Below are 68,395 nucleotides of genomic sequence, written 5' to 3'. Positions count from 1 at the left end.
TTTCATCTGTAGAATGGGGACATCACACCCACCATGCAGGGCTGGCCTACACAGGGGTGTCTAGCAGGATTCCTAGGGCATCTCAGGGTGCACACTCAGTGCTCCTGTCTGACCACTGAGCCATTTGTAAATCTCTATTGGCTGTCTTGTAGTTAAGCCCTCACTCCTCGTTCCACTCAGACTTCAGAGTCTGCTTCCTGATGGCAGCATGTGGGGTGGAGAGCCAGCCACTGGGGCCTACACACCCCACCAGCACCATCAACACACACGTCTGTGTTTGGTGTGTTTAGCCGCTCAGTTGTGTCCGACTCTTTTGCGACCCCATGGATTGTAGCCCACCAGGCTCCTCTATCCATGTAATTGTCCAGGCAAGAATACCGGAGTGGGTTGCCATTTTCTCCTCCAAGGAGTCTTTCCGACCCAGAGACTGAACGTGTGTTTCCTGCATTGCAGGCAGATTCTTCACCACTGACCCACCACCATCAATGCACACGCACACGTGTATACACACCAGCACACACACATGCTCTGCTTTCATCGTGGTGAATCCCCCAACCCAGCCCCTCCACTCAGGAGTGCAACCTCAGAGGCACCCCTAGAGCACAGGTGGGACCACAGTGCCCGGCAGGCAGCACAGGAAGCGGAGTCCTGCTGCCCGGGTCTCGGTGATGCCTGAGAGGCAGCCGGGGTGGGTGGGGGAGACCGGGGAAAACCGGCTCTGGGCTGGCCCCATGGGGCTGAGGAATGGTGGCCCCCAGCGGGACAAGCCTGGCCGTGCAGCTGGGGCCGGGACTGGGCAGCCACTCCAGGCCTCTGTGGCAGAACATGGAGAGAGTTTCTGGTGGACCCAAGGGGTGGAGGTGGCGGCACTAGAGTGACTTCTGTCCCCCCAACTGCCCGGGCCATGCAAATTTCCCTGCCACCCCCCTGGGGGCAGATAGCAGTGCCACACAACAGTGGCTGAGCCCCATCAGGGGAACCACAGGCACAGCCTCCTCGCACTGGCCCGTCTGCCACCCCCACCCCCAGGGTACCCAGTTCCCAAGCACCAGGTAGGGAGCCAGTGAGGAGGGGCTTCTGCACCCTGGGGTGGTCCCAAAGAGCCCCAGCCGGCAACTGAACGAGGGCCAGCCCGAGCCAAGCCTACCTTGGCGGAGCCTGGGCCCTGGAGGGTCCGTGCAGAGGGGAAGCAGCTGGGAGGCCCACAGCTCGTGGCTGGGCAGGCCGGTGGTGGCGGCAGCGTCCCGGTCGCCTAGGCGATGACATTGGAGCCGAGGAAGCAGCGTGGCCGCCTGGAGCCTTGGGGCAGACGGGGCGGAGCATGGCCTGGAGCCCTGGGGCCCGTGGCCAGCATGTGCCCCCTGCTCTAGTGGATGCATCGCCCTCTGCAAGGGACCCGACAACAGCCCCACCTGGCGGGAAGCAGAACTGGGGGCGGGGGAGCAGGATCGGAGCCGCTGACCCCGCTCGTGTTTGTGCTCGTGGGTTTTTCTCCTGCTCCTCTTGGTCGAAATTTCCAAACACACTCGGAAGTAGAGAGAATGGCACAGGGAACCCATGGATCTGTCCTCCGGTCTCAACATCAGTCCGCCCTCAGCCAAAGCCTATTCTACAAATTATATTGTTTCACCTGTCAGTCACTCAGTCCTGTCCTACTCTTTGCGACCCCATGAGCTGCAGCCCACCAGGCTCCTCCTTCTGTTAGGGGAAGCACCCTGACTGCAACCGCCCACCCTGGCCAGGCGCTCTAGTAACCATTTGCATGACAGGAGATCCTGGTAAGGAATACGGAACTAATAAGCCACCACCAACCGGAGGAGTTCGGGAAAGGTCGAAAAGAGACACCGCGTGTCTGTCCACTTCCCAGAATCCCTCTCGCTAGCATCCATCTTGGCTGAGCCATGCGAGCACCACCAGGAAAGACTCTGAATTAGAGTGATTGGCCAAAGACCACCCGGAAACTAATCCCTCCACCATAAAACCGGAGACTGCGAGCCACACGGCAGAGCTGTTCTCCTGGGTTCCCTTACGCTACTGCTCTCCACCCGGGTGCCCTTTCCCAATAGAATCTCTTGCTTTGTCAGCACATGTGTCTCCTTGGAAAATTCTTTTCTGAGTGTTAGACAAGAGCCCACTCTTGGGGCCCTGAAGGGGGGCCTCCCCACTTCCTACAACACTTCCATGGGATTTTCCAGGCAAGAATACTGGAGTGGGTTGCCATTTCCTTCTCCAGGGGATCTTCCTGACCCAGGGATTGAACCTGGGTCTCCTGCATTGCAGGCGGACTGTTTATCATATGAGCTACCAGGGAAGCCCTTGATACAGCAGCAGGTGCTTCTAACTGATAAGGATCCACATATTTCAACACCAATTTCAAAACTGCTGATATTCAGCTCTTTCTGTCCTACCAACACACATGTGCACGTGCAGGCGCACGCACACACACACACACACACACACACACACGCACACAAACACACACACAGAATAAATTCAGATAATTCAGTGTAGTATGCGGCCACAGTACCACATTCTGAATTTCCAGGTCCAATTTTTAACTGCTGGTCAGAAGGACTTTCAGGAAGACACAGATTTGGGACATTCCTCTGTATCCACACACTGTCCCTTCCCTCCCCTACCGCAGGCAGCAGCACAGAAAGCCCAGCCCAGCTCCGGGTAGACATTGCCAGAGGGACATTGCAAGTGGGATTAAGGACCTGGAGGTGGCAGCCCTAGGTTATCTGGGTGGACCCAGTGTAACAACAAGGGTCCTCACAGGGAGGCGGGAGGTCGGGGTGGAGGGAAGGTGCCTGGATGTGGCTTTGCAGAGGGAGGCCGGGACCGCGCCCCAAGGAGCGTAGGCACCTCTAGAAGCCTGAAAAGGCAAGAAACAGGTTCTCCCCTGGAGCCACCAGAAGAAATCAGCCCTGCCAGCACCTGGACTTTAGGCCAGTAAGACGGACCTCAGCCATCTAACCTTCAGAACTTATAGGAAAACAGATGCATGTTGTCTTAAGTGGCTGAATTTGTAGCATTTGTTTACAGCAGCCTAGGAGACTGATACAGTTTCACACAACACAAGCTTGGGAAACGCCATTGCAGAGATCTCCCCATTTGTCAGGGCCCCAGGGACAGACATTAGCATGGCAGTAAGTCTGAGGAGGAATCCCTGGGGTGAGAGACGCTTTACAGAATAGCAGCCCCTGGCTGGACAGAAAGGTGACAGAAGACAACACCGTCCTGGGAGCCAAAGTCCTCGCCCTTCGGGGACGTCACACCCAGACACGTGAACACACATGCACACATACAGATACACATGCAAGCATGGACACACACACACTTGTGCACACTTGTACACAGAGACACATGCACCGACACACATGCACGCATAGACATGTGTACGCGCATGCATACGTGTGTGCACACACACATGTGCTCAGGCATATGCACAGAGACACATGCACACAGACACAGACACACATGTTCACACACAGACACAGACACATACACACATGCTACAAAACAAGTGGAGGGGGAGGCAGGTGTTTCCTAGTCCTTGTAAAAGAGGCAGAGAAGCCAGAGGGATGCTGAGGGCTCCCCATGCCCTGATTCTGGGCTCTGCCAGGCCACCTTCTGCCAGCTGATGGCTGCAGTGGGCATGTCCTCAGGGAAGCCATGCAATTCTGGGAAGGACCCCTGCTGCCCATTCTTAAGAGAAATGGGTGATCTCACCACCCTGGGCTCCTGTGGGGTGACCTGCTGACTGTCGCCTCTCCTCCCCTATGGAGACAGGAGAGTCCTGAGCTCCAGAAGGCTAGGGCCCCACCCTCAGAACTGGGACGGTGTATCCACAGCCCCAGGCTCTTGGGTGACAAACCCTGCTCTTCCTCAGCAGGAACAAGGAAGTCAGAGACAAAGGATGGGTGTCTGACCCTTGAGTGGTGGTCACAGCTGGGCCTCTGGCTAAAGAGCAGTTGGCACAAAGGGCCAACAGCCACCAGCTCTGGGTGGGGCACTCGATGAGCATCCTGGGCCCCTTCTCCCCTCAGGAGATGCGATCAGAAAAGCCGTCCTTGCTGAGGCCGGAGCCCAGGTCAGCCTGGGAGGCCCAGGTGTGAAGTTGGGGCAAGGCCTCTGGTTATCTCCATGGAAAGGGGAGCAGAGGGCGGGGCCCTTGAGGCGTGAGCTTGCCTCACTCCCCTATTGCAGCCAGAACTGATGACCACAGGCCCTCTGTTATTCCTCACAGTCCCGGGCATCAGGAAGAGTCTTGGGAGCCGGAAATCAAGGTGTTTCTTCTGGAGGCTCCAGGACAATGTCTGTTCCTTTCTTTCTTCAGCTTCTAGAAGCTGCCTACATCCCTTGGCTCCTGGCCCCTCCCCTCCTCCATCCTGAAATTCCTCCCTCCACCCTCTTCCTCCATCTTGCTTTGACCCACCCACCTTTCCCTTAGAGGAACCTTTGTGATGACACTGATACCCCAGATACCCCAGGGGTAGATACTGCCCGCCTCTAGTCCTTGATTTAATCATGTCCCTCTTCCTGTGAAATAAGTCGCAGGTTCTAGGGACCAGGACATGGATGCTTTGAGGGGACATTCTTCTGCCTTCTGTAAACGCCCTTTATTCCAAGACACATCCTGGGGGCCCTGTATGGGGGGTCAGCTAAAACAGCCCTGCGTCTTTAGACAGAAACCTCTGGACTTCCCTGGGGGTCCAGTGGCAAAGATTCTGAGCTCCCAGCACAGGGGTTGTTGTTGTTCCGTAGACGGCAGCATGCCAGGCTTCCCTGTCCTGCACCGCCTCCCTTCACCTTCAGCAACTCCTATGAGCCTGCTCAAACTCATATCCACTGAGTCGGTGAAGCTGTCATCTCATCCTCTGTCATCCCCATCTCCTCCTGCCTTCAATCTTTCCCAGCAGCAAAGTCTTTTCCAATGTAGGGGTTCTGGGTTCAATCTCTGGTCAGGGAACTAGATCCCACATGCTGAAACTAAGACCTAGTGCAGAGATAGAGAAAGAAACAGAGAAAGAAATGAAGAGAAACCCCTGCTTCCTGCTGGGGCAGCAACTGTGTGGTTGGAGAGGAGGCAGCAGAGGCATGTTCAAGGTCACTCCCCACCATCCCACCTCCCACTGTTAGAGGATCCTTCCTCCAGTTCTCAGCATTTCCCAGGAGCCCCTGCTCATTCAGAGTGCGTTCCCAAAAGTGTGTCAGAAAGTCAACAGACAGTAGCCAGATCCCCGTGAACCCTCAGTGCCATACCCGACATGTGACTCCCTCAGCACTGGGCACCGGAAAAAGCACTTTACAAACAGGGATCATTTAGTCATCATGTCAGCCCTGGAGAACAACTACTGTCTCCATTCTGCAGGTGAGAATACGGAGGCACAGTGAGACTAAGGAACGTCACACAGCAGAGCTGGGCCTAAAAACCAACAGGAGATGAGCCTCTGACTAAACCACCCATTTCAGACGCGTCCTGGGCAAAGCATGTGCCATGTTTCCTGGGACGTGCTTGTTCTTCAGGGATGAACCACCACCATCAGATTCAGGAGACTCCAAGAGTTGAACCAAACTCCTGACCCACCTGCTGTGTGTCCTGAAATCTTCTCCCAACTCTTCCGCACCCACCCCCACCCCAGCACCGTGTTAGTTTCCAAATGCCGGTGAGACAGCTTGGAGGAGCAGGTGCCCCAAAGATGCCCAGAGGGCCTGCTGTCTCAGGTCTGGGCACAGCCCATCCTGCCCCTCGTGGTCAAGACCTCTCCCCACCCATGTCTTTAAATAAAGGAAGCTCTGAGTCATGGCTTGCGCCCAGGACCCTCAAGAGGGGGAAGCTTGGGCTCCGGCAAGCCCCTGCGTATTTGCTTCCCCTCCTGGTGCCTGGTCTCCAAGGAGTGATCATTTTGGTTTTAGGTTGATATCACTGGGAGGCAAGGCTGTGGGCTCTTAGCCCTCGGAACGGAGCCTGGAAACTGTGGGTGCTCAGGAATGAATGACAAGTGATGGGTGGATGGATGGATAAAGAGTTAGACACCCTGTGGAATACTGATTTAAGCCACTCCACATTCCTTTTCTGAACTCTGAGATCCAAAAAACTCAGAAAACTGAAAGCCTTTCCTTACATCTGGGGCTGACGCCGCTGGGTGGACAGACACGAGACTCCCCATGGTCTTTGTTGATGTTTAGGGGTAAACATCCATGTGTGTCATTGCAGAAACATGGGTGCTCCCATCAGACCTCTTGGTGGTATCATAATACAGACGATTCAGACACTATGCTACTTTTCTATAATGAAAAAGTGAAAGTGAAAGTTGCTCAGTCATGTCCAACTCTTTTCGTCCCCATGGACTATACAGTCCATGGAATTCTCCAGGCCAGAATACTGGAGTGGGTAGCCTTTCCCTTCTCCAGGGGATCTTCCCAACCAGAGATTGAACCCAGGTCTCCTGCATTGTTGGTGGATTCTTTACCAACTGAGTTATCAGGGAAGGCAAAATGGAAAAAAGTAATCTGAATTCTGAAATATCAGGGCTCAGGATTAGTTTGGACCATAAAGTTAGGGCAGTCACAACGGCTTGATTATCCCCACGGCCCGGTTATACCCAGAGGTGCCCAGATAAGAGGTCAGGAAAGGGTCCCTCCCTGGGACCACAAGGGCTGAACTGGCCACATCCTCACGTTCTCTCCTTGTGTTAGTCACTCAATCATATCTGACTCTTTGTGACCCCATGGACTGTAGCCTGCCCGGCTCCTCTGTCCATGGGATTCTCCAGGCAAGAATAGAATACTGGAGTAGGTTGCCATTTCCTCCTCCAGGGGATCTTCATGACCCAGCAGAGATCGAACCTGCGTCTGTTACTGTTACATCTAACCTACACTGGCAGGCAGGTTCTTTACCACTGGTGCCACCTGGGAAGCCCCATTTTCTCTCCTTATATGGGGAAGGTATTTTTCCACTCATCAACAAAAGCCAACCTTCACACAGCAGATCTGGGCTAGCTGATACCCTCACCATGACTCTCGTCACTTTTTACCTCCGTGAATTTTTTTTTTTTTTGTCAATGAAGCACTACTGAGTAGCACAAATTTCAAAAGGTTCAAAAAGGTTCAGGCAGGGCCACGCTGGTCTCTCCCAACCTCGTTCGTCCCAGTCCCGGCTCCCGTCAACCTAGCAGATTTATCAGGAGGAGAGAAACAGAACGGACCAAGGCTTAGTGACAGCAGAGCAGAGCAAAGAGAAAGTCAGCAACCTGAGGTTCTGTTGACCACTTTACATGACCCTGTCTGGCCAGAGACTCCCCCAGACTCCGAAAAGACAGCTTCCCCACACTCTGCTCACACGGGGCTCTTTCTTCTACTTTCCTCCATCTGCACACTCCACTGCGAGAGCAGACGCTTCCTAGTATCCTAATTCTTTCAAACATCATATGGACCAGATGACAACCAGGCAGTGCTCTTGGCATCACAGTGACCTCAATCTTCCAACTGTCTATTTGGACTACTTTTTATCAGAATTCATTACTTTCACATTAATCCAATTAACATCTTGTTTACCAATACCTCATTTTTAATTTGCAGCTTCCTTCTAAAAGCTGGAGGGGGAGGGACTTTGACAACCTGCGTCCTCCTCGCTCATTACTGCCAAGTAATTAGGCAAGAAGCACCCCTGATCAGAAGCTAAGAAGCCTGGAGCAAGTCGCAGCTTGTCTGGCTCCACGAGAAAAAAAAAAAAAGACAGAGCGTCTCCTAATTACCGGGGTTTTGTTGGTTGAGTGAGGGGAGGGAGGGCAGAGGTGGGGGAAACGGAGGTGAGTAAAGGCAGAGGGGCCTCTAATCACTGGGTTTTGCAGACCACAGAAAATACTGAGGGGATCCTCTTTCGATCTGCATACTAATGATGACCTGCCCTCCCACAGTCTTTTGGGGAATTGTGCTAAATTTGCATTGCACATAATGCAAATGATTAGGACCCTAAACTCAAGACCGCCCAGTGTGGAGGGGGTGATTAGATGTTTATTTGTGTCCTGCCTGGCAGAGAGGAGGATTTGATCCCTGGGTCGGGAAGATCCCCTGGAGACAGAAATGGCAACCCACTCCAGTATTCGTGCGTGGAGAATTCCCTGGACAGAGGAGCCTGGTGAGCTACAGTCCACAGGGTCCAAAATTGCGGGATACAACTGAGAAACTCAGCGCGTGCGCTCACGCGCGCACACACACACACACACACACACACACACGAAGCACAGGGAAGCATAGCCTCCCCTCCTGTAGCCCCAATGGTTCTGCAGACTCCTCAAGCCGCACCCCTCCCAAAAGCCGCCCTCCATCTCTGTGCAGGATGGCAGGACCCACACTGGGCCCCAGGCTGCCCTCCTGGTCCCCACTCTGGCCCATCCGCCAGAGCCTGGTGTGTATGCTGAATGGACATAGAAGCGGCCTCTGTCTGGCAGGTGGGCACCACGCAAGCAAGCTCGGAGGCCCAAGGCTGCCAAGAGAGGCCCTTGGATCTTTCTCACTTCTCAGCCCCGACGGAGTAAAGAGCCCAGGAAGTCAGGGGGGAGGAGGAGAGGCATCTTCGCTGCCTGCTCTCAAGGACCCAGTCCATCCTTGCCCCAGAAGTCGCCGCCCAATTAGCCAGAGGCTTCCCCAGATGCCCGCCTCCTGGGCCTGGCACCTTGGAGCGGCAGGTGAGCAATTAGAGTGCCCGCCCCTCCTCACAGGCACCCAGGGCCTCAGGGAATGCTTTGCCGGCTGGCACTGGGCGGGGCTCACCAGGGACTGGTCCCTTCTACATGCAGCCACCCTGAGCAGGACAACAAAGGAGGGGCCCCTGGGCACCCAGCCTAGGCCTGATGCCCAGGCCCCCGAACCCTGGCTGGTGGGAGGCAGACTTGTTTGATGGGGCAGGGAGGGGGCTGGACCAGTCTTCCCTGGGCACCTTGAATCTGCCCTCTGGGGCTCTCAGGTGTGTTCCCGTGGGCCACTCAGGGGAGCCCTGGCTCCAGTTCCAACAACGAGGAGGCAGGTGGGTGTCCCCCGCCCATGGATGAAGAGCCTGGGGATTAGTCCAAGGTCATGGAGGAGCCAGGTCTGCTCTGGACTACTGTCTGGACTACCATCCCAAGGCTCTGCCCGTTGTACCCTCTGACCGCGGTATGCCAGGCATGGGTGGCCAGACAACACCTGCATCTGATTTAATCACTTGGTCTGAGGTTTCTGGCTTCGGTGCCCACCTACAAGTGTGGTAAATGCCCAGAGGCACGTACACTGGTTGGGGGGCACTATGAATGTCTACTGTCAGGGTTATAACTCACCCTTGCCCCAAAACACGGGTGGGAAGACAGAAGCACTGGGTGGGGCTAAAGCGCGGTCCTCACTCCGGTGCCCCCACCCCTCTGGCTTCCAGGTCCCTCTGGGGCTCACTCTTTGTGGGACCAGATTCTAAGCTCAAGGGCCAGAGTGTCGCTGCCACCGACCCTCTAGAGCTGCCAGAAATGTCCACTCCATGGCCCTAGACCTGCCCTCGGGGAGGCCCCGTCTCCTCTCTTCAAGCCCCGCAGTGCCCTCCCTGCTGCCTGGTCTCTCTCCTGGTCCAGTTCCCTTGGAGGTGCCGCTCCTCCTCCCCTGACTCCCCCAGGTTGATGCCTGCCCACCTCTAAGCCCCTCTTTGCCACCGGTGGCCCAAAGCCGCTCAGTGTGTCTGTTCTCTCTCCCACTTCTGGGGGCTGTGACGGCCCACGTAGTCTTGGGTGGGGTGGGAGGGATGGTGGTGGGAAGAACTCCCCACAAAGGCTGGAGGAGTGGCTCCCTGCACCTTTGGCTGCCCTGGAACAGACTGAGAGGAGGGGTGTCTGGTTCCTCTTTCAGCACAGAGGGGTGTAGGTTAGAAGTTTCTTCACCTTTTATGTCCCGGCTCCTGGGCAACCCAAAGGCTGAGGAACACTTCTTAGAAACATATTTTTCAGGGAGTTCACTGGTGGCCCAGTGGTTAGAACTCGGTGCTTCCACTGCCGTGGCCCAGGTTGGACCCCTGGGCCCTGAGGGTTCCAGAGGTCACGTGTGCAGTATGGGCAAGCAAAAAATTACAAACGAAACTAACCCAGGTCTCCCGCACTGTAGACAGACGCTTTACCATCTAAGCCACCAGGGAAGTCAGCTACATTGAATTACGATTATTCTAGTGGGTTCAATGGCACCCTCCTCCCCTTTGTAGACGCTTAAGATAAAGATCTCAGGATGGGCTCTCCCGGATTGCTGTGGTTCTAAATCCAATGACAAGGGTCCTTATAAGAGACAAAAAAGGGGAGACACAGAGGAGAGGCCATGTGAACCCAGAGGCAGGGATTGGGGTGATGCGTGTATAAGTCCAGGAAGATTCGGGGCGAGGGGTAAGACACAGAGGCGCTCTCCCTCAGAGCCTCCAGAGGAAACCAGCTCTGCCCACACTTGCGTTTTGGACTTTTGAACTCCAGCCCTTGAAAGAATAAGTCCTTTTCGTTTGTTTTCAGCCCCCTCGTTCTTGATTGTCTGCTAGTGCCCCAGGACGCTAACACAGTTAGGATGATATTTAAAAGCAAAATTAGGGACATTCCCTCCCCGGCTGTCCAGTGGTTAAGAACCCGCACTGTTACTGACAACACCAGTTCAATCCCTGGTCGGGGAAATCAAGATTCCACAAGCTGCATGGTTTGGCCAAAATAAGATAAAAGCCAATTTGTGATATGGTGATTATGGGGCTTCAGGTAGCAGGTCTGACGACTATTTCAACTCAGTGACAAGAACAAACGAAAATTTGAGATTTCCACAGCAGCTGCCACATACAATGAAAATATCAGTGATTCCTTTAGGAATTTTTGCTCTCTTTGGGTCTCTGATTTGAGGGAGGATCTCTAGGAAAAGAAAATACTTTTGAGGAGCGAATGTCTGGTCTGCAAAGGAATACCAGCCTGAGAGCAGACAGGAAGCAGGGGATGCAGATGAAAAGTCAATGCCCGCCCACTCGTGCAGACTCTCAGGGCCGGCTGCAGTGAAAGTGTCTTTAACTCGAGCCCCGATAAGTAGAGGGAGCTTTTCTTGTATAGAAAAAAATCAATTTTCCCCTGCATAATACACTCAGAAAGGGTTTTCCAGGAGTCCTATGTAACCTACTTAAGAAGGCAAACTTAAAGAAAAAAAAAGATATTGTATATTTTCAGTTCAATTCAGTCGCTTAGTCATGTCTGACTCTTTGCGACCCCATGGACTGTAGCACTCCAGGCCTCCCTGTCCATCACCAACTCCAAGTTTGCTCAAACTCATGTCCATTGAGTCGGTGATGCCATCCATCTATCTCATCCTCTGTCGTCCCCTTCTCCTCCTGTCTTCAATCTTTCCCAGCATCAGGGTCTTTTCAAATGAGTCAGTTCTTTGCATCAGGTGGCTTGTATATTTTGGCTACACACAAATGGATGCTACTAGTTCCAGACACGGAGAAGGCAATGGCAACCCACTCCAGTACTCTTGCCTGGGAAATCCCATGGACAGAGGAGCCTGGTAGGCTACAATCCATGGGGTGGTGAAGAGTCGGACACAACTGAGTGACTTCACTTTCACACATTGGAGAAGGAAATGGCAGCCCACTCCAGCGTTCTTGCCTGGAGAATCCCAGGGACGTAGGAGCCTGGTGGGCTGCCATTTATGGGGTCGCACAGAATCGGACAAGACTGAAGCGACTTAGCAGCAGCAGTAGCAGTTCCAGACAACTAGGTAGGGCACAGAAATACTTTATAGCAGCTTGCATGGGTAAACTGGCACACAGTGTTCTGGGGGCACAGTTCTCATAATAATAAAGCTTTCAGCATCCAGACAGAAGCATGGTCAGGGGCCAAGGGAACTAGGACTTGCTCAAACACTCGTCTCAGGTTTTTGTTTTTTTTTGTTTTTTTTGCTGTATAAAGCTAAATCATCAGAAAATGAGTAGTTTTAAACATTGACTCAGCACTCCCACGGAAATGTCCAAATTGGAAAATAAAGGCATGCCCTTCCCTTTTATGGGGGCTGGGTAGAAGAAATGCACAACTGAAGAAAGTTTCTGTTTTTTTTTTTTTTTTGCAAACCAGAAGTTCATTGTGTGTATCCTCGATGTCTTATAGAAGCCTTTAGAGGACAAACTCCCCTTGAATTTGTTGTCCAGAAGCAGTCTCCTGGCTGGATGAACATGAAGCTTCCTTTCACACACCGATGATTTCCCTTTAAGGTGTCAGAATCTCCGGGTGAATGCCATCCTTGGCCATAGGCAGGACCTTCCCCAGTCCGGTTCCCAAGTTCTCTACAAATAACTACTCAGGGAGGCATCCTTGCTCCAGTACCCCCGACAGAGACTGGCAGCTTCCATCCAAACCACAAGCAGATTCCTGCCTCACTGCCAGCCGGTCCCCACTCCCAAGGGGAGACCTGTTGGCTACCAGAGAACTATGTCCCCTACCCTACCAAGGGCCTCTGGAGCAGCATCAACAGCCAGCACTTTGGGGCCCACTTGTGGGTAGCAGGCGTCATTCTAAGCACTTAGATATGGCATCTTGGTTACTCTTCCTCCAACCCTCTAGGACAGAGGCCATTATTATCTTTCTTTATAGACGGGTAAACTGAGGCTCCAAGTGGTTAGGTAACTCACTGGAGGTCTGTGACAAGTAAGTGGCGGAGAGGGGATTTGAACCCTAATGTTCTAACCTCCACACCTACCCGATTAACCATTGCACCAGGCTGGCCCTTCCATGGGGCTGTCCTTGGAGGCTGAATTTGTAGACAGCTACCCTGTTCTCCTGTTTTCCCAGCCAATTCTGGCAGATAGTAAAGGACAGGGAAACCTGGAATGCTGCAGTGCGTGGGGTCACAAAGAGTCAGACACAACTTAGAGACTAAACAACAACACCCTGTCCCCCAGAACCTCAGTAGGACTTTGAAATCAGACTAAGCTTTCTGTGGCCATTCTCCTGGTGGCACCCCACTGACACCCTGGCAGCTTCTGGTACCAGCCCAATTTTTTATCTTATTCTTAAAAATCACATGCATGATCATACATTCACATGTTGCAAAGTGTTAAATACTTTGACTTTTCATTCTCGATACAATTCTTTTTTAACTTATTGAGTAAGTGAAAAGATGAGCGCTAGACTTCCAGTAAACAGTGCATTTTCACCCAAAAGCTAATTATTAAGGTGAAACAAACAGTAACAATGACAGGAAAAAACAAAAACAGAAGAAAACAATTGTTCCAAGGCTCCCAATGTACAGCATTCAATAAGCAAGCCACAGCATACTTGAACCAAATGACCTCTGGTCAGAAGTGAACGGTGTACTGTTTCCCCAGCCCCTTGCTGGTTCATAGTGGTTTACCCATCACCCATTTATTTATGCAGACACGTGTATACTTTGTGCAAAGCCGCTTAGGGACCAAAGGAAAATACAAGCTGTAACCCATGGGGTCTCAGAGTCTGAGTGACTGAACACCAACAAGAAGGTGATAATAGCCCCCCCGCCCCCAGTCTAAGGCCTGAAAGGACGGTGACTGCAAAGCAAGGAGGACTAGGAGAGAAGGGGTCCTGGAAAGACATGTCATCTCTGGCCAGGCCAGCCCAGGGCCTAATTCTGACCCCTCTTTTCCCTGTTTGGAACAGATTCAGAAAACAGGTGGGTATTCCAGCCAACTCAGGGCCACCCAGAGATACCACTCTGGAACCTGGTCCCTTGGTAAAGCACCCCTGGGACCAGCTTAGGGGCTATGCCCAGTTCCCCTAGTCCAGGGAAGACCTCGGCCTTGCGGAGTAGGGTCGCTAACGCCTCCAGATTGCTAATAGACCTCTAGAGTGCAGACGACTGGGGCCCGGCGGGGAGGGGCTTGTCAGCTACTGGCACCTGCACCACCCCCACAGCCAGCCTCTTCGGGGGTCGCACTCCCCACCTCCCCTTGAAGCTGGGGTGGAGAGGGGTTAACCTGAGGCAGGCGCTCTGGGAATCCCAGCCAGGCTGATCCTGGCCCCAAAGGCCGCCACGCTGGGCGCAGGACCCCACATCTCCTCCCCGGCTGGACTCTGGCTCCCTGCCGCCTCACCGCGCCCCGTGTCAGTAGCTGTTCGTACTCGAGGGAGACCCCAGGTCAGCCTTTCTCGAGTTCGTGCACAGGGTCTCTTCTCACCAACTCCCAGCTTCGGAGCCGCGAGCCCATGCGCCCGCCTGACCCAGGCCCCGCCGACGGAGCCCAAACACGCCCAGGCCCCTTGCGCCAGGTCCCCGTGCTGCCTACCTGGTGCCGTCGGAGCCCCGGGAATCGCCTGGCGCTAGCCCGGGCTTTGCCGCGTTAACCCCTTCGTGCGCGCAGGGCGGGCGCGGGACGAGAGGCGGGTGCGGCCTGGCGGGCGCGGGCGCGGAGGCAGGGCGGGCTCCGGCCGCCGAGGCGGGTTATATGGGCGCGGGGAGGGGAGGCGCCGCGGGGAGGGGTGGCCGCCAGCGTTAGCGCCTTCCGCAGCCGGTCGGCGGGAAGGCAGCGCGGGCCGCTCAGCCGTTGGCAAGAGGAGCAAGGGGCAACAGCGCCAGGCTGGGGCTAAGGTTGCCATCCGGCGCTCCGCCCCCCCAGCTGGCCGCGTCCGAGTCGGGGTCCTGGGGCGCACTCTGCCCCGCCTCTTTCCCGCCGCCTTTTGGCGCGCGTCGCCCCTCCCGGTCCCGGCGGGGCCGCCTACCTCGGGTTGGACGCGGGCCGGGCCCTGGGGTCCTAATGCTGCGGAAACGGGACAGCGGCTCTCGGCCGGCTTAGGGGCGCGCACGTGGGGTGCAGAGGTGCGGACCCCGCGGCCCGACGCCTTCCTGTCCCCGGGACGTCGCATCTTCCGGGTCCCCGTCCTCCGCCCCCACGGGAGCGGGACCCCTCCGCGCCGGGAGCAGAGGATCCACGGGGCAGGGGAAGGGCTGGGCATCGTGGGAGCGCGGCCACCCTGGTCTGCGGAGTGCGCGCACTGGCTGTGGCCTGCGGCGGAGGCGGGGGTTGGGGAGATGAAAGTCGCAACCCCAGGACCCGGGATTGAATGAAGCCGCTCGCTTCCGGGTGGTACGAGCCGGGCTCCTCCGCCCTGGCGGGCTCGCCACCTACATCGCTCACCCAGCCGAGGTCACAGCCCCGCTCCCGCCCCTGTCCGCATTGTGGATCTGCGGGAATACTCTCTGGACGCGACTCCTTCGGCCCAGCGGAAGACGTGCCCACAGCACCCGGGGAGTAATTCCGAACACAAACTCCCGTTTCGAAGCCGGCACCTTGCTCCCTCCCCCGGCCACCGCCTCGCGCGCTAGGAGCTGGGTTTCGTTCCGCGCTGCGCCGGTATGCGCGGGTGTCCACAGCGACACGTGAGTAGTGCACTGGAAACCTATTTGTACGCGCAGAGACCCGCTTCAGACCAAGACTTTCCTAGGGCGCCCACACCTGGGGCTCCATAGACCGGTCGCCCCCGCATCCATCTAGTCCTAGGGCCTTGGCTGAAGAAACCAACAGGCTGGCGAGTTTTGAACTACTCAAGGTAGCGGGTACCTGCTGTGCGCTGCCTTCTGGTGCTCAACGTTACCTCCCTCAAGGCCACGGGAACCCGCGCGGCAGAGTTGCCCTGGAATTGCGCGCAGCCAGGGCTGGTGCACGGGTCCGCACCTCACCTGGCCCATCTGGCTGACTGCCACACACCTTTACTGATCACCTACTACTTGCAAGGTGCGGGGTATGGGGTTTGGGGTACCCAAAGACGAATCACACACAGGGTTTGATCTGGCCAGGGACAAAAACGGCTGGTACCGGCCAACAGGACGCCTGCACGCATCCCCTACCCGTTTGTTCTGGGAAGCTGGAGGGGGCTTCCCCAGGGCACAGGACCAGGCCGGATTCGCGCGGATGCGAGTAGGACCCGGGCCGGATCTCGGATCTCAGGACGCAAGAGCGGGGGCGGATGTGCCGGTCCGCGCTATCTAGAGGCGCCGGCAGGGCCTGGCAGATTCGCGAGGGCGAAGAGGACCAGGAGTCCCTAGTGGGCAAGAGGACAGGCCCGCGCGGGGCGGCGAGCGAAGCCAGCAGAGCCAGCGCCAACGCAGGAGCTCGCTCCCGTCCGTGCCATGCGGGCTGCGGAAGGGCTCTGGTTCCGGCCCGGGTGTTGTTCTCCTCGCGGGTCCGAGCGCAGGTGCGCTCGTGTGATGGACAAGCTGGCGCGCAAGATCCAGGAGGTTTCTGCGCGGTGCGAGCGCCAAATTCGTTCTCTGTAGGATCAGAGAAGTTCCTAATCGCCAAGTGAGGGCCTCGCTGGAAGCATGTTGCCGGACTTAGCCAAAAGACAAACGAAGAACAACGAATATTTATTCATACTCTATGTATAGAATATAATATACGTACTATGAACCATATTTCATATTCATGTGTGTATACAAATACATGAATACAAATACACAGATACATAGGACGACACGTTTTAACTTCAGACAAGCGGATAGTTTTTAAGCATATGTGTCACGTAGTATTGGGGAACATATTTATCCTAGAAAATGATTCGTTGTTTATCTAAATTCAGCTGTAGTGCACTTTCTGCATTTTTATCTGGCAACCCTAGTTGGAGGTGACTTCCCACACGCGAGCACCGGCGGAAATCCCGGGTAGGATGAAACACCTTGTCTCCTTTAAAGCGCGGCTGCGCGCGTTGGGCGGGGTAGCGAACTACAAGCCCCACAATGCCGCGCGTCACCCGGGGCTCTGACTGGCTGCGGCACCGCCCTTCCGTCACTTCCGGTCGCGGAGGGGCGGTTGCGGCTGGCCGGGCCGGCGGGGCTTGGCGGGCCCCCGGGTGCAGCGGCCGCCATGAACTTCTCCGAGGTGTTCAAGCTCTCTAGCCTGCTCTGCAAGTTCTCCCCGGACGGAAAGTACCTGGTGAGCGGCTGCCGGGCCTGGGCCGAAGGCGCGCCTTCCGCGAGGAGGCGCGTATCCGCACGGGGCGGCGAGGAACCAAGGGGGTGGGGCGTACCTGGGGCCCGGAAGGAGGTAGCAGGTGTGGGCCCCGGGGAGGTGACCTGGGCAGTGGTTCCGAGCAGGGTACCTGGACACTTGCTGAGTTCTGGGAACCCGGGAAGCTGCCTGCACCTCGGTTTCCATCTGTTAAAAGCAGGTAAAGCAACGCTGTCTTCACAGACTTGAGGACACAGTAAACGTGGACTCTTGTTCAGTCTCTCAGTCGTGTCCGACTCTGAGACCCCCATGGGCCGCAGCACGCCAGGCTTCCCTATTCTTCGCTATATCCTGGAGTTTGCTCCCTTGAGTCAGTGATGCCATCGAACCATCTCATCCTCTGTCATCCACTTCTCCTCCTGCTCTCAGCCTTTCCCAGCTTCAGGGTTTTTTTCTAATGAGCTGGTTCTTCGAATCGGGTGGCCAAAGTATTGGAGTTTCAGCTTCAACGTCAGTCTTTCCAATGAGTTTTTAGGGTTGATTTCCTTTAGGATTGACTGCCCTGATTTCCTTGCTGTCCAAGGAACTCTTAAGAGTCTTTTCCAACACCACAGCTCAAAAGCAGCAGTTCTTTGGTGCTCAGCCTTCTGTATGGTCCAACTCTCACATCCATACACGACTACTGGAAAAACCATAGCTTTGACTATAAGTTGTTGTTTGTTTGTAACAAAAGGCAGGTATATAGTCCTGTTGGCTATAAAACGGTGCAGTGCTGCAACTAACTGTTGTCACCTTTTCCAGCCCCCTTCAAGGGTCTCTACCACATGCCAGATGAATGACTTAGGTAACTAGCATTCTGTGCTCAGATAAAGAGTGGTCCACACTCCTGGTATCTGAGTTGCTCATTCCATGGATGGCAGAATGGTTCTCACATCACTGAGCTCTCATACATGAAATGTAAGTTTTGAAATATACCAGTATGATCAGTGTACATTCTCAGAATCTTGGGGGGAGATGTGGTGGGTGGGTGATAATTGGCATTGGGAAGACATTAAGAAAAAAAAATGCTTTTTAAAAACTGTACTTATTTTCATTAACTATTAACTGATGCATCCTGTTTTGTCTTTTCAGTCTGAGCTTTGTTAACATTACATTTGTCCTTGAGGATGGATGTATTAATAGCTCAAATTACATGTTTACCTTCTTTATGGAGGTTTTATTCTAAATCACATAGTATGGTATTCAGCTACAAAATACAAAATACCTTTAGCTTAAATGGCACACCGAAAACCTTGGTATACTTTTCAGAATACTCCCCAATAAGTTTGTTTTTTGGTCATTTATGAAACTTTTCTGGTGGCTCAGCTGGTAAAGAATCCGCCTGCAATGTGGGAGACCTGGGTTCGATCCCTGGTTTGGGAAGATGCCCTGGATAAGGGAAAGGCCACCCACTCCAGTATTCTGGCCTGGAGAATTCCATGGACTGTATAGCCATGGGATTGCAAAGAGTCTGTACACAACTGAGTGACTTTCACTCACTGACATGAAACTTCCAGTGAATTAGGGAGACAAAGATTACATTTCCTCATTTAGTTATGGTACATTTTAGTTTTACATTCTGATTAAAATTGTGAGCCTAGGTAGTATTGTTACTGGAACCATGTTCTTCAAAGCTCTGTCCTAAAGGCTGAGAAAAGTAGGGCCATGTTGCCATTTTTAACATCTTGCAACAGATTTGATACAGTTTTTCCAAGTGTTGCTACAGACATTTCATTTTACCAGGAGTTTGTGGTAACTGATCACAGCTTTCAAAGCCACAAAGTGAAAAAATAAGCAGGGAAAAAAGAAAAAAAGCAGGATATTTGTTCTAATCAGCAGTCGATCTCACACTCTTTTTTTCCCCAGGTGGAACTCATTGGCTTTTTAAAAATGAAAGTTCATAAAACAAAAACCTAACAATCCAGTTTGAGGTTGATAAGTACCAACATGAGGCAATTAACATTCAGAAGTCAGTTCTTGATTTTTGAATGATGATGCGCTCTCTGGTTAATAGATAAGTATGATCAGTCATAGAAGTCATTTGCTTGGATTTGGATATTATTAACAGATATGGACATAAAGTAACTGTATCTTTAAGAACACTATATTAAGAGTTAAATGTTTCCAAACTCAGGGTTAGGAAAATGTTAATGGGTGTGTAAGAAACCCCCCAGCCCTCCCTCTGTCAATCCCTTTTCCTCTCAAACGACTGCCATACTGAACACTTCTGAAACGTCTGGTCACCTACTATGTGGGGTTTTCCCCACACCAAGCAGTTCTCCCCAACACCAGCTGGGTGTCCTACAGTTTGACTCCGTTTTGACACTGTCCACCTGGAGAGAGTGCAGAGCCCACAGGTGGAGGGCTCAGCCCCACAACACTGCCCTCCACCTTTCAGACTGCAATTGAAAGTCCAGGTTGTCACCTTTGCTCCTGACCAACTGGACGTAGGCTCCATGACCTCCTCTTTGGGTTCCATTAGTTTGCTGGAGTGACTCATAGCACTCAGAAAAACAGATTTACCGTATTATTAAGGGGTGTGATAAAGGAACAGGTGAGCAGGCACATGAAGAGATAAAGAGGGTGAGATCTGGGGGTCTCGAGTGCAGGAGTTCTGTCCCCGTGGAGCTGGTAAAGAATCTGCCTGCAGTGTGGGAGACCTGAGTTTGATCTCTGGGTTGTGAAGATCCCCTGGATAAGGGAAAGGCTACCCACTCCAGTATTCTGGCCTGGAGAATTCCATGGGCTGTATAGTCCATGGGGTCGCAAAGAGTCAGACACAACTGAGTGAGTTTCACTCACTTACCCTCCCAGGATGTGGGTGTTTCATCAGGAGCCTGTGTCAGGACCTGTGGGGAGACACCAGTGTGTATTATCTATTCTCTCATCACAGGTAGATAGACATTTATGACATGTCCTTACACTTGCAGAATTTCAGACCTGTATATTGACTTTCTGTTGGTTTGGGTCCAGGTTAGACACTGAACCAAAGGGAGCTGTATTCCTTGATCATTCTCACCAGCAGTCTGCAGCCCCCTCCTCACGCCTCACACACAGCTTGTTTGCAAGTGGTAGAACCAGAGGGGAGCTGGTTGTTCTCAGAGGGCCTTTGCCCAGTGCCATGTCCTGCTTTAGCATTTGTTATGCAGTGAAGACAGGCACAGAATGACGCCGGTAGAGTTCTGCAGTAATACTTCCTCCTGGGGCTTAACAGCTGGGCACCTGGTTTTACATTTACGCTTCATCTTTCTGCTAACTCATCTTTGTTCGGAATAGGCTGTTCACACGGTAAACACAAGACCATCTAGATGGAAAGCGTGTGTGCACGGAGAGGAGGCAACCATCCTGAGTGGAGGGCACGCTGCCATCCCAAGAGCACACTGCCGTCCCAAGAGCGCCCTCCTCTGGAGCCCACCCGCCATGACCTCTCTCCCCCTCCAGGCTTCCTGCGTCCAGTACCGGTTGGTGGTCAGGGATGCGAACACCTTGCAGATCCTCCAGCTATACACGTGCCTGGACCAGATCCAGCACCTTGAGTGGTCGGCCGACTCGCTTTTCATCCTGTGTGCCCTGTACAAGCGGGGGCTCGTGCAGGTACCTCCGGATGGATTTCCCCCCTCCCCCTAAGCACAGCCCCCACCCAGGGCCTTGTTCTGTGCCCTGCTGGTATGGAGGAAGAGGCTGCACAGGTCAAAGCCCATTTTCTTTTAACATTATAATAGTGCTCTAATAGTTTAAGTACTTTTAAAAACAAGAAAGCATGTATATGTCCTTGATCTGTAACCTAGTTCATTCTGTAACAGGAAGTGTTCAGCTAGCAGCCCAGCTGGTTCCTGTGTTTAGGGAGTGCTGAGATGTGTCTTGTTATAGACCCCACACTTAACTAAGTGAGGTCTCAGACAGCAAAGGGAATAAACCCTTCGAACCACAACAGAGTGACGTCACTGAGAAGTGTGGTGCAACCCAGGACCTGTCCTTCACACTGAAGGATTCTGAGAGTTTGCCCATCTTTGCTTCCATGCAGTCACCAATTGTTCTTAAGCCTGAGTAGCAAAAGGATTCATCTCTTTTGTGAGTCCAGGTGTGGTCCTTGGAGCAGCCAGAGTGGCACTGCAAGATAGACGAGGGCTCGGCGGGGCTGGTGGCCTCCTGCTGGAGCCCCGATGGGCGCCACATCCTCAACACGACAGAATTCCATGTGAGTGGACACCCCAAATACCTGCCTCAGCCACAGGACAGTCACCCCTCACCCCTTGTCCTGATCACTTGGGAGGATTGGAGGGAGTGGTCTAGCGGGGAGGATGTATGCCATAAATGGTTAGAGCATTATAAGCCCATGAGTGTTGTTATGTAATCTTTTTGCCCAGTTTTAATGAAAAAGGGTTTTTAAAAAGAACATCTCAAATTGTATCTTTAAGGATTTAGACAGGTCCTTTGATTCAACAATAGAAAAGAACTTCAGTGATGCGAAGAGCCGACTGGTTGGAAAAGACCCTGATGCTGGGAAAGATTGAGGGCAAGAGGAGAAGGGAGTGACAGAGGATGAGATGATTGGATGGCATCACTGTGTCAATGGACAAGAGTTTGAGCAAACGCGGGGAGATAGTGAACGACAGGGAAGCTTGGTGTGCTGCAGACTGTGGGGTCGCAGAGTCGCAGAGTCGGACACGACTTAGGGACTGAACAGCAACAATGCACGAATTTACATCTTTCCCTGGAGACGTCTGATCTGTGTGTCTCTAACCTCCTCATTCATTTGCTCCTCAAGCCTTGGGCTCCCTTGGGATTCAGGACCCTGGGCAGGAGCTCTGAGTGGGAAGAAGAACCTTTGACATCCAACTGTAAATTAGAGACAGCTTGGGTGGTGTGCCTGTGCCTCCCAAACACATCACGTCAGGGGACTATGGGGGCTTTGGATGTCCTGGTCCTTCATTGGCACAGCTTCTTCCAGCCCCTGCGTGTGATGTGCCTGCAATGGGTCCCCCAGAAATCCTCTGCAGAGCCTCCACTCAGACAGTCAGGCCACTCCCTCTTCCTGCTGACCCCAGACCCAGCCACCTAGCAAGGCAGGGCAACTCACCCGCTTCATTGCTTCAAGAGACTGGGGCGCATCTTGTGTGGCTTTCTCTCCTAGGTGTGTTTCTCTGAGAAACATTTTTAGGTTCGCTACTATATGAAAGCTTTGACTGTAGCACCCCTGGCCTGTTATCCGAGGGCATGCCTTCTTGGACCCCTGGATGCTGAATCCCCCAGAAATACTGGGCCCTCCGTGGACTGCTGTGCCTGCAATAAAGCTAAATTTATCAGGCAGAAAGGGGTGCTGACTGTACTTTGAACTAAAATGCACTGATATTTAATTTTGTGTCACTCAGATAATACTGTCACAAAATGAAAACCAAACACTAAGCCCGTTAAATTTAACAATTGTGGGAGTTCTCTGCTGGTGCAGTGGTGAGGACTCAGCACTTTCACCTCCGCGTCCTGGGTTTGATCCCTGGTTGGGGAACAAAGATCCTGCAAGCCAAATAGCACCACCAAAAAAAAACATTTAGCAATTATAGATGTGAGTTTGACACACTTCTTCAGACAGAAAACACCGTGGAACTCCTGATACTTTTACTTCAGTAAATTCTCTTGTTTGGGTGCGGGCAATCTGGACCTAAGTGACTCGCAACAGCCTTTCCGAGAGTGCGAAGTTAACGCTGTTTCCTTTCTCTTCCTCCCCCTTCCCCTGCAGCTGCGGATAACTGTGTGGTCCTTGTGCACAAAGTCCGTGTCCTACATCAAATACCCTAAGGCTTGTCAGCAGGGTGAGTCATTAGAGCTACTCAGAGGCCATTTCTCTGTAGTTGTTTGGGGGTTTGGAGACCTTTTTATCCTGGAAAATTTCAAACACAGACAAAAGTATCCTCAACTGTATTTCAGCTCATAGCCAGTCTTTTTTCTTTATATCCACCCCTCCTGCTGATTGTCTTAAAGTACATCCTAGATCTCCTAGTACTTCTCTGTAAGCCTTCCCCCACCTGTGTCTCCAGAAGAGCAGGGCTTCCCTGTTCTGTGATCACAACTACTAAAGACAATGTTTAACAGATGTCAAAGAAGGGTTTACATGCAAATCCTGTATGTCTGTCACAGAGCTGGGTGTCAGATCCTTTCTTGTTTGCGTTAGTCCCAGGACCCCACCCCACACAGCGGATTTTGAAATGAATCCTCTGTTGACTTAACTCTGAGCTCTGTAGAGGGGAACGGTGACCTTTCCCATCCATACATCTCAGAGGAGGGACGAAGGGCGTGTGTCCACTGTGCCCTCAGTTAACTTCCCACACGCGTTTAACTGAACCTGAGAGCTCGTCAATGCCCCACTCCCGAATCATGAAATTACTTGATTGTCTTCTAGTTAATAAACAGAAGGAAGCATCACATGATTTGAGAGGTTTTTCTGTTCTTTCTCTTGCCATCAGCTCACATGTGAGTGAAATGCAATCGTTCATTTATTTTTTGTTTTCATAGTTCGTATGTTAGTGTCTCTCCAGATGACACGCACGCTTCTTGGTGAAATAGCAGCTCTGTCACTTAGGTGTTCTCTTGAGGTGTGAAGTGTGGCTGAGGACTCAGTTCACCAATGTGGACCTGAAAGGGACAGTCTGACGTTTCAGCCAGATTCTCACGTTAAATTGACTTCTTCCAAATTTAAATTCAAAAGTAAAAATAGGAGCTGTGGTGAGGAGCCTGCGTTGACCCAGCTGTGCTTCTTGCAGTTGATTTCCTGAGAACAGAGCATCCCGTAGGGCTCCGCACTTCCCAGTTACATTTAGGGGCTCATCAGGGCTCAGGGCGCCCTGTGTGTCTCACAGGTTCTCTATACGTCAGAAGCCTGATCGAGGGTGTGGGGACCCTGCCTCATGTGCCCACACTCTGCTGCAGACTCGGGGTCTGTGTGCTGCGTCCCCTCTTCAGACCTCTGCCTTCTCTCTCTCCTTCCAACGTGAAGACTACTGCTTCCCGATCCCAGGACCTCTCCCTCTTCTCGGCAGGAATAACCTTCACGAGGGACGGCCGCTACCTGGCACTGGCAGAGAGGCGGGACTGCAGGGACTACGTGAGCATCTTCGTCTGCAGTGACTGGCAGCTGCTACGGGTGAGGCGCACACCGGGAGCACCGTGACCCTGGGGCGGGGTGGGGCAGAGGTACGTTCTTGAAGATCCCAGGGGCTCTTCCAGGTGGTGTGAGAAAGGCAGCTCCATGTTTTCAAAAGTGGGTGCTGCCTGTTGCCCCATGGCATGCAAACGGGCAGATGTTCACAGGATCCGGTGAGACCACATGGGCTCACAGAGTGTTAGCAGTTAACAGTCCCCCAGATGGGAGCCACTAGGCTTGTTGGCTCAGTGGTATTAGCGTCCATGTGCCCACCTCAGGAGGAGGAGTGAGCTGAAGGTTAATACTGACCACGTGCCTGGATGGGCAGGAGGCTGGGCTGGATCCTGGATGCTATTGGATGGCAGCCTCCTTGACCACGGCAGTGATGTCCTGGGAGGGTCTCCCCTGAGCTGATCTTAAAGGGGTGAGACTCAGCTGCACGGAGGCCTGAGCCACATCGTGGCTGCATGTTGCTTGCCCTGTCATGGCAGGAGGACACAGCTGTAGGTGTTTCTGCTCATGGCTAGATGAGGAGATTAAATACTGTTTTAATGCATCAGGTGTGAGATAGATGTTCGTTATTTGTTGAAGAAAATGTTCTCAATGTCATCTGTTTCCCCCCGTCCGCCTGGGAAGCACTTTGACACGGACACTCAGGACCTGGCAGGGATCGAGTGGGCCCCCAACGGCTGCGTGCTGGCTGTCTGGGACTCCTGCCTGGAGGTAGGGAGCCCGCTCAGGACGCACTCTCTGCGTGTAGCACTGTTGTGTGTTTCTCACGCTCTCTGAACGCCTCAAGCGTGAACTCTGCCTTTTTCAGATGTTGAGCCGAGGAGCTTTTATTACAAGTCTTTAGATTTAAGACCCAGCTTCCCCTTTTCCACAACGTTCTCTCTGCTCCTCCAGTACCATCCCCGTCTCCACTTCCTGCCATTGTGGAGGAGGGCAGGGTCCCTGCCTAAGTCTCACTCCCCTGGGGAGGCCGCCTCGCACGCCACAGGTTCAGTGATGCCCTCACTGTCTCTGCAGTACAAGGTCCTGCTCTACTCCCTGGATGGCCGGCTGCTGAGTGCCTTCTGTGCTTACGAGTGGTCCCTGGGCATCAAGTCCGTGGCCTGGAGCCCCAGCAGTCAGTTCCTGGCGATCGGGAGCTACGATGGAAAGGTGGGAGGGGGCCTGTGGGGCAAAGCCCATGCACAGCCAGCGCCCTGGAGGCTCTGACCATGTGGTTCTCCCAGGTGCGGATTCTTAACCATGTGACTTGGAAAATGATCACGGAGTTTGGGCATCCTGCAACTGTCAATAATCCCAAAATAGTAAGTCTGGAAGTGTGTTTGAGGAAGGGATAGAAAGCTGCTCTTTCACTTTACGCTATCAGTGTAAGTGCTACAGGGGCTCACGTCCCCATGGTCTTCTGATGCTGAAACATTCTAAACGCAGACGTTCCCGTGGCCCTTGTTTCTCTCGCCATGTTCCCAAAGGGTCCCAAGTGGTGTCCTTCCCAGCCTCCTCCACCGCCAGCCCTGTGACTCTGGGACCAGCAGTTCTGGGCCAAGCAGAGATCAGCAGGTGGCTTCTTCCCCTTGGAGCCTTCCCTGGGAGGGTGGGAAGGCTGCCTGCCAAGAGGCCCTGGGGCGGACCTCGGGAGGAAGTGGTGCAGGGTCTGGGGAAGAGCGATTCAGGCAGTGCGAACAGAATAGCAATGCAGAGGCCCTGAGGAGGGATTGAGCTCTGTTTATTCAGCAGGCCCCTGACAAAGTGCGGGAAACCATAGGGACCCAGACAGACAGCCTTTCTTGGGGCGGGGGCGGGACAATGGGAATGAGGGCAGACACCCCGTCCTCGGGGCAGAGATGGGGGCAGACACCTGGTGAGTTGCCCGCAAGTGAGGGACCCAAGTAAGACAGGTGTGGGGTGAGGAGGAAGCAGGGGGTGGGCCACTGTACAGCCCTGGGGTCTGGGTGGGTTTCTGGGGAGCCTGTGAGTGGGCGGACGTCCCGACATGGGCGGTGACTGGAGGACCCACTGGAGGTGCAGGAGTGGAACTGACATGAGGCCTCACAGGGTTTGCCTCGGGTCCTTTACCCCACGGCCGTTTGTCCTTCCCATCTGGCGGCCGCTGGTGACACGTGCCCCGACCCTGGCCTGTCACCTGTCCACTGAAATGCCGGCTGCAGGCGGGACCTCGTGGAGAAGGTCCAGGAGGGCACAGTGAGGGACCACGGCCACACGTGCTGCCCAGGCCCTCTCTCTTCCAGGTGGTGTACAAGGAGGCCGAGAAGAGTCCGCCACTGGGCCACCTGGCCTTCCCTCCACCCCGAGCAGCGGCCGGGCCTCTGACGTCCTCAGAGAGCAAATGTGAGCAGCTCGGCCGGTGGTGCCGCCCTTGTCTTTCTCCCTTTCCTTTCATTATAAGAAAAAGCCCTCTTGGTCCAGGGAGACTCCAGATACTCCCTTTTTTCCTTTCAATCCTTTTCCTCTCTGGTGATACCTGGTGGACAGTATCCTCATCTGAGAGCCAGAAGGCTGCTTGGGCTCTGGCTCTGTGGATTGAATTCACGCCCTGGGTCTCCTGATTGTTGGCTGGTCCTGAGAGGACTTTTTTTTAATGAATGCTGACCTTTTCTTGGGTGAGTGGGAGGCCATCAGAGGGCTCAGGGAGGAGCTGCAGCTGCATCTGGGGCGCAGAGGTCACTTCTGGTTCAGTTTCATCATAAAGTGGGAGTAATTGGGGCATCAGAAGAGCCACTGGACCTGGGCCGACCACCAGGCCCTGTGGTGTTGCCTGGCCTATCACAGCTCTGGGACCACAGCCTCGCGTTGGAGGGCAGGCCTGGTGCCTGCACAGCCCTGCCTTCTGTCAGACCCTGCCTGCCCCTGCTGGCCTCCTTGCTCCACGGGTAGTTACACTCAGCTCCTCTCCTGTTGCGGGCAGCACCTCAGACCCAGGCCGCTCGCCCATGGGGAGGCTCAGGGCGCTTTCTTTTCCTACCCAGATGAGATTGCCTCGATGCCGGTCTCCTTACAGACCCTAAAGCCGGCCGCTGACAGAGCCAACCCCAGGATCGGCGTCGGGGCACTGGCCTTCAGTCCTGACAACTACTTCCTGGCCACGAGGAATGGTCAGTGGCCCGTCCCATGTGTGCTGTCCCCTTGTCAGCCTCCTCCGGGGCCTGGGCCTCCCGCGCTTGCTTCTCATTCTGCTGCTGCTGGCAGGGTGGACATCCTGCAGCGGTAGTGTCTGGGGCCCATCGCCCCATCAGAGCAGCAGCCACTCAAGCCCAAGCCTCCGCGCCCTCTGCTCCATGTTTGGGAAAGAGCAGGGCTCCAGGCCCACAGGATATGCCCCCTTTCCCGCCCCGGCCCATGACCCTGGGGAAGATGAGCATCCTCACTGGTGAAAGGCTGGGGGCTGGAGCAGAGCAGTGAGGAGTGAACGTGAGCCTGGGTGCCCCTTCCTCCTCAGACAGCGTCCCCAACGCCGTGTGGATCTGGGACATCCGGAAGCTGAGACCCCTGGCGGTGCTGGAGCAGCTTTGCACTGTGCGCGCCTTCCAGTGGGGCCCACAGCAGCCCCGGCTGGCCATCTGCACGGGGGGCAGCAAGGTGTACCTGTGGTCGCCGGCAGGCTGCGTGTCGGTGCAGGTCCCCGGGGAAGGTGAGCGTGGGCAGGGACACAAGCAGATGCTCTGGGGAGGCACCTGCCCGTGAACCTCGGGGCCCACCTGCTGAACTTCGGGACTCCAGCTGGGTCACCCTAGGACTCGGGTCTCCCCTAACCTCTGGCCACCTGTCTTCTCCAGGTGACTTCCAGGTGCTCTCCCTGTGCTGGCATCCGAGCGGGGACTCTCTAGCCCTCTTGAGCAAGGACCACTTCTGCCTGTGCTTCCTGGAGATGGAGGAGGGGGTGCGTATGGCCTTCGGGCAGCGGGGCAACTGTACATAGGACCCGGGTGTGGTCAGGCCCAGATGGCGCACACTGGCCATGGGACAGAAGCAGAGCATCTTGGGCGAGTTTTCCTTCCAGGGCCCAGAGGAAAGGATTTGCTTTCATTTTGCTATAGCAAGGTGTTTTTGTAAATATCTATGGAATAAACTAATTTTTGTTATTTAAAATAAATATTTGTTCATTTATAAAATGGCTAATGCTTACTTTTTTAAAAGGTTTAAGTCACAGGAAAGTCTTCCAGGTCAGTTTTATGTTTGGGGTTCACTTGTCTTAGGGGAAGTAACTGCACCCCAAGTGGCCAGTCTCCCATCCCACCTCACCCTACCCTTGACACAGGACCCGCTCTGCAAAGAGCCTCTGTTCCATCCCTGAACACTCCAAAGCATGGCCTGTGTGTCATGTGGGCCTGTGCTGGAGCAGAATTGGAGGCCAGGGCTGTGGGTCCCAGGGCAGTTCAGTTAAGGTCAGGTCTCTGCAGGGAGTGTCTGCCTGGAATGATCCAGGTGCTTCAGGCAGTCGGCTAAGAAGGGCACTGGAGGAATAAGGGTTCTTCACCCTGGGCAGAGGCTGGATGGTGGGCACCAACCCTGTGGTTGTGAAGGGAGTAGGCTGTGCAAATCCCCAGAGTGCACATGGCCAGGGTCAAATCCAGTGGGGAGAACATCTCGGCTCTAAGATGCTCTCACCAAACAAGACCCTTTCTTGGTTGTTGCGCCTACTTTCAAAAAGGAACAACAGTCACTGGATTCTAAACGTCTTTACTAGCAGACCAAAAGCAAAAGCTCAAGACCCAGGCAGAGTTTTAAGGCAGCCTTTCAGTGTGGACAGGCTCCTACATCAGGATCATCACATCCATGCCGACTAGAGCTGTCAGCCTGGGCAGTGAGGAGGAAGGAACTTGGGGGCCAGCAGTCAGACCACTGTGGATGAGCGGGGGCGGTGAGCAATGACTGCCCACAGGCTGGGGTCTACATGGAGCAGCAGGAACTGAGGTGGGGCAGACTGCTTCAGGAGACTCTAATATGGTTCCTTTCTGAAAGCACTTCCTTAAAGGCAAATTAAGCAATTCCTTTTTAAAATATGCCATGACAGGACAAACCTAACAGAGATGTCAGCATTGTGTGCAAAGAACTTACCAATGTGACTTTCTCAAACGAATGACTTAAAATAACTCTTAAAATAATACTTGTCTTAAAATAATTTTCTGGGAAGCTTTTTGGGTGGGCCTGAAAAAGACGCCATCAGTATTATTCACACAGTATAGATAAATTTTAGAAGCGTGACTTTAGGTCAAGCACGCATTTCCACAAAAGCAACAGTCCATTCAGGAGCTGACAAGGCAGGCCAACTTTTGCTGAGCTGGTGGTCTGCTGGCTTCTTCCGTATTAGCTTTAAGAAGATGGATTAAATTTCAAAATGCAAAACTGGACACCAACTGTACACACACTTGCAACCATGGGCACTGGGTCCCAGGCACATCCCTGGATGGAGCGAACTATGCAACTAATCACGTGACATTTATTGTTAACATGCTCCAGGGCTTGCGGGGAGGGACCATGGGGAGCCAAATGGAGACACAGGGGACTTGAAGACTGAGATCCTGGCCAGGATGCTGACAGGTTCCCTCTGCTGTGTCTGGAGCTCACGTGACCATCTGTCCAGTATCCAGCTACAGTATTCGGTCCACCTGACTGCAGTCATGGTGCCCAGGTCCCTGAAGGTAGGGGGCCTGGACCCTGCCGGCAGAAGTGGAGCTGGGCCAAAGTCTGTCACTCCCAGAGTCCTGGTGGCCACCTCTCCTGGCAAGAGCCCCACGTGCAGCATCTAGAAGCCGATCTTGCCTCTGGTCATGGAGTAGCCCAGCTTGGCCTCGTTGTTGATGAAGGACATGAGCCCCACGTAGGTCTCAATGAGGAGTGGACACTCCAAGACCAGCACTCCGCCCTCCTGGCCTGGCAAAGGACTCTCCTTCTGGGCTTTCTTGACAGCTTGGATTAACAGAGCCTTGAAACCATCCAACTGCAAAGAGAGAAAACATGGAGTCTGAGCAGACGATCTGCACGAGGTCCCCTACCCCTGGACAAGAGGCCTTCCCAACCACACCCAGCGGCCCATGGGCTCACCTCCTGCGTGTGGCTCTCACCTCTGGGCTCACCCGTGACAGACAACAGCTAGTCCTCACAGACCTCCCTCTTCCGTGGCGTTTTCCCACGGTGACCCACCTGGTCCTACCACCCACCAGGCAGACAGCAAGCCAAGGCACGTGGCTGGAAGTGGGGGGCCTGTCCCCAGTGCCAGACCCCATGCCCATCACCCCCAGGCCTCCTCTCCTGCTGAGCGCGCAGCTTGCCCAGCTCTAGCAGGAGCCAGGGTCGGCTGCCACACCTCGAAGCCCTTCTGGGCCCTTCTCCAAAATGACCACAGCCACCGGGGCCACATCACAGCACCACACTGACCAGTACCCACTTACCACACAGGGCTATCTAAACATAACTAAAGTTTTTTAAAATTTAAAGGTTTATTTTCTTAGTTTAGCCACCACTCAAGTGCTCAGCAGTCCCACGTGGCCACCGTACTGAGCAGTGCAGGCCTGGAAGGTGCCTGTCCCCACTGGGCAGCGCTGCTGCTGCCGTCCGTGTCCTTACTTGACACAGAGAGGCTGTCTTCTCGTCCACACCGGCCATCGGGTGTTCTATGAACGTGGTGTATGGCACACTGGTGGACCACGGGTTCCATCTGCTGATGAAGGACGGGCGGCTCTGCTTGTCCCACTGGATGCGAATCCCAAAGCCTTCTCGCCTGCAGGGTCAGAAGACAGGGACCAGACTTCACAGGCAGGCCTGTGCCCCAGAGCCCCTGCTTGGTGCTGGGTGTGGGAACAAAAAGCGGTCCCACCGGTGAAGATAAGACTGATGATGGCCATTTCACAACAGCTGCAGGTCTGGACAGGAATATCATGTCTAGTAATGACAGCTTTTAGCACTTTAAGACAGGACAAACTGAGTACACTTAGTTAAGCTAATCTTTACGCGGTTAATAAAATTTAACATGTAGTGCTCTAACTAAACAAATACTTTTCCAACTTCAAATTCTTTTTTCCAGAATATTTTGTTGTTTAGAATTTTGAACTTATCTTCCTGAATTTCCTACCCAAATCTCCACATCAAAACCCCAAAACTCACCGTTTAATTCAACTGAGTATATTCATGTCTAGTTTCTCATATTTCAGAAAGCTCCCTAACTGATGAAGATCAGCTCTTGAAAGTTGGCCATTAAACATTCCAAATTTAATCTTCAATAATATCTGTAAACCAAAGCGATGTGCTACCTTTTCCTTTTAAAAATTAACCACAACAGAGTTTGATATGACAGCTGCCAATCCTTTCTTGGCAGGGATAAAGTGCTGAGTTCACTCTTGCCTGAAAAATACCTGTCAGGCCTATGTTAACGTACCCTGAATTCATTTACTACCAGCCTAATAGCTGTCTCTTGTGCCAAAATGCCTTTTAATGCACCCTGCTGGGCAGAAGTCACCCGGGTCTATTCTAAACTCTACTGACTTTAGAGCAAGACGTCCCCTGGGGGCTGGTTTTGGAAGGGTTGTTTGAAAAGACTTACTTGTTGAGCGACTTCGGGGGAAATTGGAATTCTCCGTAGGAGATGGTGTCCACCGCGTTTAAGGCCACCCTGACCACCTGCTGGCACTGCAGGCTGATGAAGTCGTATTTGCAGATGAGGAGCGCCTGGTCGGTGATGAGCACCAGCCGCTCCTTTTCGTTGTTCCAGTGATCAACCCTACGGGCGGCAGCGGTCACCACGGCGCTGCGGAGCGCACAAGTGCCCGGGCCCCTCCCCAGGGCGCGCCCCCTTACTCGGTCAGCAGCCACACCCCCTGGATGTCTCCGTCCTCCACGGGCCGGACCACTACGCGGATCTCCTCCACCGCCTGCTCGATGGTGCCGGGCTGCGTGGAGCGGGCGGAGCGGGGGCGGAGGTCGCCACAGGTCCCGCCCGCCCGCCTGCCCCGCCCCGCCCCCGGCCCCACAGGCCCACGCCCTCTCCCGCCCCCGCCCCCAACCCCAGCCTCACCCGGAACACGAAATACTCCTTGACGCGGGCGCGGCGCGTGGGGTCGTGGACGCTGAGCGGCCACAGCGTCTGTCGCAGCGGCGTGCCCGCCCCCGGACGACCCCCGCCACCGCCGCCGCCGCCACTACCCGGCCCGACCTCCTCGCCGGCGGCCAGCAGTGCCGTGGGGCTCGTGCCCGCCGAGTCCACCGAGTCCCGCAGCTGCAGCATTACCGCGCCCGCAACCGAGCGAACCCGGACCGGAGCCGACGCGGCCGCAATAGCAGCCGCCGCCGCCGCCGCCGCCGCCGCCGCCGCCGCCTCCACCTCCGCCGCCGCCGCCTCCACCTCCACTACGCCAGACCCTCGGCCCCGCCCCAGGGCCCGCCCCGCACCGCGGCCCGCCGCGATTGGCTCCGCTTCGCCAGTCCCGCCTCAGTCTCGAGTCCCCGCCCGCCCACTCCGGTCCTGCCGATTGGCTCTTCCCTCAGGTTTCTTCCACGATTGGTCCTGCTAGTCGCCGTTCACAATCGCTCCCGCCCCTCACTGCGCCGGAAGCGCACTCCGGACCCACGCCCACTTCCTGTTTACGCTACCGGGAAAGGGCGGGGGGTGCCTAGGCCGGTTGCCAAGGCGACGCGGGGGTCCGGCGAGGAGAGGGTAGTCAGGTCCTTACAGCACCCGGTCAACGCTTCTCTATTCATGTTCGACTGAAGTGCAGCGGACCTCCGGGGAGGGACTCCGGTCCTTGCCCGGAGTGACCGGCCCCTGGACGCACACCCCGCTAGAGCTGATAACTTCTCTTGACGCGCCTTACGCCCTGGACGACCGCCCCTTGGATGCGGACCCCTGATGGGGGAGACCACTTCCCTGGTCACACCTCCTGCCCCGGGTGACTGCCGCCTGGACGCGCCCCCGACCGCGGTGACCATCCCCTGGATTAGTTCTGCCCCTCCCAGGGGTCCGCATTGCACAGCACGGGGAGCGCGGGCTTCGGGGACTGGAGGAGAGGAGGCCGGCGGAGCAGAGCCCCTCCCTGAGCGCCTGCGCCTTTCTGACCGCAGGTTGAGGGATGCGGCAGCGTGGACATGGCCCCCAGCGCTGTGTTAAATGCAGGCGTGCTCCCGGCGGCCTGGGAAGCAGAGCTCCGACCCTGCACCACGGAAGGGAACAATGTGGAGGCACCGGGCGTCGTCACTCCATTGAGTGCCGAACCAGGGTTCGTTGCTGTCGCTCTGAGCTTGTCCTCCCGAGTTAGATGTGTTCTTGCCCTGAGTGATCTTGCCTGCGGCTAGCGGCACCCTGGGCATCCGCAGTCCCTGCGGGGTACCTCAGCTCCCCGGTCTTGGCGCCTACAGGCCCGAAGGCAACCTCATCTCCGTCCACCTTGCCCCGTTGTCTTGGAAACCCAAGGGCTGCAGCCGCGACAGTTTACAGCAGCTCCTGTGATCCTGACCTGGTTGGTCATTTTGTCCTTCCACTGCCTGTAGTCACAGCTCCAGCTACTCCCCCCACCCCAAAAGGCTTCTTGCCTCTGTCCTGCTGTGTCCATCCTCCGATATTGGGGTTTAGCGCCCCCTCCCAAGGAGGCACTGCCATTAACTACACTCACTGCTAGTTCTTTGCGGTGTCATACAGTCATCTACTGTGTGTGTGTCCTGTGTATAATTCACTTGTGTTTGTTAGGTCATCCTGTGTGTGTGTATGTATATGTGTGTGTGTGTGTGTGCTCGCGTGCACACGCGCATATCCTATTAGGAAATTTCGAGAAACCAGCCCTTGGCATATGACTGCACTTTGGGGTTTATAACTCCCAAATTCACAATCCTTTGAATTTCACAAGAGCCCGGGGAGGTAACCCCTCTTTTGTACATGTGCTGCAGTTGGAGAAGCAGGTCTGGAGAATGCTGCTCAGGAGCCTGGGGCTGCATAGCTGGCATAGCTGGTCAGCCATGGCTCTCCTGGCTCTGCAGACTCAGATGCGCTCCTGGGCTGTGAAGAATTCCAGGGTGGCTGGCCTTCCTTCTCAGGGCATCTCTGGAGGTTAAGGGGGTTCACCGAGCTGTATACACAGCAGGTCTTTGGCAGCCCCTCACCACTCCACCTGGACATCGTCATCCACAGAAACAGGAGGGATGAAAATATCACAGATGCTGAAATATTAACAGCTTTGGTACTTCACTTCCTGGGAAGACCAAGGGCTCAGAGAGGGCTGAGTGTTCAGAGACAGGAAAGGGCTTCTAGCCCCGCCAGCCTGCTGACATGGTGTAGGGACAGCCACTGCTGCCCCTGGGGGACCAGGGGCCGTGTCATACCCAGTGGGAGGTAGCTGCTTTCTCTGGCAGCCAGAGCCTCCAGCTGAGTCTGTTATGCTGGTCCCTGCAGGGTGGGCCTGAATCAGGCCCCAGAGGGTCTGCTTGAGCGGTTGGGCTTACGAGACCTGCTGGCCCCTCTCCTGAGTCCCCTCAGTACAGGGGCTCAGCAATGGCAGCTAGGCGAGTGGCCTCATAGGAACTTGAATCCCGGCTCCCCTGCTTCTGTCCACTGAACTGGGACCCTCAAGCCCTGTCTGCCTCAGTCTCCTTTTTTTTACTGAGCGGAGATAATGACAGTTCCCGCTTCCTATGGCTGTTGGGAGAAGTCTGTGAGTGAGGACCTGGGACTCACAGTGCCCCGGCAGACCTGGAGCCAGCTCAGTGTTAATTGTTCATGCTGTTTGCTGAGCCGCTGCTTGGGGCCTCCTGTACTGCAGATAAAGTCTTTGCTCCGCCCACACATGCACGTCCCATTCAACCGAGGAGAAAACAGTCCCAGGGAGGCTGTCACTTTGTGAAGGTCACGCAGAGCCCTGGAGTGCAGGGCCTGTGTCCCTGCCCCCCGACTGGTGGCCCATGAGAACAGGCAGAGGAGACCCGTCCTCCACTGGATTCACCAGGAGTCCATGTATGCTCACGCACCCTCAGACACAATGACCAGGGAAACACGATTGAGCGCTGATGGCATAACTTTACAATGACCTTGATCAGGGTCGACTCAGCCGAGGAAGGAGGGATGAGAAAGGGCCATGGTTTAAAGGATGAGACTGAAGGTGGGGAGAGGTGAGGTAAGAGGGGACAGCAGTGATGCTGGCAGGCGGCAGCAGTGTGATGGGCGGAACCTAGAGCCCAGGGGTTTGGGTCTAGCTAGAGTAGGAGGGCTCCGCCTCTCAGGGATGGATGGAGAGAGCTGAGGGTGGACAGGTGGTGGGGTGCTGATGCAGTGGTGGAGGGGCATGGAGCGGTTCTGGGACATCTGCTTTCTTCAGTGGCGAGCGAGGAGTGGCTTCAGGTGGGCGTGGGGACCACCAGGCTGCCTGCCGGGAGTCCTCAGGTAGGTTCTCAGTGGAGCCTTCCACACAGCAGCTGGTGGGAGTGGGAGAAGCCAGTAGCTGGACTGGAATTTGCTGGGCAGCTGTGGCCAAAGACAAGGGGAAAAGGGAGGACAAGCTCCTATAAGTGAGTATTTGCCAAGGCCCGTGAGGGGTCAGTTGGCAGCTGACAGGCTAAGCTGCCAAGATTTCAGGGATGCTGTGGAAGACAGGTGACCCACGGGTCAGAGACGATGGACTGTTATCCACAGGGAAGCCACGTCCAGGGCGTCAGCATGGTGCATGCGCCCCGAGCCCCAGTTCCCACGGGATGCTGCCATGGGGTCGCGTCACTTCAGAGAAACTGGCGCCTGTGAGCAAGCCTGGTCCTTTCCCCTCAGGGCTGCTCTGTGACCAGCGGCCCCAGGCAGGGCGGTCAGGGCCTGCCGCTTGCTCCTTGCGCCCCCTGCAGGATGTGTAGGAGAATTTCCCAGCAAGGTCAATGGAGGGGACCTTGAGTCTAGTTCTGGTCGAGGCGTCAGCAGATCTAATAGGGACTGGTGACCGGGAGGAGGTTATTGAGAGAATGGGACCACTGTGGACTCTCAAGCTGGACCCAGGTAATCGGAGTGTTGACGAAAATAATCATTGAGCTATCTAATATAGGAACAGAAAAGAGCCAAACTGTAGCCTGGAAGACTGCCTGTCAGATCACTCAGAGGAACTGCTCCGGAGAAGCAGGATTTTCAGCACAGTTTTCTGTCTTGTCAGAACAGAGAACATCAAATGAGTCGGGAGACATTCCTTCAAGGTTTCAAAAAACAGACTGGCCATGCACACGGGGCTTCATTGTGGCCTTGGCAACTGGGAAGGGAGTCTTATTGTGGAGGGAGTAACCAGCATTGGTGTCCCACGAGGGGAGGTGTTTAATCTTCATTTTTAACATGGGTAGTCTTTACTTCTGGTCAATGTTCCCTTTAATAATTAAAGTGAAAGTGAAGTCGCTCAGTCATGTCCGACTCTTTGCGACCCCATGGACTGTAGCCTACCGGGCTCCTCTGTCCATGGGATTTTCCAGGCAACAGTACTGGAGTGGATTGCCATTTCCTTCTCCAGGGGATCTTCCCAACCCAGGGATTAAACCCGGGTCTCCCGCATTGTAGACAGACGCTTTACTGTCTGAGCCACCAGGGATTAAAACGGACAGGAATTCCCTGGTGGCTCAGTGGTAAAGAACCCACCTGCCAATGCAAGGGTTTGATCCCTGGTCCAGGAAGACCTCACGTGCCATGGAGCAGCTAAGCCTGTGCACCATGACTATTGAGCCTGTGCTCTGGAGCCTGGGAACCGCAACTACTGAAGCCCACACTCTTTACAGCCTGTGCCCTGCAACAAGAGAAGCCACTGCAATGAGAAGCAGCACACCCAACTAGAGAGTAGCCCCCACTCGCTGCACCTGGAGAAAAGCCGAGGTAGCAGTGAAGACCCAGCACAGTCAAAAATAAAATTATAAAAAAAATAATTAAAGCAGACATATGACCTGCCACAAACAGACTGTCCTAGTTGGCACCAGATTCAAGCTAGCTCCTGTATGAGCCAGAATGACTTCCCCAGACCTTGGCATGTGAGGATTTCCTTCATCAGGAAGCTCCTTGAACATCTGTCCTTAAGATATTCAGAAGCAGCCTTAAGACAGCGAGGTGCCGGTGAGACCACAGTCACGTGACTGAGCCCTGTGAAGGCCTCTGCGTGAACTTTTATGATCTGGCAGGTGGGTATGGAGATCCACTGGACCTGCAGTGCCCAAGACAAGCCTCAGGAGCAAGTTCCCTGTTTGTCAACCTGCCCCCAGCCCATCTGGAGTGCCTGCCTCTTCCTTTGGTCTCTCGCTGCCCTGGCGTGTGGCTGGTTTTGAAACCAGCAGTGTGGAGGGATAGAGAACAGGGCCTGACGTCCGGACGCCAGAGGCTGCAGTGGGTGCTGGAGTCGGAAGTGTCACAGAGACAACTCTCTGCAGGGGAACAAGGACTGAGTCTTGGTCTTGGGACTGGGTGCCCAGTGATGGGTGAGCAGGGGCCAGGACTGGACAGAGGGTGGGCCCTGAGTTCCCAGGATGCTGGCAGGAAGATGCTGATCGGGTGTCTGAGCCTTAGTGGATGTGGAGGGGGTGGGGCAGGTAACTTGAACATCCACAAACTTGAGAGATGGCTGGGTTGGTCACTGAGCATCCGTTGGACACCTGGCACCAGTTGTTGTGCTGGCCTCATGGGGCCATCATCCCAAAGTACCACAGACTGGGGGATTTCAACAACAGTCTAGTCTGAGGCCGGAAATCCAAGGTCAGGTGTTTGTAGGGCCATGCTCCCCACTGAAACCCTTAGGGGAAACTCTCCGCTGCCCTTTCCAGCCCCTGGTGGCTGCCAGAGGTCCTGAGCAGGTGGCCAGGTCACCCTGATACCCCCTCCTCCTGCTCCTGTTAACTCTCCCCTCTTCCATGTTGGACTCAGACCTGCCCAGGTGACCTCATCTTAACCTGATGACACCTGCAAAGACTGGGAAACAGCCGCGGATACTGAAAGACTCCACCCCCAAACACGGCCAAGGATACCGAGTAGCAGCGGTTAGGGCTGTGACTGGGGAGGTGACGCAGGTCTCCCTGTGAGAGGGGTGGGCACGTGCAAACAGCGAGGGGGCTCAGATGGTGCACAGTGGCCGTGGGGGGGTGCAGGGAGGGAACTCCTGCCGGGTCTGGCTGTGGCTGCCCCTCCCTAGCCGCATCCCCCTGAGTTTGCGCTGTGTCTCTCTTGGGACCATTGAAAGGCTGTTCCCGCTCCCACCAGCAGGTGGCAGGATCGCCCACACGGGGCCTTCAGAGCAGCGTCCTGTGCCTGGGTATCTGTTAGCAAATAGATGATGGTCATCTCTTCCCCAGGTGAGTGGAAGGCCGCCAAGTCTCAGCTGGAAGTGTGGATTCTTATCTTAACTCCAGATGTTGTGGCTTAGTGTTTGTTTTTTTAAAACCAAATCCAAGGATCTCACCTTTGACGTCTGCTTCTGATGGAAAGGGAGGTCAGTTGCACGCCTGTGGGAACTGTAGGGGCAGGACCTCAGAGCTGCCAGGTTCCAGGGATTCTGGGGCTCTGCGTCAGAGGTTAAGGCATGGCCCAGGGACTACTCTGTGGGCCACACTCACCTTCCAGAGACAGCTGCCCTCTGGGTGAGGCCTGTCTCTCCTGGGGAACCAGGCTGTAGACTCAGGGCTGGTCAGAGGCCGGACAGTGCTTGCTGGCTGCCCTGGCCCTGGAGACCGCCTGAGAGCTGCTGTGTGGTGCACTGGAGAGACTGCTCTTGATTTTTGGTAGATTTCTTTCAACAAACAAATACCCCATCCAGCAGACAGGGTTGGGGGAAGCCCTGGTCTTGGGCAAGGAGGGGGCGGGCTTCCAAACTTCCTGACTTTAAGGCATATGAGCAGGACATGGGGAGACAGGAAGACATGGACACGGTACTCCTGCAGTGTCTAAAGGCTGAGTCGTCTCCATGGTAAGTTTCATCACGTCCTGCACTCTGATGGAGAGAACGGGCTCCCTCTGTCCCCACCCTGCTGCCCACCTCACCATGCCCAGGAGGCCCCTAGTGCCCTGTGCCCATCTGGCGGGAGCTGAGGTGTAAAGATGGAACCCAGGGAAGGTCTGGCCACACGGATGTGCTGCCCTTGGGCGAGTGGGTTCAGGAGGGTCACTGGGTGCACCAGGATAGGGTTGAGGGCCAGGAGGTCTTGGAAAGGTCATCGCCTGGGACTGGGGTGTCTGCCCTGGTTCTGGTCAGCATGGGAGTCAAGGGATGATAGGAAGGGGTATACGTATTGACTGTTCCCGAGAAATGCAAGGGCTGCACCATGGGGAGCGTGTCCAGCAGCAGCAAATTCCCGCGTCTCCCAGACTTCATGTCAGGAGGAGCCTTTATCCACCCCGAGGATAAGTGCATCTGAATAGGCGGGCAGGAGGGGCCCCCAGCATGCCCCGTGCTCTGCCACCTCCTCTGTGGACCCCCAGGGCAGGTGCTGGGCCGCCTCGTCATGGCTGTATGTGTGTCCTATAGCTGCTGTGAGAAACGACCACAATCTGGGTGTCAAAATGAAAGAAAGCTGCTCTCTCACAGTCCGGAGGCTGGAGCCTGAGAAGGAGGAGCGGCCAGGCTGGTCCCTCTGGGAGGCTGCAGGGAGTGTCTTCTTTGTGCTCCTCTCCCAGCTTCTGGTGGTGGCTGCAGTCTCCTGTATCCCTGGGCTTGTGGGTGTGCCCCTCCCATCCTGCCCGCATGTGGCCACAACGCCGCCCCTGTGTCTCCCTGTGTCTCAGGTCTCCTCCTCCTATCTCCTTTCTGGAAGCTTCCTTAAGGAACCTCAGATTGGACTTTTATTTATTTGGTATTTATTTCTGGCTGTGCGGTGTGTGGAATCTTGGTTCCCTGAACTGGGGTCGAACCTGTGCCCCAGACCACCGGGGAAGTTCCCTCTTTCTCTTACAAGGACACCTGTCATTGGGCTGAGAGTAAGTCCAGGGCAATTTCTTTCTGATATCCTTAACTTATATCTACAGAGACTCTTTTCCCATGTCTGGTCACATTTGCAGGTCCTGGGGACCAGGGCTTAGAAAGGTGACTTTTCAGGGGATACAGCTCAATCTGGCACTGGTGCGTGAGTGGGTAGTTTTCTGCTCTTAAGGTTGGCAGGGGTCTGTAACCCCCTTCTTGATGCCCCTTCCCTCACCCCAGCTAAAGGGAGGGAAGGTTGAAGTGGGGGGCAACCCTGTCTGTCCACTGAGCAGTAGTCAACTTGCTGTCCAGCCAGTAGGCCATCAGATCAGTGGCCGAGCAGGAACCGGATTCCAGGACAATACTCTGCCGTTCCTGGCCCATCACGTGGATGGAGGCAGAGAGAGGCACTGGGCCTCACCCAGGGCTGCACAGTAGAGGGGCCCTGACCCTGGCGTCTGCTGCAGAATCCTGGCCCACCCACCCCTCTCCAGCCCCATTGCACAGACTGACTGTGTTTGTGTGGGTGGCCTCTTTGGTGTCAGTCTCTCTTGGGGGTGAAAGAGGAGGTTTAGAACTGGACTCTGGAAGCAGAGCCGAGAGCGTCCATCCAGCTGGAGAGGCATTTGGCGTAGGGTTTTGGATGCTCTGCTTAACTCGTCATCTGGTCCAGAGAGGGGTGATTCTGGATTTGAGGTCCCCTCCCAGTGAGAAATGGTGGGCTTCCCTCTACACACACACATACACTATCGCAGGCGCCCAACCCCTGTGGACACTGCCTATACCAGGCCCTCTCTTCTGGAACCTGAAAAACGCCTTTGGCACTAAGTAATTTGCTTACTCTCTTGTCTAGGAGAGGCGTCTGTAAAAATTCAGACAGAATACTGGATTCTTCTCTTGGATTGCAAACAAGTCCAGCTCAAGGAGCTGCAGAGGCTGTGCTAGGCCATCTCTGCAGGACCCTGTCTGCCAATTCCCTGGGACTGGGCACCACTGAGGAGGTGAGGGGCTGCAGCTCTGGGCATGGGGGAGGGAGCAGGTGGCTGTGTGAGGGGCCAGCCAGGATGGGAGCACGCCTCTTCCTCCGCCCCACCTTATTTTCCTTGGGCCAAAGGCTATTTTTATCATTTCCAGCAGAGAATGAGACCAAAACATCAGCATGCAGTGTCTTAAAAGTGCTCTTCGTAAAAGGTTCACATTCAGGGCCTCCTTCTGGGCTTGTGTCCCTGCAAACACTCGGGATCCCAACTACCAGCTTCCCGTGTGCACCTTGTAAACTGAGCCAGCGATCCCAGGCTGGAGTTGGGAGGTTTGGCTATAGTTGGTCTAATGGCTTCAAAGATGGGAAATTGGACTGAGCAGAATCCCATCCCCCACACCCTAGCTCCAGCTCAAAGAGAGTATGAAGCCTTAGCCTATGGAGGCCACGTGGGTGAGGCATGGGGTCCGGAGGGCTTCAGTGGACTGGTGGGGCATGCACGTCGCCTCCACTGTCAGAGTAAATCTCCCCCCATGCTTCTTGACTTTCTCCGAGTTAGATCACTATGAAGATGCCAGATCTTCTGGAATTGAGTATGTCTAACAAAATTCTAATGAAAAGTCCAAAGCAACTTTGAAGGTGCTGGATAAGGGACTCCAAAGTTTATTTGGAAGAAAGATGGGTGAAAATTCCCAGCATAATTTACAGTTAAATAAGGGTGAAGCGGGTCCCTTCATGGATTTCACCCTTGTCATGGCGAAGCAGCTTGTGTGCCTCGGTGAGTCTCTGAGCTGTGCTGTGCAGGGCCGCCTGCAGGACATGCTCACTGGCAAACCACTCCAGTGTTCTTGCTGTGAGAACCCTGTGGACAGTATGAAAAGGCACAAAGGTGTGACACTGGAAGATGAACCTCCCACATTGGAAGGTGTCCAATATGCTGCTGGGGAAGATTGGAGGATAATTACTCATAGCTCCAGAAAGAATGAAGCGGCTGGGCCAAAGCAGAAATGATGCTTAGTTGCAGATGTGTTTGTGGTGAAAGTATAAAGTCTGATGCTGTAAAGAACAGTATTGCACAGGAACCTGGAATGTTAGGTCCATGAATCAAGGTAAATTGGAGTAGTCCAGCAGGAGATGGCAAGAGTGAACATCGACATCTTAGGAATCAGTGAACCAAAATGGACGGGAATGGGTGAATTTAATGCTGATGACCATTATATCTACTACTGTGGGCAAGAATCCTTTTGAAGAAATGGAATAGCCCTCATAATCAACAAGAGAGTCTGAAATGCAGTACTTGAGTGCAGTCTCAAAAAATGACAGAATGATCTCAGTTTGTTTCCAAGGCAAACCAAGATTTCCTCCAAGTCTATACCCCAACCACTAATGCCAAAGAAACTGAAGTTGATTGGTTCTATGAACACCTACATGACCTTCTAGAACTAACACCAAAAAAAGATGTCCTTTTCATCATAGGGGATGGAGTGCAAAAGTAGGAAGTCAAGAGATACTTGGAATAACAGGCAAATTTGGCCTTGGAGTACAAATTGAAGCATGGCAAAGTCTAACAGAGTTTTGTCAAGAGAACAGGCTGATCAACAGATGGTCAGCAAACACCCTCTTCTGACCACACAAGAGACCACTCTACACATGGCCATCACCAATTGACTACTAATGAAATTAAATTGATTATATTCTTTGTAGCTGAAGATGGAGAAGCTCTATACAGTCAGCAAAAACAAGACCAGGAGCTGACTGTGGCTCAGATCATGAGCTCCTTATTGCAAAATTCAGGCTTAAATTGAAGAAAGTAGGGAAAATCACTAGACCATTCAGGTATGACCTAAATCAAATCCCTTATGATTATACAGTGGAGGTGATAAATAGATTCAAGGGATTAGATTTTGTAGGCCGAGTGCCTGAAGAACTATGGACGGAGGTTCATACCATTGTACAGGAGGTGGTGACTAAAACCATCCCCAAGAAAAAGAAATACAAAAAGGCAAAGTGGTTGTCTGAGGAGGCCTTACAAATAGCTGAGAAAAGAAGGGATGTGAAAGACAAAGGAGAAAGGGAAAGATATACTCAACTGAATGCAGAATTCCAGAAAATAGCAAGGAGAGATAAGAAAGCCTTCTTGCATGCCAAGGTGACATTAAGAAAGAAAACTGTATTCCTGATCTTCCCCAACTCAGTGCCTATCTCTAGGCACCGGGGGAATAGCGGGTCAGACTGTAGGCTTGGGGACACACACTCAGAAACCTACATTGTCTGGAAGCATCACCAACCACCTCAAGACTGAAACTACAGACCAGGAAAATGTTTGCCATGTCCCATAAATTGTCACTTTATCATGAAAATGGGCAAAGATGGAAAATTCTTAGGGAATATTTATTGCATTCATTAGATGGATTACTAAAAAAAGTTGTTTGGAAAAAAAAAAAAGTTGTTTGAGTCCATTTACGAAAGTGTACTAAACACATATGTGGGCTTCAGTGGTAAAGAATCTGCCTACCAGTGCAGGAGACACGAGTTTGATCCCTGGGTCAGGAAGATCCCCTGGAGAAGGAAATGGCAACCCACTCCAGTATTCTTGCCTGGGGAATCCCATGGACAGTGGAGCCTGGCAGGCTACAGTCCATGAGGCACAAGAGTCGGACATGACTTAGCAACTAAACAAGAACAATGGACACATATGTACTATTTAATCCAGTTCAGTTCTTTTCTTACAGAAGGACCAATCTTATTTGTTTTAGGGCCCATCACACTTGGGGACCCCCCTGTCAGCAGCCTGCATTTTAACCCATTAGGACCCAGCCAGATTCTTTCCTCCCTCCTCTGAGGAGCCGGAGAATGTTCTGAAAGGATGCAGCCCCCTCAGCTTATGTTGAGAGGGCTGGGATGGGGTCCCTTGAGGAGCTGGTGAACAGTTGAAGCTGCTCACTCACTCATTCAGTGCACACTTATCCAGCTGTTTCATGCCAAGTGCAGCTCTGGAGGGGAGGGGGGTCAGGTCTTTGAAAGTAGGCAGCAGGTGGGCCATCAGGAAACTCTGGTGGAGAGACTCGAACCCCAGGGAGGGCCTCACATTCACTTTGGAACTCAAGGGCTCTCTTAGGGCAGGTTCGCAAGATACCAGGTGTCAGGGAGCCCAGAAGGAGCATGAGCCCTAGGGTGGACCAGTCCTGCCACTGGGATGCCAGTGGGGGGCGGGGGTGAGGTTGAGCAGAGGGCACACAGGATCATGTCTGGGGCATCACCGAGCAGGGGTGCTGACCTGTGTTTGGGGTTTCAGAAGATCGTGAAATCACCCTGCTGTGGACTGAACTGTTTTTTTGTTCCGTTGCTCAATCATATCCAACTCTTTCTGACCCCATGGACTGTAGCATGCCAGGCTTCCCTGTCCTTCACCATCTCCTGGAGCTTGCTCAAACTGATGTCCATCGAGTTGGTGATGCCATCCATCCATCTCATCCTTTTTCGTCCCCTTTTTCTCCTGCCCTCTATGTTTCCTGGCATCAGGGTCTTTTCAAATGAGTCTGCTCTTCCCATCAGGTGGCCAAAGTATTGGAGCTTCAGCCTCAGCATCAGCCCTTCCAATGAATATTCAGGGTTGATTTCCTTTACCATTGATCGACCGGTTTGATCTCCTTGCAGTCCAAGGGACTCTCAAGAGTCTTCTCTAACACCACAGTTCAAAAGCATCAATTCTTCAGCGCTCATCCTTCTTTATGGTCCAGCTCTCACATCAATACATAACTACTGGAAAAACCATAGCTTTGACCACATGGACCTCTCTAGGCAAAGTAATGTCTCTGCTTATCCATAGGTTGAAGCCCTACTCCTCAATGGAATGTATATGGAGCCCAGCCTTTAAGGAGGTGAAAGTGAAAGTCCCTCAGTCATGTCCAACTCTTTGAGACTCCATTGACTATATAGTCCATGGAACTCTCCAGGCCAGAATACTAGAGTAGGTAGCGTTTCCTTTCAGGGGGTCTTCCCAACCCAGGGATGGAGCCCAGGTCTTCCACATTGCAGGAGGATTCTTTATGAGCTGAGCCACCAGGGAAGCCCAAGGAGGGTGACTATAGTTAAATGAGGTTATGGGGTGAGGCTGTGGTCCTGAGTGTCTGGCTTCTTCTAAGAAGCAGACACCAGAGCTGCTGTCTCTCTCACCCCTTTGCCCCCCAGGCAAGCTCACACCAGGAGGCAGTCTCTGCAGGTCAAAAAGAGGATCTCCCCAGGAACCCAGGAGTCAGCATCTTGACCTTGGGTGTCCAGTGTCCACAAAGAGATAAATCACTGTCTGTGATGACCCAGACACCCTGAGGGGCCACTGGACTGGCCGGACTTCTCTCTACTCTCCGAGATCTGGTGGTTTTCTTAGATGCACAGGTTTAGTGACGGTCCCAGAGACAGTTCGCCCTGTCCAGTTCCAGGATCTGCAGTTTATTAGGGGCGACTTGGGAGTGCTGGCTGCTTCCGCTCTGACCTTAGTTTCCCCGTTTGTGCAGCAGGGTGGCAGCGGGACCGGCCGACAGAGACCCACCTCCCCCAGGATAACGGGGCTGGGGCCCGGCGTCCTGGAGGACTGCCTTTCCAGGGTTGAGGGGCGAGATCTCTGCTGCTCCACCCCTTGGTCTCCCGAGTCGCACGGAACCTGAGACTTTCAGCCGGAGAGGAGTGGGAAGCGCGAGTGGGCAGCGGGGGTTGTGGGCGGGGCTGTGGGCGAGGCTGTGGGCGAGGAAGGCGGGGCTGGGGCGGAGCGTCTGGGCGGGGACGGGCTGTGGGCCGGGGTCCCGGCCCGGCGGTGTGCCGGGGGCGGGACGAGGCCGGGGTAGGAGGGATAGGGTATATCTGGGCGGTGGGCGGAGTCGGGGCTGGGGTCGGAGCAGGGGGCGTGGCGGAGGTGGGCCGCTTCTCTCTCGCCGGGCTTGGAGTGCACTGGGCTCCCCGCGCCGGGGCGGGTGTCTGGCTGGACGCATTCAGGCGCACAGGACTCCGCGTTGCCCTCCAGGGCGGGCTCGAAACCGGGGCCCTGCCCACCTGCGGCGACCTCGCGCTCGGCGGGACCGGGCGCGGCACCTGTGGCTGCGCCCGCCGGGTCCCCCGGGCCATGGCGCACGTGGAGGAAGCGGCTCCCAGCGCCCGCCTGGGCCGCCTGTGAGCGCGGGACCGTAGGAGGGACCCGGCGCGGCGCCGCGGGCACTATGCCTTTCCTTCCGGAGGCGGGGGCGGCGGGGCGCGCCGTGGCCCTGGCCCTGGTGCTGCTGCTCCCCGCAATGCCCATGGGCGCCGGCGCCCTGCTCCGCCTGCAACCGGGCATGTGAGTAGCCGAGGCGGGCGCGGGAGGCTGGAGGGACGTCCGGAGACCCCGAGTTTTGGGCGGCTTTTCCCCCGGGCCCCTAAGAACTGCGGGCTCTTTGCCTTAACTGGAGAGGGGGAGGTTAAGAGACAAGGGTCGGGGGTTGGGTCTGGGGGAGCTTCTCTGGTAGGGCCACCCGGCCTCTCCCCTTCCCCTTCCTCGTCTGCCTGAACTCTTACACGTCTGCCTGAACTCTTGCACGTTGGGAGGAATCGGCGCCCCGCGAGGTGAGGGAGTCTGGGCAGGTCTGGCCGGGCAGCTTGGAGAATGCTGAGAGGAAGCAGCTCGAGCCCACTTCCTTCCAGAGCCTGTCTCCTGGGGCCGGGGTCCTGTGCCCAGACAGGGGGCCCTTGGGCTTGATTTCTGTGTTAAATACGCGGGCTTTGGGGCTGGGAGACAGGAGAAGGAATTCAGTTACAGAATGGGCAGGAAGAGAGGGTCAGGGAGCCAGCCGAGATGAATTTAATTTTGAAAGATGATTCCCCAGCGGGCCGTTTAGCGGTCTCTTTTAAACAGCAAATCGATCCTTCTGTTGGCCTCAGAGGAAAACTGGTGCGAAGTGAGCCGGTCTGGAGGAGGAGGGTGGGGCGGAGGGCCTGCTGGCGCCCCCGCGCTCCCGCAGGGTATTGGGCCTGGGGCCCTCGGAGCTTGGAAAGGCTGCTGAGCGGCTGCCGGGGGTGGGGGAGGCTGGAAGGTGGGGGGGCCGCTGCGAGGGGCCTTGGCGGGGGCTTCCTGTGCTGGGCTCCGCCAGCCCTGAGGGCTGGGTGCACCTGGCTGTACAGACGGAAAGGACAGGCTTCCAGCCAGAGCTGGGGAGGGGGCAAGTCCATGACCCCAGGCCCCCGGGGTCTTGCTTTACTCCAAGAAAGATTTCTCTGTGGCCTTTTAAAGGACCAGATCTGGGGCCTGAGCCCCGACTCTCCATGTGACTTCTCCCCCGACATCACTCTTTGCTGTGACCCCAGGGAGTTTAGTTTGTCCAGGGGAAGCGGTGGCCTCAGAAGGGATTAACACGGGGCTGTTAGGCAGCTTAGCCTGCCTGCTCTTCACATGGTTGGCCCAGGCTCCCCAGAATCCCTGGGTGCTGGTCAGGGTGGATGCTGAACAGAGGACTCTGCTCTTAAGAGAGGCTTCTGCCCCAGTGGGCTGGTGGGGACCACTGGTTGCCCTTCCCCAGCCCTGGGGAGTAAGCCTGTCCTTTGAGGTGTGCCCATTCAGCCAGGGCTCACTCAGCCCTGGGAGGGCTTTCTCCCAGTGGGCAGAGGACTACAGGAGAGTTCAGACTTCCTCAGGCCCACTTTTCCCAAAGCCTCCTCCCTGCCCCTCACCTCCGCTCTTCAGACCCTTCAAGGCCTCGCCCACCAGTCCTCCTGGGGATCCTCCCACCTGTGTGTGGGGGGCTGGCTGCCCTCTGGGGCCTTTGCCCATGTTTCTTGTCCTGGGGCGCAGTCACTCCTCTCTCAGATGCCCCTGTCATGATGAGTTCCTTGCTGCCTGGGAGCAGACCTTCCCAGTCATGTCTGTAAGCACCTGCCCCCTTCCCAGACCCTTGCTGGGGCCACAGTGGGTGTGCTGGCTGGCTGAATGATTGGGGGTGCTCTTTTGCTAGACTTCTGAGATACCTTGAGAATGGGCCCATCCTGCAGCTCGTTCTGCCCAGAAAGGAGGCAGGAGCCAGTGGGCTCTTGGAGGCCCCAGAATTGGCTCCTTGCTGCCTGCACCTCAAAAGGGGGACCTGGAGAGCAGTGAGGGCCCCAGAAGGTCCTGACCTCTGTGTCACTTCCCTTCACGGGCAGCTCCACCCTCCCTGGCTGGCTCAACAACCCCATGGTGGGCCTGTGGGAAGATGAGGCGGGAGGATGCTCTAAGGGGGGTTCCCACCTACTGGTGGCTCCAGGACCCTGGGGACCTGCAGGGTGATGTGGTTGGTCCTTTGGCTCTTGCTGGCTGACGGGTCCAAATTCCAAACGAGTCAACACTTATTTACATCTCCGAAGTGAACCTCTTCTGCTGCTGAAAGATGCTGGCCTTTCTCCCCAGGGCCTGTGCTGACTGCTGACAGCGTGCTGGGCTGGTCAAGACAGGGCTGTGGGAGCAGTGTCTGGGCACAGAGAGCTCTGACCTACCTCAGCCTGAGGCTGCAAGGCTCAGAGAAGGCATCTTCCCACAGCCCTGCTTCCCTAGGTCTGGAGTCCTCTGGGCAGCTGTGCTAGGAAAATGTCCAGTACTCCCAAATCAGCTCATTAGACTGACTCCTCCCACCTGGAGAGGGACAGGCCCTCCAAGCTCAAGTCCCCGCTTACAAACGACTCCTAAACCCACTGACCCTGAGCACTGCATGGCCCCCATTCGCTGAGGCTTCCTCCGGCCATTTGAAGGCCCCTGCTCACTGGTCAGGGAGCTTGAAAGCTGAACTGTACTTTCAGTGGCCTGTGAGCAGCTCCCAGTCACTGGGCCCTGCCTGTCCACCTCTCCAGGGGGCAGAGGCCGTGCTGGGTGGAGGGAAAAGGCAGGAAAGGGGCACTCCCCTCACCAGCTGCCCCATGCCAGCCAGGCTGTGTGTTTGGTGCTGGGCGTGAGCTTGACATTGCGATCATTTGTCCATTTGTCTGGTGGGAGGACCTGAGTGTCTAAGTGTGGTCTGCCCATGTCACAGCATCCTTTGGACCTCAAGGCTGGACCTGGGCTCATCCAACCTCAGAGTGCCGAGCGTCCCCTCGTGCATACTGCACCCAAGCCAGGAGGCCACTAATAAATAGAGCCTGTAAAAACAGACAGGACAGAGACACTTCTTAGCAACCCAGCCCCCTCCTAGACCACGGGGTGTGTGCAATCAGGCTTCCCCAGCTGCGTGTGGATGACTGCCTGCCCTGCCCTGTGCCCTGGTTTCGTCTTCACCTCTTCACCCTGGCGTCTAGTTCTTGGCGTCCAGGAACTGCCCATCCTGGAGGGACAAGTCTCACGCCTACCCTCACCTGCAGCTCCAGGAGCCCTGCTCTGCCCCAGGGAGCAGATGGCCCACGCTAGGATGAGCACCACCCCAACAAAGCTCTGCTCACTTTGCAGTTGAGGAAGCACCTCCCGTCCCCCAGATGGGCAGTGGGTTCGTTTCAAGAGCAGAGGGCCCGAGCAGGGACTCCCGCCCGCCCTGCGCCCTGCTCCCCATCGTCAGGGAGTCTTTTCTGTGTCTCCTCCCACCTGCCTCTTTGTTTCCCCCTCCGCCCTCCTTCCCCCCACCCCACTTCCTCCCTCTTTCCAAATGGAAAAGCCAGCTCCGCTTGTGCTTCTGAGGTGCCGGAAACTTCCCAGAGGAGAAAGTCGTTCCAGGCTCGCCCCTCCTCCCCTGAACGGTTTTCAGCACGGAGTAGCCAGGCGGCCTGCCTGCCGGCCTAGGGGACCAGAGTCACGCAGGGGCCTCAGGGGGTGAGGACAGGGGGCAGTGGATGGGAGAGTGACCGGAGCAGATGTGCCTGAAGGGCTGCCGTGCCACCTCGTCGTGGTCATCCCGCTGGTCAACATCCCTCAGCCCATGTGGCTGAGGTTTGAGGGGGAGGCTCAGAGGCAGCCCTGTGCATCCTTTTTCTCCTGAATATCCGTGCTCTCGAGGCCAGGCCTGTGCAGGCCCGGGGTGGGCACTGGGCTGGGTGCCCTCACCCGGGGCCTGCCCTCAGGTCTGGACAGCTGGACCCCCGACAGCGAGCATGCAGGGGGGTTGGAGTTGGTGACGGGGGTGCTGACTGTCTGTCTCTGTCCCAGGCCCCATGTGTGTGCGGAGCAGGAGCTGACCCTGGTGGGCCGCCGCCAGCCCTGTGTGCGGGCCTTCAGCCGCACAGTGCCCGTGTGGAGGCCAGGTTGTGGGCGGCAGGCCTGGTGTGTCAGCCATGAGCGCAGGTACGTGCAGGGGTTCCAAGGACCCAGTAGGGGTGGGGGCTCAGCTCACCCCTGCTGCAGCATGGAGTGCAGGGAGGGGGCAGTGCGGCTGGGGCGGGGCTGTCGTGGTCTCAGGGCACAGGGCCCCACCCCAATGCCCCACATCTGAGGTCAAGGCAGCTGACACTGCCATTGGGGTGTGGCTACCATGGAGGCGATTCCCAGACTGTACACCCCTGCTCAGCGGCCACGTGGGGCCTGGTGGGTGGGGACAGACCCCCTGGGGAGGGGGCCTGTGAGGAGGAGGAGGGGACCCTGCAGGGAGAGGTGCTGGCCATCCATGAAGGAGGGTGAAAGCGGGGCGCTCAGCCTGCCGAGGTCCCGCCTGCAGGCAGCTGCTGCCTGCCCCCAAGCCCGTGTGAAACCTCTATTGCTCAAGATTTTATTTCAAAATCAAGCGGAGGGAGTGCCTTTGCCTACCTCTCCTCTTCTGGCAGGTTCTGGAATCTGCCTGATTGCAGAGCTGGGTGGGGTGGGGTGAGGAGGGCCTTCCGCCCCTCCCTCCTCTGAGGGGCTGTGCCATCCAGCCTCTGGCTAGGTCTTCAGGACTGAACCTGCTGGGTCTGCCCCAGGGAGCGGGGGCGTGACCTTTGTTTTAAATGTTGGCTGTCCCATCACACCTGTGGAGTTCTCAGCTAGGGGCAGTTCATCTCCCTCCCCGGGCCTTCACAGCATCTGGAGAGTGTGGGTTGTGGAAGTTGAGCTGGGAGGATGGGGCAGGTGGACAGCCCCTCTACCACGACGGTCCTGCCCCAGGGTCAGGAGGGCTGAGGCTGGGCCCTGCAAAGGGGCCTGTCGTTTCTTCAGAGACGTGCATTTCTTTGCCCTGGCCCCACGTGTGTGTGTGTAGGTGTGTTTGTAAAACAGGAATGAGGTCACATCAGCTGCATCCCCACCCCTCATAGCTTTCGGGGAAAGGGCGCTACTTTGGAAGCAGCCAGAAGCCCTGTGGTACCTGGGCTGGAGGGTGGGTGGGTGGCCGTGCTGGGGAGGCTTCTGTGACTGGCCATTTCTCCAGGCTGTCCTGGGCAGGGCGGGTGCAGCGTTTTCAAGGTGACTGGTGCCTCAGCTTCCTGGCAGGGCACCTGGGCACTGCTGGGGGACGTCCATCTGCTGGGGGGCCGTGCTGCCTGGCCGTGTGCAGCCCGTGTTGGGGGTCCATGTTTTGGGTCCTGGTTTCCTGGGAAGGCTCAGACAGGGCTCTAGATCCTTTCTTTGCACTGCCCAGCCCGGTATCTGGGACCCTACCCCCCGAAACCCAGCAGGGCCAGCTCCAGATTCTGAGGGAGTAGTGTGGGCCCCAGCTCCGTGGCGGCCTCTGTCCCGTCTGCCTGGCTCCAGGCTGGAGCTGGAGTGCAGGTTCCTCTGTTAGGCTATCTCTCTCCAGGTGAGCGTGACCACCTTCCCACCTCGGTGCCCACGGCGGTCAGTGTCCTGTAGAGTTTCCTGGGGTCAGTGCCGAGGGTATGTGGGCGTCCCAGCCTTGTTTCAACTCTGGAGGGCTCCCTGCCTTGTTAGTGTGTCTTGTTCCCTCCCACGATGCTCATGGCCGAGGCCTCCACGCCAGCTGTGGAAGGTTTCCCAAATGCATCGTCCAGCTGGCCCTCCCGTGGCTGTGGAGGCTGTGGCTAGTGTGTGTAGGTGTGTTTGTAAAACAGGAATGAGGTCACGTCAGTTGCATCCCCACTCCCCATAGCTTTTGGGGAAAGGGCACTACTTTGGAAGCAGCCAGAAGCCCTGGGGTCCCTGGGCTGGAGGGTGGGTGGGTGGCCGTGGGGCCAGGACAAAGAGATGCATGTCTCTGAAGAAAGGACAGTCCCCTTCGCTCTCAGGGCCCAGCCTCAGCCCTCCTGACCCTGGGACAGGATCGTCGTAGAGGGGCTGTCCACCTGCCCCGTCCTCCCAGCTCAACTTCCACAACCCACACTCTCCAGATGCTGTGAAGGCCCGGGGAGGGAGATGAACCGCCCCCAACTGAGAAGCACGGTGAGAACTGTAGAGGTGTGATGGGACAGCCAACATTTAAAACAAAGGTCACGGCCCGCTCCCTGGGGCAGACCCAGCAGGTTCGCATCCTGAAGGCCTAGCCAGAGGCTGGATGGCACACCCCCTCAGAGGAGGGAGGGGCGGAAGGCCCTCCTCATCCCACCCCACCCAGCTCTGCAAGTGTTGAGGAGGCTCCCGCAGCTGGCCCACTCCTATAAGACCCCACAGAGGCTCAGGCTTTATCGTGTTGAGCTCCCAGCCCTCCCTCCCTCTCTGCCGGACCAGCTTCCAGCCCTCCTTGGTCCACTCTTATGTGTGACAGCTCCGTGGCGGCTGCTGTTTCTCCTGCAGCCACAGTGACGGCTGTGTCTGATTCCTGGGCTGGTGGGCTTGTTGCATGGCCCTGGTGGGGCTGGGTGGGGTGGCACGGGTCTGCATCCTGGCCCAGAGCAGGCGAGGCTGTGACGACGCCTGAGGGGCTGGACGAGGGGTCTTGCTCATGTCCCCTCAGTGAGCATTTCCCCAACAAACCCAACACAGGCTGCTCCAGGGTTGGGGAGCTCGGGCTGTGTGCCCCCCACAGGCACAAAGGAACAGGTGAGGAGGGAGAGGATCCTCGAGCATGAAGCTTACACATGAGCCCCCACCAGGCCCCTCCCCTACCCCACTGTGCTGGGTCCTGGGCTTCTCAGGGACCACACAAAGTGAGGAGTGGATATCAGCCTAGTAGCTGTGCTCCCTTTCCACCCTGGCCTTGCGAAAACTGGCTCCTGGCTGTGGCGGGGGCCCATGTGACTGTCCCACGTGAGGTGTCCCCTGTGAGCTGCAGCAGGGGCTGCAGTCTGACCCGCTGTCTCCAAGGGTCACTAGCTTTAGGGGCCATCTGAGAGGGTGGCCGACCAGCCCGGTCACTGGGAGGAACAGCACGTAGCCCAGGGAGCGGGTAAATATTTACGGTGGAAGGGTCCGTCTGCTGTGCCAGACATTGTCCGCGCCGTGGTAGGCCTCTCTCCAGGCAAGTGGTTTCATGTCCTGCCAAAGTGGCGTTTTGCAGACTCCCCTGAGATGCGTGTACACAGTCATGTGCACGTGCTCACGCTTCCGGGAAGCCGCCCTGGTTGGTTTGAGGGGTCCAGGTCCCCTCAGCAACCAGGAGCTTCCCGCCACTCCTGAGGGCCAGGAAGGGCAAGCCAGGCAGTGCTGGGGGTGTTGTTTCCCTGACCTGCAGCTGGCAGCCCAAGCCCCCACACCTCCTGAGGCCGCAAGGGCCCTGGGCAGCAGTCCTGCAGATGGCAGCGGGGTGGGGTGCTGTGCCTGGAGGTCACTCACGCAGGGTGGGCTTGGGGTTGTCCCTTTGCTTTCCTGCTACCCCACTCTCTGTCGTCTGGGCTGGGGGCTGAAGTGGGGAGTTGGAGTGGCTCCCCAGGCAGGTGGGTGGGGTGTGGCAGATCCTTGCTTGGATTGTTAAAGCCCACTCTGGAGCAACAAACACAGAGGTCTCCAGATGGGATGCAGGAGTTGGGGTGTGGCTGGAAGGAGGAGCGCTGCAGGTGGAGCACCATCTGATGGGCTGAGCAGGACCAGGGCACCCCCATCCCACCCTCCAGCTTCTGCTCCAGGTTCATGGTTGCAGGGGAGTCCCAGCCTGGGGGAGGTGGACCCTCTCGGACTACTCCCCCAAGCCTGCCCACTGTGGGGGCTGGCGATACAGGGCAGAGGTTGGGCTGGACTGGCAGAAGGTGGCCCTGAGTGGCTGGGCTTCTGGGGACCTGGAGGCGCAGGTGGCCAGGGGCAGCCTGTGGATCTGGGGTAGGGACAGATGAGATGCCCTTACCCCTTGGGTGGGGCTGGTCTCTCTCTGACGTGGGCACCACCTTCCTGTGGCCACTCGCTGTGCCAGGCCCCAGGCTGGCTGGATTGGCTGCCTGCTTCCAACTCCTGGAAGCAGGACTGTGCCCCTCTCTGCTCAGCCTTTGTGAGGCTATAGCAGTCCCATTGGAGCGGGAACCAGCCTTGGGCCCAGGGAACCCTGGCCTCTAGAGCACCCTCCTCCAGGAAGCCCTCCCACCTGTCCCTTCTGACCTCAGTGCCGTGTGCTGAGCACACTCGGGTGGGTCCTGCTGCTGCCCACAGATGCTTGACCCTCATCAGCCTGTCTCCCCGGCTTAGCCCTTAGTAGGGAAGGGGCCAGTCCCTGGGGACTTCCCAGGACCAGCCCACCACCTGGCTCCCTGGTGGACTGGTGGGCTGGGAGCCTGGGGCACGACTTGCCAGCACTGGGCACCTCGGCCCACTTGGTCATCCCAGGGGCTACTCTTGCTCCTGGGCTGGGCCCTGAATCTCACCCTCAGACCCTTCCAGACTGGCCACATGATGAGAGATGTGTGCTGGACACAATGCCTGTCCCGAGGTCGCTCAGAGCCGGGACCACCATGGGGGTGAGAGGGAAGGGCTGGCGTGTTGCCCTGCTGCTGGTTCCAGGATGGCTGTGCACCCCCAGTGCCCCTCATTTATATGACACGGCCTCGGGAATGCAGACCTTCTGCCTACCTCTGTGCCCTGACCTGCTCGGCTGTGAACTGGGGACAATGGGGGAGTCGGTCTGGGAGATGAGGTGTGGTCAGAGCCAGAAGCACCAGGTAGAAATGCCTGGAGACTGGTCCTTCGGCGATAACGCTTCCCTCTCCCTTCTCTTCTAGAACCGTCTACTACACGGGCTACAGGCAGGTGTACTCCACGGAGGCCCAGACGGTGTTCCGGTGCTGCCCGGGGTGGAGCCAGCAGCCAGGGAGCCAGGGCTGCCTCTCCCGTGAGTGCCCCCAACCCCTGCTCCCCCCATGGAGGCTACATCCTCAGTCAGTCTCCCAGGGGTTGGTCCCGCTGCCACACACGATGGAGCATCTCACGGCTGCGAGGGAGACTTCAGAGCCACTGGCCCAGCCACTCTGCTCCCCAGAGACTGTTCATAGGAACTGATGGAAGGGGAGGACCAGTGATGCTTCTCTGGCCCGATGCTGCAGGAGCTGCAGAGGGAGAGAGTTGGGACTTGTGGAGGTGCAGAGCTGGAAGGCAGGGGGCCGTCTGTGCGGTACTAGGGAGGGGGCCAAGGGTGGCCCCAGGGCCATGTCTGAGTGTCAGTGGGCTCAGACGCCCCTGAGCTTGGTTTAGGGTTGGTGTTATAGAGTGTGAACCCCTTGCCCACCTACCCCGTGTGCCCACGCCCATGCCCTGCTCTCTGGGTCCTTCTGCTGCTCAGTCTGGGGCCTGGGCAAGGAGCTCCAACCCCTTGTGGGCACCTTGGGCCTCAGTCTCCTTTCTGCTGGATAGAATGTCAATCCTGCTTCCCTCAGAGAGAAAGGTCCTGATGGATGCAGGGGGAGGAGCAGCCCCTAGGTGTCTGCACAGGACCGCAGACAGCCTGAAACCCTCAACGGGACCCCATTGAGGGTCCCAGAGTTGGGGCAGAAATTGGGTTCTGATCCTAGTGGGTGGCTGTGAACCTCTGCTTTGTAAACAGAACGGATGGGGCTGGAGTCCAGCTGCCGGGGGTGTTGCGGGAGGGTTCCTGGTCTGCGGGTGTGGGCACAGGTGAGCCCGCTGGTGAAGCTGGCAGGGTGGGAGGAGGCAGCTGTCCTCATGAGAGGTTGGCCCACAGGTTGGGCAGCCCCTGAAACAGCGCTGGGGCGTCCAGACAGGCTGAGGTTGGGCTGCACCGTGGAGGGTGGCAGGTTCGTGGCTCCCCATGGCGTGGGGGTTAACCTCGGGTAGGCCACTCTGTGACTGGGGTGGAAACCGGACTTCCGGGTCGTGTCCTTGCCTGTCCTCTGGCCCCTGGGGTGGGGGGTCCATAAACAGAGGCCACAGATGCGCTCTGTGGACTCCAGCAGGAAAGGGGGAAAGTAGAGGATGTGGTGATGTTTGTCCAGGAGAGGAAATGAGTAATTCTCTCCAGGAAGGGGCGGAGGGAGAGGACCAGACGCGCCTTGGGGGAATGATGCAGGGGCAGGTGGTGCGGGCCAGCGGCCCCTGGAATGTGAGGAGCATCCAGCTCTGATGGCCCTCCTCTCCGTGGCTGTCTGATCACAATAGTGACCTGTGTGGAAGGGGAAGTGGGGTCTAGGTCTGTCCCCTGGGTTTATGGGAAGGGACGTGGGTGCATCACTGCATGGCTGGCCTGGGGTGAAGACTTCTGGGCAGGGTAGGGGCAGGGGAAGGGGCAGGGGAAGGTTTGCACAGCAGTGTCCCACAATTGTCATACACTGTGCACCCCTGATCTGGAGCCCGGTGACCCTCAGTGTCACCTGTGTCTTGGAGTGACCATCCCAGGATTGGGTGGGGGGAGTGGGAAGGCCCAAGGGCTGTCCAGACCCCTGGAGGCCCACTGTGGAGACGGTCCAGTGCTGGCTGTTCAGGAACAGGGGGCCAGCATTGGGCTGGGTCCACAGCACCAGGAGCTGCTAATCTCAGCTCCAGCCTGGCGGGCCCAGCCTGTGGTTCTGCCAGTGCCCACAGCCAGGATGCTCGAGGTGGCCCTGCCCTGGCTGGCTGGCAAGAGGAAGATGCAGCCACACCACTTGGGGATCAGGGGTTGCTGAACCAGCCCAGGACTAAGGGGCCTACCTTTGGGGCTTCTCAGTGCAGGGACAGGTCTCAGCGGGGACCCTCCCAGGGCAGCCTGGGCCGTGCCTCTGGCTGGGGGCAGGGCTGAGGTGGTGGGGAGGTGGGACGCATCTTGGTGGCTGGGTCAGGCCCTGGAGGTCCAGGTTTTCACGTCAGCTGGCAGACACAGGACAGGGTCCCCACGTGTATCTTGAACTTGAGGCTCTCGCTTTCTTGGTTGATTTTTAAGAATTCATTTTTAGGGTGGGATTTATTTATTTATGTACCTGGCTTGTATCTGTTTGCTTTAATTATCCAGGAAGAGCCATGTGATCTGACCTCTTGGGACACTCACTTGTCCCCCCGGCGTCTGGGTGGACAACATGTGAAGGAGCAGGGAGAGAGCTCATTGGTACACTCATTCATTTTTTTAAATCCATTCATTCATTCAGTTTATGCTCAGCTGATCTGGAGCAGTGAAAGTTCAGGGGGACTGGGTTAAGGTTACGGACAATACATGCCCATGGGGGTCTCAGGTCTGTGGGGGACTCAGGTCTGTGGTGAGGCCAGCTGCTGCTGGCAGATGCTGGAGTGACCCTGATGTGTGAGGATGGGCAGACCAGGCCAGCCAGATGGGCACTGGTGTTGTGTGGAGTGACTGGAGCCAGAGCAGGAGGAGGTTGGGTTGGGGGGAGGAGGAATGGGGAGAGGTGGGTGGCCAGGGCCTTTCTTAGCTGCCCCATGCTGTAGCTGAGCCCCTGGGGTCCCTCTGCCTGTAGCTGCTCAGGGCTGGTTTCCCAGCTTCGTGGGGCCAGAGCCTTCCCCATGTCCTTTGTGCATTTCACACCCGGACTCTCATGGGGGAACCTGGGGCAGGTGCAGAATCGAATCAGGCACCCGTCTTGGGGTTGGGGGACCCAGGGTCCCTACAGGTGCCAGAGCCCCCAGCCCCGGGGAAGCCCTGCCTCGGGGGTCAGGTGAGAGTGGGTGGCTGCCTTCGGTCTCCTCTTGGCTGTAGGTCAGCAGGCGTCAGGCCAGCAGATGGGGTCAGTGTTGCCTCCGAGGTCCTGCGAGTGGAGGGGCCGGTGATGAGGCAAAGGGCCTTCCCTGCCTGCAGAGGGGCCCCTGGAGTCCACTCCTCTGGCTTTGCCCCCACCCTTCCCCTTTCTCCCCATCTATCTGCCCCATTCTTTCCCAACTGTCTCCCCAGTCTAGCCTCCTCAGTACCTTTCCTTGTATCCAGTCTAGGCTCTCTGCAGTTCTGGGGCCCTGAGAAGTGGGCAGGTTGCGGCAGGGCCCTGTGACGCTGACTCCCGCTGGCCCCGCCCCCTCCACTAGCCACGGATATGACCTGGAAACTCGGCCATGTGTGTGACCAGCTCAGGTCCTCATGATGTTCATGCTGGAGGACAGCAGGGAGCTTCTAATATTCGGTGGGATTTCTCCAAGACCCACGTGGCAGCAGGTGTGACCTGAAGGTGACTGGAAAGGAAAAGTGCTAGCAGGGGGTTGCCCGATGGCCAGGGCCTTCCCCGATCTGTGGGCCCCTTCCCCTGGGAGGCAGATGGGCTCTGCTGCTGGGGTGCCTGTCCTCTTGTTCAATGGCCTCTGAACTGCACCTCCATCCTAATCAGATGACAGATTTTGCTGGCCCCTCCCCATGTCTCCACCATGGTCACCCTGGGTCCTGGCCACCCTTATTGAGTGCCCAGAGGAGGCGCCTGGCCTGGAGCAGTTCAACTCCTCAGACCCCTGCGTGCGGACCCTGAAATGGAATGGGTGCTGAGACCATGCTAGGAAGACCACCTGTGGCTCCGTCTCGAGCTCTCTCCATGTGGGCTGGGCTCAGTCCATCAGAGGCTGGAGGATGGGGAAGCAGGGCCCGAGGAGAGGCCAGAGACTGCACCAGCTCTGTGGGTGCCAGGAGCTCTGGGAAGGGATACTGTGGTCCAGGAAGCTCTGAGTCAAGTACAGTTAAGGGGGTTCTTTTTGCAGGACTTCTCAGAGCCTTTAATACAGTAGTGTACCCTGCAGTTTGCTGACACGTGCTGTGCAGTGTTTTCCGAATGAACTCTTTCTTTAAAAAGGAAGAAAAAAAAATAAATAAAAAGGAAGGAAAAAAAAGGAAGCCGAAAGTCAAAGTAATACAACAGTGTTCCTAAAGCATGTACTGGGAAGTATGCTAGTGATCCATTCTCGACAAGCATCTGTAGAGGCTGACAGGGTGCCTGGCGCTGCTCTTGGGTGTGGGAGGAGCCGCGATCAGAGGCGGCTTCTGGCCCTGTTCTCCTGGAACTTGCATCCTGTGTAGAGGGAGAGGAAGGAAGAAAGGAAGTTTCCATGGTGGTGAGTGGGGATACTCCAGAGAAAAATGAGGCGAGAAAGGGCCCACGGATGGGAGGTGCTAACTTAGTGGGCGTCCCGGAGGCCTCTGTGTCTAGGGCGGTGGTGGCCTGTGTGATGTGAGTGCTGGGCCTTACTGGTGCCCAGGGAAGAGCCCCACTGCAGAGAGAAGGGCAGGTTCGAGGTGGTGGGAACTGGGCAGGGCTGAGCCGTTGTCCCCACCCCGGGAGCCCAGCCCTGGGTCTGGATCCGTGCCTGTGGCCTCAGCTCCTTCAGCCAGGGCCACAGGGCAAAGCGTGGCTTGGCACCCCTGTGTCCAGCTCTTGAACTGCCAGGCAGGCCTATTTTCCCTCTGGCCTCCTCTGTGGTCCCTGACTGGCTGGGGCTGTAGGAAAGGAGCTGCAGGAAGGCGGCCCTGCGTACGCCCCGACCCCCAAGGTGGGGCTTCCTCAGCTTCCGGTCTCTGACCTTCACTTGTCCTTTCCCACTCTGGCTGCAGCATGGCAGCCCTGCGCCCACCCCGCGCCCAGTGGGGGAACTTACAGAGCTGGTGCCCCGGGCCTCCTGTCCCTGGTGTGGACCAAGGTACTGGGGGCAGGGCGTGTTGTCTTGCTGTGTCCCCCCCCGCCTGGTCTCTCCAAACCATACATCACACCTGAACTGGCCCGGCCCTGTGCCCAACACACATTTACACACACTCACATTTGGGCCTGCAGCCCACCCAGAGGAGCTCACCACGCAGCCTCACATACCCTCATGTGTACACACGTTGTGCCTGGGTTTACTCACACGCGTGAGACCTACTCACACGAGCAATCACATCTGTTCACTCAGGTGTGCACCCATGCTCATGATCACACGTGTGTGTGCACAGTCACGTGCATGAACTCACATTTCCATGGGTGCCCAGACACCTACACGCATGCTCTCACGGGGGCATGATGCAGTGGGGAGCACCGGTGATAAGACACAGAGGTGCCCCTGTCACCAAGGGCCCAGAGCACTCCGTGCGCCCAGGGGAGCTGGGCCCAAGTTCAGCTTCTGGAAGGTTCTGGGTGCACGGCCCCTCCCCACCGACTGCCTTCAGAAAGGTGGGCATTGGTGGGGGCAAGGAAGGAGGCTGCTCCACCCAGGTGTGCTCTCAGGGCTCCAGCAGCCCAGGATGGGCCTGGAGGGGGCAGTAGGCTTCGCTGTCATCAGGGTGCCTCAGCCTCTCACTCCTGTTGACCAGACACAATGTTCCAAAGTCAGTGTGGCTAGTTTGTGCCCGGCCTGCCTTCATGTGGGGGCTCTGGGAGCTGGGCCTGACCCTGGGTAGAGGGAGTCTGCCCGCCTGTCTTCTGAGACCGCCCCCCTCCCCCGTGTGGTGGGTACTGTTCTAGGCACAGGACGCTGAGGAGCCGCCTGGAGGGCAGGCCGCTTCCTCGGGCACTTGAAGCCTGAGTGCCCGGCACAGAGCTGAGGTGACTCCCTCCCTGCAGCAAGGGTCCTGGTGGGAGAGGTCTGGTGGGGCATGTGATCTGGGCCCCGAGCCCTCGGCCAGCGTCGGGTGGAAGGCTGGCAGGAGCAGGGTCAGAGGGACAAAGCAGGAGGGCTCAGGCTGGCTCTGTCCCCTGGGCTCCCAGGGAAGTGGCCTCCCTTCCTGAACCACTGCCAACTTGAGGTGGGCACTGGTTCCCATGCCTGCCCGCCTATGCACGGCAGCTCTTAATCAGCGGCTGGGGTGAAGCTGAGGAAATGCTGCCCTGCAGCCTGGGCGATAAGACAGGAGACACCCTGCCTGCCCGTGACCTTGAGCTGAGCCAGCCCTCCCTGCTGGGGTCTCTGGGATGCACGCGAGCCCTCGCTTGCAGGGCTGGCTTCCAGACCCGCCTTCAGTGACCTCGGCATGTGGGCGGGTGGCTTGGCAGGCCAGACAAAGGTGTCAGTCTGGGTCACCCTGTCCTGCCTGTGGTCACTCGGGTTTCCACTAGCCCCTCTTGGGGCAGAGGGAAGGAGGCTCAGGCTCAGCCAAGCCTAGGTCCAGGGTGGTGGTTGCAGGGCTGAATTTGCAGAAATCAAGCCCTCAGAGAACAGCCAAGTCCCATTTCCAGGGTCAGCCTGTCCTGGGACATCGAGGCTGGGGCCGCCACGGCCAGTGGAGTTGATGTCTGGCTGGGCCTGGGTGTCCCTGCCTGTCCCAGTGAGAGGAAGGGGCTTGCGTCAGGATGCCACAGACGATGCCTGGACGTGGTACCCTTCCCTGTGGACTGTCCTCCCCAAATCTGTCCTCCCGTTCCCGGGCCTGGCCAAGATCCCCCTTGGAACTGGACACCCTAAGGATCCTCCCAGCCTTTGGTGTTAGGAATGTGGGCGAGTCCACCCAGCTTTACCCCAAGGCAAAGGCCTGGTCAATGTCTCTGAGCCTCAGCTCCCTGTCTGTAACCTGGTGGGGGTGGTTCCTCCTCTGTTCAGATGGTGGCCCTGGGCCTGAGCTGCTGCGGGGCCGTGTGCCTCTTCAGCTCTAGGTGATTGTGTGGGGGCAGCACTCTGAGTGTGAAGGGTCCATGAGGATACTGCATTTGACACACGGCAGGGAGCTTAGCCCACATTTCCAACCAACAGATGAGTATCAGGGCTGGGACTTAAGTGTAGGTCTTCAGAGCCCAGGCTGCCTTGCCCTGTGAAGGCATCTGGGTAGGGTGAGGGGAGGCAGCAGGGGTCCAGTGAAGAAGGACAGCGTCCTCCAGCCTTGGAAGACGCTGCCGCCTGGCAGCTGCAGACCCTGTGGGCACAGTGCTGCCCCATCCCCGGCTCACCTCCACCTGCTCTTGAGTTTCTCACACTTGTGGGTTCTGACAATTCCTCCGGAGTCCCTGAGGGTCCTGTGGGTTCAGCCATGCTGACAGTGAAGAGGGTAGGTGCCCAAGCCTACCCCCTGCTGTCACCCTGGCACTCAGTAGGTGCTGATAAAATTCATTAAAAAGTATGGGCTTTCCAGGTGGCAGGCGCAATGGTAAAGAATCCACCTGCCAAGCAGGAGATGTGGATTTGATCCCTGGGTTGGGACAATCCCCTAGAGGAGGAAATGGCAACCCACTCCAGTACTGGCTCAGCAGTAAAGAATCCGTTTGCAATGCAGGAGACCCAGGTTTGATCGCTGGGTCAGGAAGATCCCCTGGAAGGGGACATGGCAAAACACTCCAGTATTCTCGCCTGGAGAATCCCATGGACAGAGGAGCCTGGTGGGCTACAGGCCACAGGGTCACAAAGAGTTGGACACGCACCCTGCCTGTTAGCATTTGAGCTCTGTGAGGGAAGAGTCATCAGACTGCTCACTAAGGTGTACCATGTGTTTGTAGTAATAACAGTTTCCTTTGTGTAGCAGATGCTCAGCAAACACTAGTCCAATAGATGAATCTATCTGAGCCGCTGATGGGCTTCCCAGGCATCGAATCCATCTGCCGATGCAGGAGACCTGGGTTTGATCCCGGAGTTGGGAAGATCCCCTGGAGAAGGATGTGAACCCACTCCAGTATTCCTGCCTGGAGAATCCCCTGGACAGAGGAGCCTGGTGGGCTACAGTCCATGGGGTCGCAAGGAGTCAGACATGACTGAGCATGTACGAGCCGCCACATGGAGCTTTGACATTTTTCTTTTCCACGTGTCCCCTGGGTCTGTATTCCTACCTGCCTGCTCTTCACACACATGGCTCCTCTTTCTTATAGAGGAAAGCAAACGTCCTGATATGAAGCCTTAGTCTGTGGCTCCCGAGCTCCATTTCCACAGCTGTGCTGTGAGTGCTGCCTGTGGTCTTCCTCACCTATGGGGGGTTCTCTTGGGGGGGTGTTGAGTGACAGTGGGAGGAGTGGGGGGCTCCCGGAGGTATCCCTGACCACCACCCACCCAGGGGAGGGATGGGGACCCACAGGTGCTCCACCATGCTACCCTGTCCCTTTGCTCTGGGTGCCCATCTTGCCACGAGGGGGATGTGTCCAACGCCACCCCATGCCACCCAGAACCCCCGGTCCCAGGCTTCTCTGTGGTAACCCTGTCTTTCCAGCATCATACAAGCCTGGGGCCATTAGGAGCACCCTTCTTGGTCTGGGTGCCTTGAGCACCTTTGTTTTTAGCTTTGAGCACCTCTGTTGTGCAGCCTTTTCTTTTTTCTGTCTGAGAATGCACTGCCCTAGACATCCCTCCTGGATCCTGAGCTCCTGCCTTCCCCCGAGGGCCTCCCCACAAATAACTCTCACGTCTCACTTGGCCTGACATTTATTTGTCTCTTTCCTCTTCATTCAACAAAGTTTATGGACGCCTTCTAAGTGTGGGTGTGTCGGTGGCACCAAGGGAGGGGATGGTGCTGGAGGCGGCTTGTGTCCTGATCCCAGGGAGCCCAGGCCTGGGTGGGAGCTTAGCTGTCGCCTTTCTTAAGGGCTGGTACACTGAGAGGTGCAGCGTTGCAAACTGCAGGGCTCTGTGGGCACTGATTTGCCTGGTGGCTTGGGAAGGCTTGGGGCTCCCCTGGTGGCTCAGACATGAAAGCATCTGCCTGCAATGCGGGAGGTCCGGGTTCGATCCTGGGTCAGGAATATCCCTTGGAGAAGGAAATGGCAACCTACTCCAGTATTCTTGCCTGGAATATTCCATGGACAGAGGAGCCTGGCGGGCTGCAGTCCATGGGGTCTCAAAGAGTCAGACACAACTGACTGACTTCACTTTCTTTTCTTTCTTTCTTTCTTTGGGAAGGCTCCCTGCGGAAGGGACCTTTTGTCCAGGCACATAGCTCTCAGGGTCTGATGGGTGGCTAGGGGGCTCTGTGCCAGGTCGATGGGAAAGGCACAGAAGGGTTTTCAGCCAGGGGCCCGTGATCTGATTCTTGCCATGAAGCAACACGATGGCTGCACCATTGAGAAAGGACGGGGTGAGTGGGACCGGCTGAGAGGACTCCAAGGGGATACTAGAGGTGGCTTCGTCCAGCCTGACAACAGAGACAGGTGTGGACTCCAGATGCATGGGAGGTGGAGCCGATGGTCTGGCTTTGGATTGGACCTGGGGCGAGAGTGAGGCCGGCTCCCCGTTTCTGGCCTAAGCTCTTGGTGGCTGTGATGCTGTGCACCAGGTCAGGGGAGGGGTGTGGTAGCAGGGAGTGGGGTGCTATCTCCCCCTGAGCTCTGGAACTGACCATGGAGGTGGGCATGGGCAGGGTGCTGTCCACGGGGGCCCCCAGGCTGGGCATGGACCTGGCAGAGCCTGCAGAGGCTCCTGGGGTGGGCAAAGTCCCGGGGTGAGTTCCAACCTGGATACTTGGTTCCCCCACGACTGGAGGGGTGGCCCATTGTGGTGGTTTAAGGCTGAAGGTCTTCAGGACGGTGAAAGCTTCTTTAAGATGTGAAAAGTAAACACAGCTGGTTCCCCTTCCTCCACAAAGTCGCCCAGGTCCACAGGTTTGGAACTCTCAGCAGTGGGAACTCTGGTGCCGCATGACCTAGGTTGGCCCCGCGCCCAGACTTACCTGTGCAGGTTCCAGGGTCACCACGTGATTCCTCCTGCTCCCCTGTGGCACTGCCTTGTCCCCCAGCCCCCAACTCCCACCTCCTTTCAGAAATCTCAGGGAGTTTGCCAGGTGTGAGGAGAGCCAGCTGGGACCCCAGCAGGGTGGCTTGAAAGGAGGGGTCCCTCCAGGGCTGGGACAGAGGCCCGGTTATGGGACAGAGGAGGAAGAAGATGCTCCCTGAAAAGACCTGTGTCTCCCTCGGCCAGTCCTCCTGCCTCTGGCTCATCTGTCCTGGGCTGGTTCCTCGTGGACTGGTCCCTCCTCAGCGGCTGTGTGACCTGGGGCCATGTGCTCCATGTCCCTGAGCCCCAGTCTCCTCATCAAGGGCAGCACCTGGTCCAGGGGGATGCTCAGACCCGTGTGCCCGGCCAGCGTCCCTACCCTCGGGGTCTTCTGCCCTCCAGCTTCTCTCCCTGCTGGACCTGTGTGTCACGCTGGTTTCCGGGGTGCCTGGGGAGTGTCCAGGCCACTGTTCAGAGTGTCCACTCACCCAGTGAGCACTCCGACATCTTTGGACTCAGGGCCTGGCTGTTGGGGTTGTGGGGGTGGGGGCAGAGCCCACCTGCCCTGGCCTTGCCCTCCCCTGTGTGGATGTGGGCGGGGGGTGGCTGCAGAGCCAAGAAAACTCATGCTGAAGCCCCTGGAGGCACCTAGTCCAGCCTGGGGTGGGGTCCTTTCTGTGATGGGGCTGGGACTAGACCTGCCCTTCCATCCAGGGCCCCTGCCTCTTGGGCCGGCCGCTGCCTCCTCCATGCAGTGGCCTGGCGCTGGAGGGGGCAGCTCAGTAACCCTAGGCTACCCCCAGGCGGTGGGTTTAGGTGTAAACACAGCTGCCCCCAGGGTGACCGGTTGGGTCCAGCTGGGGCTGGGGTGTGGGGAGAGGGTCTGGGAGCAGGGAGTCTCCTCTGGAGAAGGCAGGGGAGGCCAGCTGCTCTCAGCCCTGACCTTCTGCCTGGACCCTCTCTTGCTCTCCCAAGGCCTGGGCCAGCATTGCACCTCCTCGGGGGTGGAACCAGTCTGGGTATTTCCACCAATGCGATTTTGCAGGGAGGGGGCCTCAGCCAATCTCTCAGCCTCCTTCAACTGTGGGCTGCTCCCCCTGCCCCTCCCACCGTCCTCCCACGACCCCCTTCCCCTTGGGCTCTCCCAGAAAGTGCCCGGGAACTCCATGTCCCGGTGAAGCGAGTGGTGTTTTTGGTTCACCTAGAGGGGCTTCACTGAACCCAGACCTGGCGGGGATGGCTCAAGCCCTGGTGGAGGGGGAATGGTGTGTGACCCAGGACGGCAGAGCGGGGCCAGTGACCTGCCTGGCTGTGGGACCCTTCCCCAGGGCCCCCACATGGTTCCAGGGCTGCAGTGGGGGTGTGGGGCGCTGTCCTGTCTGTCCAGAGTCTGGGTCCTGTCCAGGCCTGAGGCCTCACTTTGTGGGAAGACTTAGGGACCTTGTGTCCTGGCAGTGGACCCGGGGTGCCCCCAGGCCCCTGCCCCTCCTCACACGCCTTCTCCCTCCCTCCACAGCTGTGTGCAGCTCCGGCCTCTGTTTTAACGGCGGCCACTGCGTGTCCGGCTCAGCCCAGCCATGCCACTGTCCCCCTGGCTTCCAGGGTCCTCGCTGTCAGCAAGGTGAGTGGTGCCCACTCCAGGTACTCCATGCCGAGGAGTCTCTGATGGTTGGGGGTGGGGGGTCTCCGGTGCCCTGACCCCGCTCCCTGCAGCCCCCTGAGGGTGTTGGAAGGAGAGGCAACGCTGCAACCCCCTTTCTCATGGATGCCTCTGCCCCATCATCAGAGTCCATCCTGTCCAATAGCGCCCTCTGGGTGGGGACAGTGGGCACGGAGACAAACAGGCATGAACCAGGGTCCCTGGGTCAGCTGGGAAGCGGCTCATCCCAGGGGTCCCTGAGCTGTACACCCACCTGCCAGGGGCTCTCGTGTCCTTCGTGTCGGAAGTTGGGGGACACGGGGTCCTACCCTCATGCCTGCAGACTGGAGCCTGACCCGCTGACGATCCGTCCCCCAGCAATGTCCTATGGGGACACTGGGTGTGGATGAGCTTAAAGCAGGTGCTGGGGCGAGGGACAGGGGGATAGAAATTTTATAAAGAAATACAGATGAGTACATGAAAAGTCGTCCAAAGAACCTGCAGACCTCCTCCTATTTTCTTGGCGTGAGTCTCCCTGGTGGTCTTCTGCTTTGTTTGAGTTACCCGCCCGTGTAGCTCACGGGTCCTGCTGGAACAGGGCATGGAGCTGTGGCCGCCGTCGAAACGCTTGAGATGATTTCCGCTGCTTGAACTTGCTTCTGCTGAGCAGCTGGGGGCTTCTTCCCCATAGACGCTGGGGCGTACATCCTGTGACGTGCTTTAAGGCTCTGGATGCCAGCAGGCAACCGGAGGGAAACCAGGAAATCGTGAGGGACTGGGGCCCCCATTTGTAGGGGGGACCCCTGTGCTCTTGCTGTTCCCTGTGCATTCACATGCGTGTGCCCCCAAAGTGGGGCTGAAAGCGGGGGTCTTGGGGAGGTGCTGGTCGAGTTCTGAGCCTGGCACTGGTGCCCAGGGTGCTGGCATCATTGGAAAGAGTCAGCAGGCTCTGACTGCTCATTGAATGCCTTCTGTGAGGCGGAAGGTCCTGCTTCCTGGGCTCTGGGTGCTGGAGCGCTGCTGTCTGGCCACGGCATGAGGACCACTGTCTCCCTTCCAGGTGCTGGGGTCCCGGCTGCGTACCCTGGACCATCAGTGCTCCAAGCCTCAGTCAGGCCTCCACGTGGATTTAGAGCCTGAGCACCTCTGTGGGCTGGACAGAGGTGACTCCACCCCACGCCAGTGCAGGCTGGGGTCCAGGCTGGGGTGCAGGGGCCCAGCTGCCATGCGTCACCTCTTCTCAGGGTCTTTCTGATAGCCGCGGGTGAGTGTGGAGATGCTGGGCTTGTCAGGGCAAGAGGGACATCCGGCCTCGAGCTGCTGTGGGGTGGTCCCTGGGAATGGGCTGTGCCTTGACAGTCAGCAGCCCCGGGGTCCCTGCTGCCCAGGGAGGGCGGTGAGGAGGTGACTGTGCAGTGTGGCCTGTCCTTGGCCTCGTCCTCAGGAAGCAGCCAGGACACCTGCCCCCTGCCCTTGGGCCAGGCTTTCTCTAGCCCCTCCCCTTCTGCCATGCTTTCTGGGGCTACTAGTCCTGCCACCACCCCTGCCCTGATGCTCTTTCTGACACCCAGCCCTAAACATCACTGATGGGTGCTCTCTTTGTCCTGAGCAGCACCCCCCTTCCTGTGAGACGTGACACTTGGCCTCCTGAGTACCAGAGGGTGCATGGCTTGCAGAGGTGAGGTGGGTGGGGGGCTTGTCATCCAGCAGGCGCTCTGCAGCCAGCCGGGGGCCCCCTAGGGCAGCACCAGCCACTGGACTCGGAGACCCACGCTCGGTGCTCCTGGTGGGGAGGGCCCGTGATCACAGCCTCACACACTCGCTGCTCTCTTGAGTCTGGGCTCCAGGCTTGGCTTTGCCTCCAGAGCAGCCCTGCTCCCGGGGTCACTTAGGGGTGGCCTCTCGGGGTGGGGGCACCTTCCTGTCCCTTCCCACACTCTGCCTGCGTCCTTGAGCCCTAGCCTCGTCCGCTTCGTGGAAGAGGATCTGGTGTCAGGG

The 68,395-nt window shown here is 56.6% G+C and overlaps 3 protein-coding genes across 6 annotated transcripts in view; 1 reads left to right on the top strand and 2 right to left on the bottom strand.

Moving 5' to 3' along the window:
- TP73 (tumor protein p73) overlaps positions 1-1,221 on the bottom strand; it is a 59,987-nt gene extending 58,766 nt beyond the window's left edge. The window contains exon 1 of the mRNA XM_040264187.1: positions 1,148-1,221. The gene's annotated coding sequence lies outside the window, so the exon portion shown is untranslated. The remainder of the gene's footprint in view (positions 1-1,147) is intronic.
- Positions 1,222-16,791: 15,570 nt separating this feature from the next.
- Positions 16,792-28,261, top strand: WRAP73 (WD repeat containing, antisense to TP73). 3 transcript variants are annotated; one of them, XM_040264185.1, is made up of 12 exons: positions 16,792-16,930; positions 20,426-20,578; positions 21,066-21,182; positions 22,722-22,794; positions 24,019-24,122; positions 24,759-24,845; positions 25,152-25,286; positions 25,361-25,438; positions 26,381-26,480; positions 27,119-27,244; positions 27,589-27,780; positions 27,926-28,261. In XM_040264185.1, exons 1-12 carry the CDS (start codon positions 16,862-16,864, stop codon positions 28,066-28,068), a joined length of 1,377 nt encoding a protein of 458 aa, XP_040120119.1. In that variant the 5' UTR covers positions 16,792-16,861; the 3' UTR covers positions 28,069-28,261. The 3 variants fall into 3 exon arrangements, with proteins under 3 accessions (XP_040120119.1, XP_040120118.1, XP_040120120.1); XM_040264184.1 differs by lacking the exon at positions 16,792-16,930 and adding an exon at positions 18,307-19,877; XM_040264186.1 differs by lacking the exons at positions 16,792-16,930; positions 27,589-27,780; positions 27,926-28,261 and adding exons at positions 18,307-19,877; positions 27,339-27,580.
- A 552-nt stretch (positions 28,262-28,813) lies between these two features.
- On the bottom strand, positions 28,814-32,536 carry TPRG1L (tumor protein p63 regulated 1 like). 2 transcript variants are annotated; one of them, XR_005725081.1, is made up of 6 exons: positions 32,161-32,536; positions 31,944-32,035; positions 31,690-31,866; positions 30,717-30,870; positions 29,208-30,090; positions 28,814-29,117 (listed from the first exon to the last, which is right to left on the bottom strand). XR_005725081.1 is itself a non-coding variant. In XM_040264183.1 (5 exons), the coding sequence occupies exons 1-5, from the start codon at positions 32,368-32,370 to the stop codon at positions 29,896-29,898; spliced, it is 828 nt and encodes a 275-aa protein (XP_040120117.1). In that variant the 5' UTR covers positions 32,371-32,536; the 3' UTR covers positions 28,814-29,895. The 2 variants fall into 2 exon arrangements, 1 of the variants encoding a protein (XP_040120117.1); XM_040264183.1 differs by having other exon boundaries at positions 28,814-30,090.
- Positions 32,537-68,395: the final 35,859 nt, after the last annotated feature.

This window comes from Oryx dammah, unplaced genomic scaffold (assembly GCF_014754425.2).
Source record: "Oryx dammah isolate SB20612 unplaced genomic scaffold, SCBI_Odam_1.1 HiC_scaffold_21, whole genome shotgun sequence".
NCBI lineage: Eukaryota > Metazoa > Chordata > Mammalia > Artiodactyla > Bovidae > Oryx > Oryx dammah.
The sequence above is the reverse complement of the archived record's forward strand: the minus strand, read 5'-3'. Positions and strand labels throughout refer to the sequence as shown.

What these genes read in the sequence shown, in the direction of transcription:
- TPRG1L (XM_040264183.1), bottom strand. Translation starts at nt 32,370, where the DNA reads ATGCTGCAGCTGCGGGACTCGGTGGACTCGGCGGGCACGAGCCCCACG. An exon ending in AGGAGTATTTCGTGTTCCGG is followed by an intron (nt 32,036 to 32,160) that starts GTGAGGCTGGGG and finishes CGCTCCACGCAG; the next exon opens with CCCGGCACCATCGAGCAGGC. An exon ending in CCCCCGAAGTCGCTCAACAA is followed by an intron (nt 30,871 to 31,689) that starts GTAAGTCTTTTC and finishes CTGACCCTGCAG; the next exon opens with GCGAGAAGGCTTTGGGATTC.
- WRAP73 (XM_040264184.1), top strand. Translation starts at nt 19,800, where the DNA reads ATGTGGGTGTTTCATCAGGAGCCTGTGTCAGGACCTGTGGGGAGACAC. An exon ending in TCAACACGACAGAATTCCAT is followed by an intron (nt 21,183 to 22,721) that starts GTGAGTGGACAC and finishes CTTCCCCTGCAG; the next exon opens with CTGCGGATAACTGTGTGGTC. An exon ending in CCCTAAGGCTTGTCAGCAGG is followed by an intron (nt 22,795 to 24,018) that starts GTGAGTCATTAG and finishes TCTTCTCGGCAG; the next exon opens with GAATAACCTTCACGAGGGAC.